Source organism: Pinus tabuliformis, chromosome 3_1 (assembly GCF_031772625.1).
Source record: "Pinus tabuliformis cultivar Carrire ecotype Pingquan chromosome 3_1, CPIR1, whole genome shotgun sequence".
NCBI classification, from domain to species: domain Eukaryota; kingdom Viridiplantae; phylum Streptophyta; class Pinopsida; order Pinales; family Pinaceae; genus Pinus; species Pinus tabuliformis.
Window position 1 is genome coordinate 728,396,308 of NC_142301.1, and position 72,089 is coordinate 728,468,396.

At 38.0% G+C, this 72,089-nt stretch overlaps 1 protein-coding gene and 1 pseudogene across 2 annotated transcripts; one reads left to right on the forward strand and one right to left on the reverse strand.

Moving 5' to 3' along the window:
• The first annotated feature begins 8,209 nt into the window (after positions 1 to 8,209).
• LOC149189356 (putative glutamate carboxypeptidase LAMP1) lies at positions 8,210 to 12,648 on the forward strand (annotated as a pseudogene). The gene is made up of 12 exons (XR_016255597.1): positions 8,210 to 8,488; positions 9,163 to 9,230; positions 9,419 to 9,500; positions 9,592 to 9,683; positions 10,192 to 10,365; positions 10,447 to 10,523; positions 10,649 to 10,722; positions 11,091 to 11,222; positions 11,461 to 11,549; positions 11,884 to 12,012; positions 12,112 to 12,234; positions 12,337 to 12,648. The product of XR_016255597.1 is annotated as a putative glutamate carboxypeptidase LAMP1 (transcript).
• Positions 12,649 to 21,768: 9,120 nt separating this feature from the next.
• On the reverse strand, positions 21,769 to 54,060 carry LOC149189357 (exocyst complex component EXO70H1-like). Its single transcript, XM_089410201.1, has 4 exons — positions 53,172 to 54,060; positions 52,618 to 53,000; positions 52,461 to 52,530; positions 21,769 to 22,091 (listed from the first exon to the last, which is right to left on the reverse strand). Exons 1-4 carry the CDS (start codon positions 54,058 to 54,060, stop codon positions 21,769 to 21,771), a joined length of 1,665 nt encoding a protein of 554 aa, XP_089266327.1.
• Positions 54,061 to 72,089: the final 18,029 nt, after the last annotated feature.

Consider the following 72,089-nt stretch of genomic DNA (forward strand, 5'->3'; position numbering starts at 1 on the left):
CATGGAAGTAGTTTAACTTCTAGAAGCCTTTCCATGCCCTTTATTCTAGATATCAGTCTTGCTAGCTTAAGGTCCAGCACTGGGGAATTAGATGTCATTGCATTTATAATAATTTGGGAGTCACCGATTACATTAGCTTCTTCAATATTTATGTCTTTGAGGAACTTGAGGCCTTGAAATAGGGCCAGAGCCTCAGCTTGAATACTGGTTGTATGTCCAAGCCCCCACGCGAAGGAATGGATTTTTTCCCCATATGGATTCACTATGACACCTCCTGCACCAGCTTTGCCCGGGTTTCCCTTTGCTGCCCCATCAAAGAAGAGAGAATGCCTTGAGAGCGATTTGAGCCAATCTTGAAAGTCATCTTCAGGTTTTCTTATTTGCCAGTTTTTATTAGGAAGAGCGATTTTGACTGCTGGTTGGAATTGCAAGTCAAGGAGGGAACCCCAGGTAATGTCCTGTTGGCTGAGGTTTGTATCATCTTTAATATCAACTAAGCATTCCTTGATTTGGCATTTAATTTTGATTTCTAAAGCCTTGTTGTTCTGTTTTGTGCTTCTGAATATTCTTCTATTGCGTTCAAGCCAAATCTGCCAGCAAATAACCTTTGGAAGAGTGGCCCATGCTGTTTTAATTACCTGGTTTTTAGGAGGCGGACCTGGGTATCTGGCTGCCCAATTGGAGAACAGCTCCACAATGGAACAAGGCATCAAGAAGTTGGGATTCAGATTCTGAATGAAAGAGAGCCAGATTTGTTTGGAGAACTTGCATTCAAGAATTAAATGAGCAGCTGTTTCAGAGTTTTCTTTGCACAACGAGCATATGGATGGCCCATGAAATCCTTTCCTTTGCATAATATCATACGTTAGAATTCTTCCATGACAGAGTTTCCAGGCAAAAAAATCAATCTTGGGCCATGAAGGAATGCGCCAAACTCCTTGCCAAGGTGCTGGATTAGGTGGAACGTGAGGTCTCTCATTTAGTTTAATGTAACCCATGGAAACCGTGTAACCTCTGTCAGTCGATCCCCAACCTTTCAGGTCCTTTTTCCTCATTTGCGTGGGTGCCAGTCCGTGGAGGTGCTCTTGCAGCGTGATCCATTCACTGCGCAGCTGGTCCGGCACTTCAACGCTTTTCCAACCTGCCCAAGTCGAATCATGCCATAGCGAGATGTCCCAGAGAGTGCGCAACCCTTTTCTGTCCATCCAAGCTCACAGTTCTCTGATGGAGGTTCTGTTTTCAATAGAATCCATGTTCATTATTCTATCAGTCCAGATGCTAATCTTCCTGCCATTCCCAGGTATCCAGAATGAGTGCATTTTGATTAGTGGGCCTGCTTTTGCATACAGCTTGAGGAATGGCGAGTTCTGCAATTGGATCTCATTCTCTAGACATCTTAAACGAGGTCCTCTGAAGTATTTTTTCCAAAGAGCCAGCTGGGCCCATCCAGGTTTGGGCGCAATGATCCTCCAGATGGTCTTTGCTGCCATAGCCACATTCTACTGACATATATTTTTGAAATTCAATCCACCTTCCCACAGTGGCTTGGTAATCGTTTCCCAGCTGATGAGAGGGATTTTCTTTTCATTCTGTTTTCCGCCCTTCCAAAAAAACCTGCGCATAAACTCATCCATTTTGTTTAGAATGGTTACCGGAGCAAGAAGTCCTGCAAATTGGAATAATGGGAGGCTGGAGAGCACAGATTTTATAAGGACTGACTTGCCAGCAGCGTTGAGCCAACGGTAGCCCCAGGTTTGAATTCTTGACTTGAATTTTTCAAGCTGAGGGTGCCAGTCTTTGATTGAGAGTCTCTTATGAAAGACAGGGAGGCCCAAATATTTGAATGAGGTCCAGGAGGATGAGGCTGCAAAGCCCAGACATCTAGAGATGGCAGAGAGAATCCTGGGCGAGGTATTCCAGCTGTATATGTGACATTTATTCTTGTTAAGAGTGCTACCTGAGGCCTTACTGAAGACATCCAGGGTAGCTTTAAACTTAGAGGCAGAGGAGAGGGTGGCACTGCCTAACAGCAGGGTGTCATCCGCAAATAAGGCATGGTTTATGCTTTTAACCCCTCTAGCTATACTCAGACCATTGATTTCTTGATCTTGCATCTTTTTGTCTAACAGAAAGCTGAACACAGAGGCTTGGATGACAAATATAGAGGGGAAAGGGGGCATCCCTACCTAAGGCCTCTCGAGGCTTTGAAAAATTCAGTGGCTCTTCCGTTTACAAGGGGGGCAATCCAAGGCTCTGAGATACATGCCCAAACCCACTTTATGAAATTTTCTCCAAAACCAAATTTGCACATGACTTTTAAAAGAAATCTATGATTAACTCGATCAAAGGCATTTGCTAAATCGAGTTTGATCACCATACATTGTTCCTTTCGGAGAAGACTTGAATGTATTGCCTCTTGAACGAGAGTGAAGTTGTCTATGATTTGACTTCCCTGGATGAAGCCTCCTTGATTTTCTAGAATAATTCTTGGCAGGATGGGCTTCAGCCTATTTGCAATGACCTTGGTGATTAGTTTGTACCCAGTGTTGCATAATGAGATCGGGCGAAATCTGCTAAAGTTGTTGGCGCCTTTCTCCTTTGGTATGAGAGCTAAGAAAGCAGAGTTTGTGCTGCCTCCTATTTTCTGAGAATTTTGAGACTTTTGTACCATTTTGAGGAGGTCCTTTTCAACAATTGGCCAACAGACTTGAAGAAACCTGGTAGAGAAGCCATCTGGCCCAGGGGCCTTGTCCGGATCCATGTCAAAGAGGGCTTTTTTAACTTCCTCTTTAGTGATTTTGGCCTCTAGAATCCTGTTCATACGAGGAGAGATTGCTTGAGGGATGATGTCTAGCAGCTCTTGGTGATGGAGCGACTCCTGTTCGTCGTTGTACAAGTTTTGGAAATGAAAGAAGGTTGCTTTCTTGATGTCTGTGAATTCCTTGTGCGTGTCATTGTTTTCCTTGATCTCAGAGATAGTGTTAAAGCATTTCCTGGCCTGGGCTTGCTTATGAAAGAAACCCGTATTCTTGTCCCCTACTTTAAGCCACAGGTTTCGAGATTTTAATCTCCAGTATTCTTCTTCGGCTAAGCAGGCCTTATGATAGCTCTGTTGCAGCTGAGTTTCTTGGTCTATCATCTCCTCTGTGATTGTGGCACTCTCCATGCGGGTTTGATGAGAGGCAAGAGTGGCTTTGATGACTTTCCTTTCTGTTGCAGGATTGGAAAGGGTTTTGGCCCAACGTTTCAGGACTCCTTTCACCCTTCTGAGCTTTTCCTCCCAAATGAAGAAGGGTGAACCTTTAACAGGCTGACTCCAACAATCTTTGACTGTTTGCATGAATAGAGGCTCCTTTACCCAAAGGGGACTAAATCGAAAGGGGATGGGGCCCAGATCTAGGTGGGCAAGGAGCTCTAGCTTTACAGGCTTATGATCCGAGATGCTGCTAGGAAGAATGTGCATTCTAGGTTCTAGACCAAGTAACAGGAAAGAGCTTTGAATGAAAAATCTATCTAGCCTGGCAGCAATATGTCCAGGGCCTACTCTTTTGTTAGACCATGAGAACTTACCTGATGAGGGCTTGATGTCCAGCAAGTCCCAATCTTGCAAAAGATCCTCCGCCCATTCTCTTGCCGGATCTCGGACTGCACTTCCTCCCCTTTTTTCAGTCGAGTGAAGTGTGAGATTGAAGTCTCCAGCAATGATTGTATTTTCCAGATTTGTCAGGTCTGCCTGTCGTCTTATAGTGTCCCAGCAATCCTTTTTCTCCCGGATATTGACTGGAGAATATACATTGAAGAGATTGAAAATTTCCTTTCTGTCAAGATTTTGCATTTTTAGCAGCAACCAATGAGTGTTGCTTGCTTCAAAAATGAGAGCATATTTATTGGAGTTCCATAGTGTACCAATCCCTCCCGAGGCACCCCTGGCTGAGATTGCTCTTGCTTCACTTTTAGGCCACAAATTTTTGCTTGCTTGCAGGAAGAATTTGTCTTCCAGCTTGGTCTCCTGGACGAGAAGTATATCTGGGGCTTCTGCTCTTATTAGATTTCTTATGGCTTCTTCCTTAACTTTTCTCCCCATACCTCTGCAATTCCAGGAGATGACCTTCATTATTTATGTCTCTGATGGGCTCCCTTGGAGCCTTGGGGCTGGTTTTTCAACATTTTGGGCTTTGAGGCTAGCAGTTTTTCCAGAGTTGGTTGGCTGCCCTGTAGCTTATCTTTGTAGGTCTGCTGCTCTCTTTTTTCTTTGTCTGTTTTGCGGCCTCTTGTAGATCTTCTTACCGAGGTTTGGGACTCTCCTATTTCTCCTTCTTCTTCTGACTCATCGGTTTCTTGCTCTTCTTCCTCATCCTCTAGGGCCATGCCTTTGGGGTTTTCAACTTCTTTGGGGGAAGCTGGAGGAGTGCTTTTACTTGAAGATTCTGGCTTTTGGATTTCTACCTCTGGTGTGTCTTCTGTCGGTTGGCTTAGAGGGTCAAATTTGTTTTCTTGCGCCTTTTTGGGAGGAGGCCTCTGGGCATTAACCTGGAGATTGCCTTTGCCGGAGGGTCCACCCTGTTTCTGCCCCTTGTGGTTGGCTCTTGCTCACCTAACTTGATTCCAGCCCTCTTCATTCCCTTTCTCTGGCTCTGGATTGGTCGGACAGTTTCTAGCGAAGTGCCCATAAACGTGGCATTTCCTGCATTTGAATGGCAGCTGTTCATAATCCAAGATCTGCACATGGGACCAGCTGCCGACTTTGATTTTGATTGCCTTTGGTAGACCCACCTCTAGATATACCTCTACACAGATCTTGGCACAATTGTACTGATCCTTGTTGCTTCCTGATCTATGAATTTCCCAAGGGAGTTGCCAATGTGTTTCAAGGAGTCCTAGTTCCAACAGTGAACTAGCAAATTTGGGAGACGAACCCATACCATAATAGCCTTGGGAACATCTACTGTCGGATCAAAATCCGGGGTCCATTTGTTCAGGTAGAGACCTTGAGGACCCATGAAATACGACCCATTTCGAAAGATCAGATCTTTGTCTTCTTTGGAGGTAAATTCGAAAAGAAAATACCCTCGCCCTAGAAAGTATGAGGTAACACTTTGACTGATCAGGGGCGCCCAATTCCTGTTAACCCATTGCTCTGTAGTTTTCGGAGAGGGCCAAAGTCCCGTGAATTGGCCAATAAGTCCACGATCCGCCAGCGACAAAGCTACTTGCATGGGGGTCTCCGGAGGCAGAGAGATCTCTGGAATTTCATCTAGTTTCTTGACGAATTTTGAGGCATCACTTCTTTTTTTCGGAGGCAAACCTGCTAGGAGCTGATTAAAAGCATCAACAGCAGGATCAGAGGGCGGATCTTGGCCCTGTGTCTCCATATGGTCAGGCTTGGTGCCGGCCGCCACAAGGGCAGCACAGCAGCGACCACGCCCTAGCCAGAGGGTCGATTGACAGTCTTAAATCTGATCAGAGCTGATACAGGCAGGTCCGCAGGGAGGAGAGGCCGCAGAAGGCGGGGAGGATCGCAGGATTCAGAGCCCGCAAAGGGCGGATCTCGTGGGAGCTGAGGCTCGCGTTGCAGAGCTCCTGAGTCGATTTCGTGGTTACTTTTATAATAACTCTTCTTCAAATTATTATAAGATATATTAAATTAATTTTCAAGCTTGTGCTTCAATATTTTTTTTCAATTGGTATAATTTGATCAAACTTAAAAACTTGTTTTGTATGTTGGTACAATTTTTCCTGAGCTCTAGGCTCTACTGGATTCTTCTTCCTCTTGCTTTGAACTTCACATTTTATATACATTTTATTCTTCTTCAATTGTAGCTTTACTATGGTATTCGTATTCAGTATCTCCTCATCGTCTTTATTTTTATCATCTATTTCTTATTTTGCATATGCTTGTACTTCAACCACTATTGATTAAACATTTCTACTAACCTTTGTGACAACAATTTCATTTTCTTCTATCTTGTCTTCTAGTATTGCAAAAGGTCCAACTACTTTGATGATTGTCTTTATTTGTTTTTTCCTTTCTTCTATTACATTTTTTCCATATCCACTATCATCTTCATCATACATGAGATTTGCAAGTCATTCCTCAAGAAATGCTAACTTTGCTTTATAATCAAATTCAACATTCACTGCAACTAAACTCCCTTGACATTTTTTTACTGTTGCAAACAAAAATTCTTTTTCTTTTTCAACCTCAATTTCTTATACAACTTCAATTTCTTCACCATGCTCTATCTTTTCTCTTGTACAAAAACACCTTTTACTTATAGAATTTATTCAATAAATTTCTCTAAAATAGTCATAGTGTCAATGTTTGGCTCTTCCACAACTTCTTCAACAATTTATTCTATTATGATGACCACTTTATGAACAACTATAATTTTATGTGACTCAAATTGTTGATGATAGATGTTGCTCTCCCTGTGTCATTTCCGTAGTATTCCAAGATTCTCTTAACTTACTCGTTGCTACAATTTTGGGAAAAATAATTTCATCCAAGCCATATTGAATGAAAAAAATGTGTTTCATCATCCTTCTTGTTGCCTATAAATTGATTCATTATTTTGTATCATAGCCTTGTAGGATGCTTGATTTATGGGTTATTCAAACCCATTCAAAAAAATGTCCCATAAATCATCCACTCTTTGTCTAGTTTCATTTTGATGGATTAGATAACATAGTTTCTACTAATAAAACTAGGATTCCTAAACAAATGTATATTCATAACTCCAATAATTTTTCTGTCAACTATTTTTTCCAATAAAATAATCACAAAAACTATTCACATCTGTTTTTTACAAATCTCTCACATTACACAACCACTTTTAATATACTTGTCCTTTTCTTTTCCTTTTTTTTTTTTTTTTTTAACTTTTCCTATGCTTGAAAATTATTATGATTAAGAATTCCAAAATTCCAAAATTGCATCATTCAAATTTTTGATGTGCCCACATCATTTTTACCTCAAAGTAATTATGACAAACTTTTAACCCTAATTCAAACTTTTCCACGGCTACAACAACTCTTTGAAATCGTGGTTCAGTTAAAAAAAAAAGTATGGATATCAAAGGAAAGTGGATTTCACTTATTCCTAATCTGATTGGACTTCATTCTCTTTGGGTCTCATGTAATGAACGAAACTATGCTAATTTTGTTGTCCAAGTTTCTCCCAAAGTACCAACAAGGTATGTGCAACAACTTAATTTGTATGCAACAATAACAGTGGCTAGTATTTGATGGCAGTTTCTCTCCCTTCAACGGAAGCTTGGACCATTCAAGACCTGGACTCCAACTCCAATTCTTTCAATGAAAAACACTATCTAAACAATTTTCTCCTCTAGAAAAACCAAGAGCCTTCTTTAACCTTGCTTTTTAGCAAAACAACGACCTCAATCCATAGCTTGTATATTGTATTCTTATGTTGGTGATCCTTTCACCTGGTGATCAAATAATAACTCTCCTTGAAATAACAGACATCTTGAAAGCCTTGATATACGATTTTTCCTTGATCTATTCCTAATCTGCAACCTTCTTCTAAATTCTTCCGGTTAAATGACAAAAACCATAGGCTTTGAATCTTTTGATGCATAATTCCATGGGATCTCCTTTAAGTCTATTGATAGTCTCCCAATTTCTTTAATCGTAGTGCCTTCTTTGGGTAAAACTACGTTTTGAGTCTTCCAAATCCAATTCACAACAACTTATTTTCAAGTAATTCCTTCTTATAGCTCTCTCACACTTAAACCCTCTGCATTGTCCAATCATTGGATAAACACCTAATTTTAGTTTCTAATTTTGGAAGAGACTTAAGCTTACTCTAATACCATGACAAAATAAGAGAGAGCAATTAGATAGTAAAATAATTAATTAATAAAATGATCTATTCAAAAACTGATTAATGTGGAAAATGATTTTTCAATGATTTATAAAACACATATTTATATTTCATAAATGAGTTATGATTTTTTCAATATATGGTATTAATAAATCATGATATTAATCTATAATATTATAATAAAGTCTATTTATAAATTAAAAAATATATATATATTTTGAAAAAAAAAACTATAATTTAATTAATTTTTATATTTTTATCATTAATATCATAACTTTATCTCTATTATAAATGGATTTCTATCAACTTTGCCAACCATTGTGTATAAATACACTAATTATTTAATCAACTAAAAACATATTACACATGTATTCAGCTTACATATTCCACACATGTAATCAATGTACAACAAAGAAGAAAACTCCCGAAGAAAACAAGCCCGGTTGGCCCAGTCTCCCTGATTCAGAACGCTTATCAGTAGATGATCCCAGGACTAAACTGCCTACGATTCTATCAGCGGAGGATGCCACAACCATAATGAAGTCGCTTGGTGGCCCTGTTGCTCCTGCTGATTGGCATGGTGCTCTGGACTTGCCTGCATATCGCCTTGGTGGGGGACCAAGCATTCTCAATCTTCATTACAAGGTAAGCATGCCCATTTTTATTCAATCTAACCCTGCATCCCTTCTGTAGCCCCAAAATCATACATCTTAGTTTTCCACAATAAGGATTTTACGCAACTTCTTGCTTCAAACCCCCTAAAAAGACACGATGAATCCTCCCAATTGGAAGATCTTGCTTCTGTTTCAAACCAGCGGGCAGGGGACAAGCACTACCCCGTTTTTGTCCGAGGATTGAATTTGAAACTGCTGGGAAGAGTTGCTCAAACCGCATCTCCTTAAAAACTAGCTTCTGTTTCAAATGCTTTTTTCCTGCACGGAAAAAACCCAAATTTTAGCCGGGAATGCACCAATATGATTTTTCCAGACAGAAAGCTACCAAATATAATAATCTCTTACCAATTTACGGCATTAGTTTAGGACATATGTAGTGATATGTGCATATTTCATAACCAGTTAGAAGCATGGTGTTTAGCACTCTCCTTACAGTACATTTTATATTTGGGTGAGAAGCTATGAAATCTATACTTATTTTTCTTTAATGGAAATCTTACATTCTGGTGATTTTAGATCAAATTCACACTGTATAACAGCTGTCTTTCCTCTCATGTAATGTTTGTTGCAATTAATCTGAATATCTTTTGTAGTTCTGATACAAGGCAGAGATCCTTACATATTGATGTTTGATTGTAATTTCAGTCAAATCATACCATTGCCCCAATTCGAGATGTATTTGGACTCATAAAAGGTTCGGAGGAGCCTAACAGGTATGGATCACCTTCTGGGACTTTAACTTCATGAGTGTATCAATGCATGTCCATTCATGGAGCGTATTTTAACGCTGAAACAATGGTTAATATCATCTAACTCCTGTTGCAAGTCTTCACTAAATATATTACAGCTTGAAATACTGTAGCTATTGATATAAGAAAAAGATATCTTTGGTGATAAGCAGGTATGTTTTGCTGGGTAACCACTGCGATGCATGGACTTTTGGTGCCTGTGACCCCAATAGCGGAACTGCAACCCTTCTGGAAGTCTGAACCATTGCTAGATTAATCCCCCTTCTTTTCTAACCTATTTCTATTCGTAAAGATATCCAAGTTAACCACTCTCGGTCTTGTTCAGATATCTCAGAGACTAGGGAAGTTGCTAAAACAGGGTTGGCAGCCAAAGAGAAGTATACTATTGTGTAACTGGATGCAGAGGAATACGCATTGGTAAGAACTTGTATTTACTTTATGAAGAGTGGAGGAATATGATGTTCTGGCAATCGGTATTTCATCCCAATTATGTTCTGGGGCTCTGTTTTTGACAGTTATCTGATCCATGAATAAATATGGTAGTTTAGATTAAGATAGAGGAGGTATGTGTCAAGGATATCCATTTGGGATTTCAAAAATATAATTATAGCTACTCATTGTACCAAGAGAAGAGTCTATATCGATGGGTAAGTTTAACTAGTCTCTAGTAGTAGTAATATTACTACTACTAAATATTTGTTTAATTATGGATTAGCTGTAGGTGTCCTGTTCCCTTTACTCTTTTAAATTCCCCACAGAGTTCACTTTGAAATATATATATATATATATATATATATCCAGATTAATCCAAAAAAGTTCTGAAAATTTTACTACTTTTCTCTTTCTATGTTAAATAAATGTGATTAACACAAAACTTAGAATCTTTCTGAGATATATGCTATTTATCAACCAATAAAAATTGCAGATTGGATCCACGGAATGGGTGGAGCAGAACTATGATTTACTGTTCTCATCAGCCGTGGCATATCTCAATGTTGATGAGGCTGTCAAGGGCCCGGGGTTTAAACTTCAATCAACACCCCAACTTGACGATTTTATTCAGGATATAGCTAAGAGGTCAGTTGGATATTTTATTCAAGTGGGTCTATTCTACTTTCCACTGTCAGTAAAATACTGATCGTTATACTTTGAATTGATTATTATACTCTGATTTGCAAAGGTGGAAGATCCAGACAATACTGGAAAGACAATCTATGAATCATGGGCTTCTTCCAGCCAAGATATTCCCGTCCTCCTGTAAGTGTTCATGTTTTGTTTCATTACCTTATCCTTCAATTAATGATATGATAAGTAAGATTACATCTCACTGGTTTTAAATTAATATGATTAATCTGATTCTGATTAATCTTGGCTTCTTCCAGCCAAGATTCCCATCTTTCTATAAGTCCTCATGTTTTGTTTCATGACTTTATGCTTCAATTAATGATAAGGATAAGTAAGATTACATCTCATTGGTTTTAAATCAATATGATTAATCTGATTCCCTATCAAAAGGAAATTTGGCAAATATTAAGTACCACACGGTAAGTCAATGATTAGTTTTGGTTTACTCTCTTTTCATCTGGTCAAATTGAATATCACATTATTCTCATCGGATTTGACTACATGGTGCTTAATATTTGCCCATAAAAATCGGGTATTGCTGTAAATTGCCAATAAAAATTGGGTATTGCTGTAAAGAGCTTACTAAATTTCCATCTCAGATTAAAAGGTTAGGTGGAGGGGGATCCGATTATGCCCCTTTGGAGAAGGTAAAGAAATCACAGTCATAGAATACAGGAAATTGAAATTAAATAAAAATAGAGAGATCAACAAGTTATTGTACTTATTTCTACAATGTATTGATGATAGACTTTCCGGCATATCATTCTCTGTATGATGATTACATGTGGATGGCAAAATATGGCGACCCGCATTTTCATAGGCATGTTGCACGTAAGTACATTGTCAACGTTCCATACATTGCCCTCTGGCAAGGAATATCAGCCATGCACAAGTTGTGTGGATCCAAAGGCTTACAGGTTGCAGTAACATACATCCCACAGCACAACCTGTAAAGTCTTAGTATCTGTGCAATTTGTTCATGGCAGACATCCCTGGCCCCTTTGAAGATGGTCGGAGAGTTAAATTTAATGATTATAATCAAACATTTGATTTTCTACCTATTGTCCAGTGGGAGCAATGTGGGGTCTAACAACGCTCAAGCTAGCGGATGCAAAGGTTCTCCCTTTCAACTATACAACGTATGCCGACAATCTGCAGGTAGGAAAGATGTTGGATTAGTTTAAATGAAGACTTTGTCTTTTTTATAAACAAATATATTAAAAAACCAGCAAAAATTCATGTTAAGTTTTTCATTTTAAATAAATAAAATCTAAACCTAACATAAATTCATCTGCTGTTCTGAACATAAATGGCAGCAAAGTGTTTGTTAACTCTTTTCTAATTGATAGTAGGAAGTTTTGTTCAGTCTAATTCTAATTGATACCATATGCTATAAATCAACTGCTTATACTTGGCAAATTAGTATCAGAAGATGCAAATTTTGAAAATCCATTGAAAATTCTTTGACATATTTGGCCTGTAATTGGGACAGTTGTATGTGGATACATTAGAATCACAGTTAAGCTCTGCCGATGCACCTTGCTTTGTGTCTACAAATCCATTGCATAAGTCCATTGCTGAGCTCAGAAAAGCTGCGTTGCAGATTAAGAAAAAAGCACAGGTTTGGTTTCTTCTTCAAAACCTCTGCAAGAGATATAAAGGCCTTTAAATTTTTGGATGGTAATTGATTAGGTACAACTTTATAATGCTCTAAATTTAGGAACTGGAGGCTCTTGAGGATGAAAGTGCAGAGCTGAGGAGCTTGAATGACCATCTTGTAATGGCAGAGCGTGCATTTACAGACGCAGATGGGCTGCCTGGTTCGCCTTGGTATAAGCACTTGGTAAAGGACATATGTTCAAAATATATGATTGCTGTGTTTGTGATGTTTCTTAAATGCAAGGTTATTAAAACAGAGTTGCACATATGTTTGGCTCGCATGCAGGTATATGGGCCGTCTAAAATCAACAAGTATGGGACAACAACGTTTCCTGGTATAAGTGACTTGCTTGCGCTTGTAGCAGGTGATGAGGCCAATCATAGTGGTGATGGGTGGGCTGGTGTACAACACCAAATATGGAGGGTGTCAAGAGCAATCAGCCGTGTAGCGCTGGTCATTCATGGGGAGCTCAGTTGATTTGGTCATTTTCAAGCTGTTATGAGTTGAGTCTCTATTCAAAATGTTCCCAGGGGGGTAAACAAAGGCAATGGCACATGAGATGCCATAAGGCCAGTGGGATTGATACCATAAGGCCCATCATCATGTTAGCTTAGGAACTAACAAAATGAGAGTAAAACTACGTATCTCTGGTTTTCGATAAATCATCAGGTTAGATGGGGCACTGGGGCAAACAAGATCAGAGTAAAACCATGTCTCTAGTTTTCCTTATGTATGGTTTAGTACGTCATAAACAAGAAAGCTATTAAAATTGTAATCAGCATATTATAAGGTTACAATAATTAGAATCAAGCTAACGATCTTGTGTTGTCATTTTGTAATATCCCAGCATTATCATCATAAATATATTGCCTTGTTTTCCCCGACAACCAACAATCAGAATATTAATTTATGATGGAGAGAGATTTTTACATATGCAAAATAATTATGGTTGCAAGTGACTTGCGTAAATTATTTCTCACAAAAAGGATCCGCTACTACCTAACATTTTTATGCCGTAAGGCGTTTCCCTCTGAAATCAACTCCACCAATTGCCACCGTGTCCTTGTTTGAGCCATCAGATTAGATGTTAGATGATTGAAACGTTCCAGAGCGTTGAATGTAGTTTAGGTTAGTTTTTATATTTTTTCGGCACAGTTTTTCTCGCTGCTTCAAATTGCCGCACAGTTTTTCTGGCTGCTTCAAATCTCCCTGAGCAGGCAGCGTCTCTGGGCATCGGACTCTAGGAGCTTGGAGCTTGATGAGCTTTTATCTCCAGTGAGGGTTTTGCAGGCAAAGTTTTCAATGGATCTTCAGGGCTTCAAATTTCCTCCATCGGAAGAGAAATCCTGCATCGATCAGAAGAAATTTCCCGTGTTTTATGAAGGAAAATCCCCTTACAGACAGAGGATGGACTGGATTATGAACGAAGATGCCAGATTCAGATCCTCCAACTGTGGAGAGAATGACTTCATTTGTTTTGCATTCCACCCGCGAAGTTTGCTCTGATGCGGCCATTTTCCGTAGTGCTGTTTCGGTGGTCGGTAACTCTGTTTGGGTCCTGTTTGATGGTCTGGCGGTGGATCAGAAATGTTTACAGGTAAAAAGCTTTAGTTTTATCTTTCAGCTGGTTCTCCGCTCTTATTTCTTTGTTCTTCGTGACTGTAGGCGTTCAAGCCCTATCATAAACCCTAATCAGTTTTCCTGTATTTGAAATGCAACGCAGGACATTGGGACCCCGAGCTGGCTCAACCTGCTTGGTAGGGCAACGTGTCTACAGTGGCGGAGTTTCCTTACGGGTAAGAACTTGCCATAGTTTGAGGGGAAATTTAAAGTGTGGCTCCAATGCGACCCAACGGTGGAGCTTTTGCCAGAGTTTCCTCATCTCCAACTATGGAGAGAATGACTTCATTTGTTTTGCATTCAACCCACGAAGGTTGCTCTGATGCGGCCATTTTCCGCAGTGCTGTTTCGGTGGTCGGTAACTCTGTTTGGGTCCTGTTTGATGGTCTGGCGGTGGATCAGAAATGTTTACAGGTAAAAAGCTTTGGTTTTATCTTTCAGCTGGTTCTCTGCTCTTATTTCCTTATTCTTCGTGACTGTAGGCGTTCAAGCCCTATCAGATACCCTAATTAGTTTTCTTGTATTTGAAATGCAACGCAGGACGTTGGGACCCGGAGCTAGCTCAACCTGCTTGGTAGGGCGACGTGTCTACAGTGGCGGAGTTTCCAGTTATGGGTAAGAACTTGCCCTGGTTGGAGGGGAAACTTAAAGCGTGGCTATGGCTCTCTGCATCTATGGGATGCCTGTTTCGTAGCCAAAAAGCTCAATTTAGAAGAGGGTTAGAGCTTTTAATGTGTTTTTTCCCAAATGTAAATAAATTTTGCTATGACGATGTGATTATCATTTCAGATATTACCCAGAGCTTATTCTGCTCTGAAATTATGTAGTTTCCTGTTATTCTCTTTTGTGACGATGAAGGTTTATAGAGCTGTGCCGGTTAATTATTTTGCGGTTTGATATGGCTACCATGGCCAGCAGTCGACGGCACCATTTGCTTAAATTTGTTTTTGAATCTTTGCTAAATATGTATACCCAGTTTGGGGTTTGCGTCTTCGGTTATATCTTCAGAAAATAATGTGATGTATACTCAATTCCTTGCTTACTCGTGTTTGCCCGTATGTTATATCGTTTACATATTTCAAGGAGTTGTCTACGATATAAAGAGTTATAAATCTTCGATTTGGATATGTGGTATCGGCCAACCTGATCTCCGTTTAATAATTGCAGCTTGTTTACCAGTTACATACGTTTAACATTACCTACTGTATGTTCTTTTCCTTTGTAATTGCGGGGTCTGCTACCCATTGTCATTATAGCCTGGCCTCCTCAGTTTCCAAGTTTCTTCTGGGAGCTTATGATCCACTCCCAACCTCCAGGGTTCATCACTTTGTGCTGTTATTGCAGCCTATGGAAGATTGGGTCAAGCTGCAGAGGCAGAGAAGATGTTTGAAAAGATGGTTAACGCAGGTGTGGAGCTAGATGTTTTTGTTTATGGTGCCTTGATAAATGCATTTGCTGAAGCTGGATGTGTGGAAGAAACTGTACGTTACTTTCAAATAATGCAAAATGTTGGTTTTGTAGGGAACTCTGTGGTGTATAGTTCTTTGATTAAGGTTTATAGTAAATGTGGTTTTTTGAAGGAAGCACAAGAAACGTACAAACGCATACAGAAATTGGGTGTTGAACCAGATGCCTTTTTATCAGGCTGTATGCTTGACCTTTATGCTCGCACTGATATGGTGACTGAAGCACAAGAAGTATTCAAAGTCTTGAAGGAAAAGCAACAGGCAAATGAATTTTCTTTTTCCATGATGTTGTCCTTATAAAAAAAGAATGGAAGGCTTAATGAAGCCACTGAAATTGCAAAGGAAATGTTAGAATCAGGATTTCTTACTAACGTTCCTTCTTTTAATAGCGTCATTAGCCTGTTCATTGCAGATGGAAGATTGAGAGAGGCTGCTGAAGTTTTTCATCAAATGTTAAAACTAAAGGCTTCACCCAATGAGAATACATACAAAACACTGGGCATTCTTCTGAAGAGAGGAGGCATTCCAAGGGATACAGTAGAGCAGCTCGATGTTGCACGTAAAAGTGGGCTTCCACATGGTATAAAGGTCTTCCTTATTTATTCATAATCTTTGAATTTCAATTACATCATTGTTCTCATCCTTTGTCAAATGTTCATCAAGCAATGTCAGAAGACAGTATTGGCATCCATCAAGGACCTTAGGATAAACCTTATGAACTGAAAGCACTTGGTAATATGAATAGATGATCTAGCCATTTGTTGATGATAACAAATAAACACCGGTAAAGAAACAAAATTGTATAAAAATTTGACTTCTTTCTTCTATGCTGTTGTTTCTTATGTCATTTGCATAAAATTTTGACTTCTTTCTTCTATGCTATTGTTTTTTATATCATTGCCTTACGGCGTTTCCTTTGCAACATGTGGTGCAAATGCTAGTTATTTAATCAACTAAAAACATATTACACATGTATTCAGCTTACATATTCCACACATGTAATCAATGTACAACAAAGAAGAAAACTCCCGAAGAAAACAAGCCCGGAGTACCAGACATATAACAAAGGTTGACACAAGTAATAAAGGAAAACATACATTCCGCATTTTGACCCACTCAAGAGAAAACTGATTTGGTGTCCATGCGTTTTCCACAGCAGTTGAGCAATACTCACAGTAGACATTTTCAGCACCGATGCAGAGAGAATTACACACTTCAAGATGTTGACTTAGATTGTGTATATGACATTAATCGATATGTTGGTTTATGAACATCAATACAATATATTTATTACTAAGTCGGTAACAACTACTTGTCAAAGTTGGAGTTCGTTTGACGGGAAAAGGTCCTTCATTCTCACAAATCAGGACTCAAATTGAATTCTTTTGCTGATATTTCTCGTTACATTTAGCCATAGCCTAGTTTTTGTTTTTGTTGTTTGTTTCCTTCTGAGCTAATTTATCTAAAATTATTTAGAGATTTGTCTAAGTGATAAACTCTTTATCATTCAAATGTTTAAAAAGTTTTTTAAGGTACTGAATTCATATATAAAATCAAAAACCAATTTTAAACAATCACAAGATGATTTCAGCATAAATATTTTAACATATAACAATCAAAAACTCCAAAACTTATAAAGTTTAGACATGCTTATATTTTATTTCTATGTCATGTCCCGTGAATTTAAAATATTTTATTATTTTATTTATAAGGTTTAGACCATGCTTATTATTTTATTTCTATGTCGTGTCCCGTGGATTTAAAATATTTTATTATATCTTGGAAGCAGTGGTATTTTTACACCGAAGGTGTTCCTATATGGACTTGACTCGCTGGGCAAACACTGTTCATCCCAGCGAATGCAAGCATCCCATTTTCGTCTTCCTATGTCCCATGAAAATCTGACGCGTGGATAGGGGCGTGGAAAGCGTTTGGGATTTGCATTAGCCATTTTCCCCTACGATCCAACACCATTTGCCTCCCCACCCCCACTGTCACGCCCCTACACCTGCGGTAGTCTTCCAACCACTTATAGCGAGGTGCGGCACCACTGAACGCTTTCTTTTCACCAATACTCACCTTTGTGGACTACGCCTAATTCACTTGTCCTTACTTAGTTTGTGTTTCGCAACCAAGTAAAATGAAATTATCCTTTATACTTAATGAAGCCCATACTCATTCATTATCATCATGCAATTAACCAAGAACATCAACAATTGCAACAAGTATAAAGGGGAGGGGCAACTCCCGAACAAGTCTGCCCGACAATATATTATATCAGTTTTTCAATAATACAATCATCAAGTATACTTGGCAAAACTCCAAGTCTATACTTAGAATATTTTACAACCGAGGCATAGAACTGCCTTTACAACACTTGTGCCAATCTTACACGGTAGGAGGGTGCTCACCCGAGACACCTAGAACTCCTCCTTAAGTCCTGCACAACTCTGCACGTTCTTCATCCAACACTCGGCTCACCGTACCAACCATCGACCAAGAAATAACTCTGCGCAATCCTCAAACCATGCGCATTTACCAACTAAAATTGCGCACCTTTTACCCTCTTGTCTTGTGCGTACTCCAAGTGCGAAGTTGGATTGTCAAAATGACTCCAACGCATGTTTATATATACACATGTTTCAACGTTTTTACAGGCGGTCCCTTATGTGGGTGGTAGCCCCTGGCCGACCTCCAAACTAACACATAAGCGCCCAAAATACATGCTCTTTGTGTCGGCCATGCCTTAACGCATGCCTCTCCCAAGTCGCATATAAGTTACCAACACTTAGCCGCATTTTTGTCCAAGTGTCGTTCGTCGTCGCATATGACTCCACGGTATCGTCGCAACCAACTCGCCGAAACGTCGCATTCTGTCCGCCCACGCGCCCGACTCGTCCACGTGCACGATGCTCACCTGGCGCCCGTCGCAATGATGTTCCGAAGGCCTTACATCCTCCTCCACCTAAAATTGTTGTCGTCCTCGACAACATACCATCCGGTATCTATGATGTTGACTCCTCCACATAAGGCAAACATCCCTGCAACATATGTAGACCTCATCTCCATCATGTCTCGACTTAGTGACCAGCTGCCACCAAGCTCATCATACCGAGTATGCATCCTCAACGGTATGCACTTCGACAAGATGTCATCTTGATCCATGTCTCACCATGTGAATCTCTGTCATGATTCTCCAGCATAATGCCAACACATCTCTCGTACACTTCGCGACTCCATGTTTGAACTAGTTGGGTAGCTAATCCAACCATCACGCTCAATCCATGAGAGTGAACATCCTCATGCCATCATCAGCTGTTCCTCAAACATCTGCCACATCCTTGACTCATCAAGAACCCATCTCCATAATCCATGCTCAGGTCCATGGAAACTCCATCCATCTCATCTGCAACATGTCATGATGCTTGATGCCAAGCCATCCCTGCACCATCAGTCATACCTGCTCCACATGTCTAAGGGACTCACTGCCATGAGCAGCTAACAATGAGCCCATCTTCTTACTCATCTAAGAAGATGTAGAGGGAGTAGAGCTTGAAGGCTCTCCCTCACTAATCAACTCAATCCATCTGTCAGGATCCTCAATCTCCATCCTTGTAGATAAGCAACCTGGTCTTCCTTCTGGACATCCGGCCTCACATATACCTCATCATCATCATCATCATCCTCAACCAACTCTAGCCTTCTTGACAAATCCAAGATGCTATCTGAAAGTGATCTAATGACCAATGGTTGCTCGGTAAGCTTTGCCTCAATAGTAGAAAATCGCTTATTCACCTTTTCCTTATCCTCCATTTGCATCACTCCTAATTTACAATCAGGTCTTGTCACACCAATGGTTCGAACACCAATGGGTACATCTTCCCTTCCATCATAAATGTAGAGCTTCTTCAAATGTGGAACAATAATAGCATCAAATTGTTTCATGAATTCCATCCCCAATACAACTTCATAGTCATCAATCCGCACTATAGTGAAGTCCACCTTCCCGGTCCACTCACCAAGTGTAGTGTCCACCCTCTCAGCTATACCAAGAATCTCAATAGGAGGAGAATTCACTGTCTTCATTTGTGCCTTTGCCGGTACAAACTTAAGCCCAATTCTTCTCGCAGTATCTTCGCCCATGAAGTTGTGAGAAGCCCCACTATCCACCATAGTGAGTACATCAGCACCTCCAACCTTCATCTGAACATACTCCAATCTGTTCCTCTCGGGATCCCTCCTAGAGACCACCTCCGTAGTAGCAGAAGCACCAAGTATCTGCATCATCCCCATAGAATCACCTTCGTTCTTCGCATCAGATTGTGCAATAGCAGCCTCCTTTGGTTTAGAAGGACAAATTCTTCACCGTGTGTGGTCCAGCACATATCCAACACTTCAAGGCTTTCTTTGTCTTCGAATTATCATCCGATTTCGAAGCATCTTCCTTCTTCTTATCTTTCGGCTTATCGGACTTCTTCTTCCTATCATCAGAAGTCTCATCATAATGCTCCACCAACCTATCAATAGCAGCAAAAGCTTCCTCAAGTGTCCTAATCTTCTGCCTCTTCACCTCATTGCGTGCCCAAGGCTTCAACCCAATAATGAAGTTGAACACCTTGTCCCTCTCCGCCATGTCAGGAAGTTCCAGAGCTGCACTTGCAAACTCCCACTGATATGCTTGTAGGCTTCCGGTCTGCTTTATGTACTTAATCTTCGTCCTTGCTTCCCATGTTTCATCCTGAGGACTAAAATGAGTCTGCAAAGCCTTCTTCATGTCATCCCACGAAGTGATGTCATCAGCACTACCATTGGAAATCTGATCCAACCTCCTTCGCCACCACATCTTAGCATCCTTTGTTAAGAACTGAGCAACTACCATGACCTTTGTCTCATCATCAGATAGACCTAATCGTTCCAAGTATTGCTCCATGTCCCATAGAAAGTTACCAAGAGTCTTCACATTCCTTGTGCCATCATAAGATTCCGGTTCCTTGACCTTTACATGAGGCACTCCTCCACCTGAGTTATGCCTCACAACCTTCTTCAACATCGCTATCTCATCCTTGGCTTCGTCAAGATTTTTCTTCAAATTCACGATCTCCGGAAGACCCTGATCCCTTGCTTCTTCAACCTCCTTGACCCTTACTTCAAGTTGTGTACACATAAGATCAGTGTACTCATACTGTGTCCGGAGTTCATCATGTTGTGTTCGGAGTTCATCGAGCTCTTCCTTTGTCTTCAAGTTGGCCTCTTGTTCTTTAGCAAACAAGTCCATCTTCTTATCCCAAAAAGTCTCCATATCCTCCATCTTTTCCAACACTTTTTCAACGAACCCAATAGTAGTATCCTTCATAACGTGACTAGACCCAGCCTGAGATTCAACTGTCATTTCTAACATCTTCTTTCTCCTTTGCAATCTAGTTTCGACCATCCAACAGCTTCACCAAGTCACCTGCAATTAGAACCAACCCTTGTTCCACTTGTGTGAAACGGTTTCCTTCACCTGCAAGCACCCTTTTCACTGTTACGAGCAACCCTGCTCATCAGATTCAAACCGAAGTCTTGTTCTCACCTCTCAAGTGTACACCGGCTTCAATGCATCAACACCTGAACCTGTTCACAAGCTTCAATCTTCATGAGCAACCCTGCTCACCAGCTCTAAACCGAGCTCTGATACCACCTGTCACGATAGTGTAGTGGGATCAGCACTTCATCATCAACCCGAACATGAGCAAACCTTGCCCTGATACCACCTTCACTTCGGTGAAGGTGTGTAGTAGCTACAACCTTCAACACCCTGAATCAACTGCTCTGATACCACCTGTCACGCCCCTACACCTGCGGTAGTCTTCCAACCGCTTATAGCGAGGTGCGGCACCACCAAACGCTTTCTTTTCACCAATACTCACCTTCGTGGACTACGCCTAATTCACTTGTCCTTACTTAGTTTGTGTTTCGCAACCAAGTAAAATGCAATTATCCTTTATACTTAATGAAGCCCATACTCATTCATTATCATCATGCAATTAACCAAGAACATCAACAATTGCAACAAGTATAAAGGGGAGGGGCAACTCCCGAACAAGTCTGCTCGGCAATATATGATATCAGTTTTTCAATAATACAATCATCAAGTATACTTGACAAAACTCCAAGTCTATATTTAGAATATTTTACAACCGAGGCATAGAACTGCCTTTACAACACTTGTGCTAATCTTACACGGTAGGAGGGTGCTCACCCAAGACACCTAGAACTCCTCCTTAAGTCCTGCACAACTCTGCACATTCTTCATCCAACACTCGGCTCACCGTACCAACCATCGACCAAGAAGTAACTCTGCGCAATCCTCAAACCATGCGCATGAGCTATGCGCATTTACCAACTAAAACTGCGCACCTTTTACCCTCTTGTCTTGTGCGTACTCCAAGTGCGAAGTTGGATTGTCAAAATGACTCCAACGCATGTTTATATATACACATGTTTCAACGTTTTTACATGCGGTCCCTTATGTGGGTGGTAGCCCCTGGCCGACCTCCAAACTAACACATAAGCGCCCAAAATACATGCTCTTTGTGTCGGCCATGCCTTAACGCATGCCTCTCCCAAGTCGCATATAAGTTACCAACACTTAGCCGCATTTCTGTCCAAGTGTCGTTCGTCGTCGCATATGACTCCACGGTATCGTCGCAACCAACTCGCCGAAACGTCGCATTCTGTCCGCCCGCGCGGCCACGCGCCCGCCCGCCCGCGCGACTCGTCCGCTTGCACGATGCTCACCCGGCGCCAGTTGCACCGATGTTCCGAAGGCCTTACACCCACGATCTGGCATTGCTTTTCCAATCAGTTTTCGGATGGTGAGTTTCTGTAATGCGACAATGAGTCGCTCCGGTGAACCTCTGCACGTGAAGCTCTGCACGGAAAGATCAGCCACAGTTGTGTTCCCTAAAAAAACTACAAACCATAGAACTCGAAGCAGGGATTCAGATTCAACATAAAAACAACAGGAAAGACAAATTGCATAAAACATCTTCCGAATGCTTATAGGTGGAATTTTTTTTGTTTGACCTGTCTAGGTTACAAGAGCGAAGATGTTGATGGATATGCCGTGGTCATTTACAGGTGGAATTTTTTTTGTCTATCTGTCCAGGTTACCAGGATAAGAGCGAAGATGTTGATGGATATGTCGTGGTCATTGGAAATTCATAAGAAGCTACTGCGTAATTTCGAAGCCATGTAGAAAGCATAGGTGCCTTATATGGAAAGAGTCGGGTTCGAATCCCGAGCCTAGCGAGATCAAAATCAAATGAGCAGACTTGAGTTCGCAAAAATACCAACGACCTACATATTGAAGATGCAACCCTACAATTTTTTACATGTACAAAAGGGGTTTGGTATACTCATTCTACAACAAGAAATGCATCATTGCAAAACTGACCTAATTTGAGAAGGATTTGTTCCAGAAATGCATCATTGCAAAACTGGCCTGATCTGAGAATGATTTGTTCCACGAGTCTTTGTTGAATTGGATATGAAAAGATATGCCAGAGAAGGATTTGAAAATAATGATGGCTTTTTCAAACTCCCTTGTGTTGTACGAGTTCAAAATATCATGTCTCCCTTCCTTGAATGGATGCTTGAAGTTGAGAATAATGAAGATGACTATGTCGACCTGATCGAAAGAAGACAAATTCTTGTACGTCTTCTCCAACAGCTCATTAAATCTCTCTGTTTATTAAAAGCTTCCTTTGCTAAGCCAAATAAATCTCTGAAGACAAACAACAGAATTGGGTTCTCCAACTTGAGAATGTCACACTTTATAGAAACTTTAAGCATTTTCATGCCATCGCTTGATGGTCCAAACTGACTGAATAAAAGATTAACAGAAATGATGCACCTATGGCCATCATGAGTGCGAAGTATTGTGATTTCACTGCTTCTCTTTGTGAGAAGAAGTGCAGATATGTTGTTTATGAATGGAATGGAATACGGTAAGCATCCAGAAGAATGGAGCGTGGAGCATGACTGTTTAATGTTCCATTACTCATCTGGAATGAGGCAATGATTCTCGCACTGGGGACTTCCGAGAAGGTGAGTGTATTCCGCTTCGGTAAATGTCCTCGGGCTAAGCACCATTACCATACAAATAAGAAAGGTGAACTAATGTTTCATATGAGTATCAATTTTTTTAAAGATTTGGATAATGAATTGCAGCATATACCTTTCTTAAATGAGGTCATCGATCTTCCTCCGGTGCAGATCTATTAATGAGGTTCCTTCTCTCTGTATTTTCCTTTTTTCATTTTTTTACGATTCTTGGATTATTTTAAAGTGTGCACCATTCATTGTGTTTTTTCTCTTATTGTAAACTTGATACTAGAAAAAGTGATGATCAATTGTAAGAAGGTTGTTTTTGTACAAAAATTGATTTCCACATCTTTTGTTTACTCTTGAATGTGAAACCAGAGGCGTGTGTTCCACACTTCGTCTCTTTGGGGCCTTACCACCATTGGGAGTTGGAGAAAAGGATTGCGTCCTCTTCTTCTGTGTGAGATAGTTATGAGTTTCACGAGCTGAATATGTTAACTGTGGAGGCATACAAAGTCCAGTCGGTGGTTACATTCTTGGACAATCGTAGCGAGATCTTGGATGGCATAGTTGAAAAGATGAAAAACATCCAGCAGAAAGTTGAGTATTTTTATGACTGGAAAATTAGTAGGGGCGGTGAGTACCCTGAGCACTTCGCACTCATGATGGCCATAGGTGCATCATTTCTCTTAATTTTTTATTCAGTCAGTTTGGACCATCAAGCGATGGCATGAAGGCCTTACTTTCAAATGCTTGCATGAACGTCTTCAATGTAAAATATGGACATGTGGCCGCGTGGAAAGTGACTTCGAACACGAAAATATTTTCATGGACCATCAAGCGATGGCATGAAGGCCTTACTTTCAAATGCTTGCATGAACGTCTTAAATGTAAATTATGGACATGTGGCCGCGTTTAAAGTGACTTCGAACACGTAAATATTTTCATGGAGCACATGTAAAGTCTTAGTCCTTGTGCTTTATGTAGGATAATGATATGTGCACCATTTGTGAATTGCTTGATATGTGTTGTTTTTTAATCATAGCACATGTAATAGCCTTCATCATCCCGATGCCTTATAATTTAGAATTAAATTTTTAACTTACATCGAATAATTTAATTTAATATATAATTAATTTTATTTTTTAATTGATTATTCTCTTTAATTTTATGTTAAATTAAATATTTTTATGCAATTCTATAACATAAATATAAAACTATTAAATATTTTCTTTTAAATGAAATTAAATAAGTATATACATAAATTATTTAAATAAGTAGTACTTAAATAGATAGAACATAGTCAATATAATATTATGGAATAAAAAAATTATAAATTTTGCACATTGGATTCACCTCATGGTATTTGCATTGGAGCGTTTGGGAAAATTTATGTGCATGCATTTAGCACCGGGCTTTGTTCACTAGGCTCTATTTGTGACTAGATTATATTTCCTAATCTTAGATGATCTTCCCTAATCTTATATTCATTTGGTGTACCTTATTTGAACCTAGTATACAATATTTTATTATATCGTGGAACAAGCCATATTTTTATCTCATTGTCTACTATAAAGTTAGAGTGGGTTTCGAGTTAAAAGTCATACTCACTCTTTATTTATTTATTTTTAACTAGATTGAATGTATATATAGAGGTGTAGTTTAAGTCATAAATGAAATGGTTTTTAATGATAATTTTTCTATTTAATTTTAACCAAAATTGGGCGGAGATTTTTAAAGGTTTGAATTTAATTTGTTTAATCTATAGAGATTCAAGTATCATAGAGATTTTCCAAGGGGCTAAATCTATTTATGCATTCATAAATATATTTCAAGCAACAAAAATTCACATTCTTACTTGAAATTATATAACTGGATTCTTGTGAAAAAGGTCATTTCTCTATAAATTAGACTATATATATATATATTGTACAATATTAATCTCCTATCATATTGATTATTGACTTTGAAGCCTTATTTTTGAGGAGGTAGCAGTGCACCATCTTTGAGATCATGTTGTGCTTTAATGTTTAGATGTATTTAAATGCGTTTTCGGTATAGAAATGAATTTCCTACACGGATGATTGGATTAAGAATATAAATTACCTTTTAGATAATCCCAAGACACTTATTTCTCTTTTGTTGGTTGGTCGTTGATGGTAACATTGCTTTGCAAGAAAGGGGTGGCACAATGGGGAATATTACTTGATCCCAAAGGAATTACTGTGAACAAATACTCATGTGGCATTGGTCGGAAATCTAAGAACCATGTTGAAATGTATGGGCTATTAATGGGTCTATCAATTGGCTTATGTTCGGGGCATTAGAGACTTTACTATTCTAGGTGACTCCTTCCTCACTATCCGATATTTGAGACTTAATAATCCTCCAAAAGCTAACACATTATGTCTTCTATTTTATTGGATTGAAAGAATTCTCCAACTATACTCACACTCATCCTACTTTCACATCCTTAGAAACCTTAATACAGACAAAAATTTTCAAGCCAATAAGGCTTGTCAACTTATGGAAGGCCAACTAGACATCAATGTTATCCAAATGTTTGTGTCAATTCCCTATTTTTTTATGCATAGTCCCTTTGGTCTCCCTCACATTCCTTTTTCCCTTTTGGATTCTTCATTCCCCTTCCCTTATATGAATTTTCCCATTAAATACAATGATGAAAGTTTATCCTTAATCATGTGAAATCCTCCTGTCGCTTTCCTAATCATGATTATTGACCTAATCAAATGTCAGCTTGTCATGGCATCTTCCGACAACTGGCCTTATTCAAGTGTGATGGATAAATCCAATCAAGTGCAAGCAGGATATGTTTTTAAGAGTCGTTATCACTTAATCAATCCAACCCAAATCATCATGACCTCTCTGTCTCAAAGTATTGACATAGTTGAGGATGATTTGAAATTTCCAAGGTTGGATGGAATTAAATTAGCTCGAGGAGGTTCTCATATTCAAGTCCTATAAATGGAATTAGTTCCTTAATAGGAATTCGCTGACACATTAAAAAAAAACACAACAACAACAACAACCCTTTTTTCCCGTGGGGAGGGTTTGGTAAAAAGGAAAAAAACAACAACAACAACCCTTTTTCCCGTGGGGAGGGTTTGGTAGTTGGTTTATATGGAAGCTTTGTGATGAGTAGAGGTGCCTCTACTGGATCTAGGAGGAAAAAATTTCTATGGTCCTTTCATCATTGTGGTAAATCAATTAGGGATATTGTTCACTAGAGAATTAAGGAAATTTTTATTTACGTCAATTGGAAGTGGCATTGGTGCATAAGCTCCAGTCGTTATATTTCTAGCTTTTGGGTTGTTGTCATTATCCCTCTTGCTTCGACCTTGTTATTTGTCTCCTTCCCTAAGGTCAATTTGGGTACACAGTCTAGTCAATTCTGAATGAAATAATGAGCTCTTCCAGCCCCATGGTGTTGGGTTGTGTTATATTTTTCTGGACCCTATATTAGGTTGGGCGGACCTATCTATGTTTTTGTGCAAGATTTTCGGTCCATGGTTTTGGACGGGATGGTTTTCGATCCATGGTATTGGATGCTTCGGCATGTATAAATATGTATTGTAACATTGAAAGGAATTTAATGAAAAATCAAGTTGGTAGTCCCGGTTTTGGGATCCAGGGGAAACTCTTTGTGTTTATGTGTTTTATGTGTTATGCTCTCGCATTGTTTATTTTCTATGTTTTAGAATTCGTATCCAGGTAATTTCTGTACGGGGTTAAAATCTACATTTGGTATCAAAGCTATTTTTGCTTCAAGGGGATGCCTTTGTTGCTGAGGGGTTTCGCTCGGGCCTGTGGTAAACCTTGTTCTGTGGGAGATTTGCGGGATCGATTATGGTTGTGAAAGAAGATGGCGAGCAGTGGAAATATAGAGATCGAGAAATTTAATGGTCAGAGTTTTGAGTTGTGGAATCTCAAGATGGAGGATCTATTGGTGGATAAAGATCAGTGGATCACGGTAGAGCCGGGTACTAAACCAACGGGAGTGTCCGATGAAGAATGGAAGAAGTTGGATTGGAAGGAAAAGAGCAAAATACGATTGCGTGTCTCAGAGTCAGTATTGCTGAATGTATCACGGGAAGCTACGATGAAGGCTTTGTGGGACAAGTTAGGGACTTTGTACCAATCCAAGTCTCTAGTGAATAAACTATTCCTACAGAAAAAACTATATAACCTGAGGATGAAAGATGGAGACTTGGTGACAAAGCATCTGAATGCATTTAATACTGTGGCCAGTCAATTATTTTCTGTTGATATTAAAATTTCAGATGAAGATAAGTGCATTAGTTTGTTGTGTTCTCTACCAGATTCGTCGGATAGTCTGGTTATTGCAATAGGTAGCAATGCAACTGCCTTGCAGTTTGATGAAATAGTCTCATCCTTGTTGATGGAGGAGATGAGACAGAAAAATATGGAGAGCTAGAATGGTGATGCATTGTCTGTATGAGGACGGCCCCAGAACAGAAACAAAAATAAGTCATCAAGTGGGAGATCTAAATCTAGAGGGAGATCTAAATCTCCAGGAAAACCTGTAAAGGTAGTTTGTTGGAAATGCGGAAAGGGAGGGCACTACAAAAGGGACTATAAATCTAAAGCTCTTGACAAAGGAAAGGGATATGATGATGCTCCTTCTGCAGAGGTGAAAACCACCTCAGATGAAGGTGGGGATGTGTACTTGGCTTCTTCAAGTACACATGTAGATCATGAGGCATGGTTGATTGACTCAGGTGCATCCTTTCACTTCACTCCCCATAGAGAGTGGTTCTGCGAGTATGAGAAATACGATAGTGGTGATGTCTTCTTAGGGGACGATAGGAAGGCTATAATTGTTGGTCGCAGAAAAGTAAAGTTGAAGTTGCAAGGTGGAAGGGTTAGAACACTTCCAGGTGTTCTGCATATTCCTGCATTGGCCAGAAATCTGATTTATGTAAGCAAGTTGGATGATGTAGCTGTAAAAATAGTGTTCGAGAAGGATACCTGCAAGATGGTTCAGGGAGCACTGGTATTGATGCGGGGAGTTCAGATTGGAACTCTATACAAGCTGCAAGGTAACACTGTTGTTGATGGGTGCACAGTTCTATGGTTCCTAAAAGCGGAGCAGAAAATCTAGTGGTCTTTAGAGAGAAGACCATGCTGTGGCATCAAAGGCTTGGACATATTGGAGAGAAGGGCTTTCAAATACTTCATGGTAAAGGCATGGTAGAAGGTATGAGTAATAGCTGTCTGGATTTTGATTTCTGTGAAAATTGTGTGTATGGGAAGCAGAATCGGGTGAGTTTCCCCTTTGGTGGTAAGAGGGCGGAACAAATATTAGAGCTTGTGCAGAGTGATGTGTTTGGACCTGTGAAGGTTCCATCACTGGGTAAGTCTATGTATTATGTATCATTTACAGATGACTTCTCAAGGAATACATGGATATATTTCCTTAAGAAGAAATCTGAAGTCTTTGACAGGTTTAAAGAATATAAGGCTCTAGTGGAAAACCAGATAGAGAAGAAGATAAAGGTGTTGAGGTTAGATAACGGTGGGGAGTTTTGTAGCAAGGAATTTGAAGAATTATGTAAGAAGTGTGGTATAGCACGGAAAAAGACTACTCCATACACACCTGAGCAAAATGGGGTTGCAGAAAGAATAAACAAGACGTCGATGAAAAGGGCAAGAAGCATGCTCAGTGGTCCCAGTCTAGGACAAGAATTCTGGGCAGAGGTGGTGGAGACTGCATGTTACCTGGTCAACAAGTCACCTTCATTAGCATTGGAGGATAATACTCCATAAGAGGTATGGACTGGTAAGAGACCCTCTCTTTCACATCTGAGGGTATTTGGATGTGACACATATGTACATGTTCCAAAGGAGAAAATTACAAAACTAGATAGTAAATCTGAAAAGTGCATCTTTATTAGGTATAAGGATGGTTTAAAGGGTTATAAGCTTTGGAAACCCGTAACAAGGAAGGTTGTGTACAGCCGAGATGTGGTGTTCAGAGAGGTTAAAGATGTTATTAAAAATGAATTCCAACCAAAGGAACCTGAGAAGATAGTGTTTGAGCTAAAGGAGGAAGAATCAAACTCTATAGTAGAGGAGGAATTAGAAGATGAAGAGCCACAAACTCCAGGTGTGAGAATATCAGTTGAGAAGGAAGGCAACCAGAAAGGTATATTCCATCTACTTTCTGTTCAATTTTTCTTTATCTATTACTAATGATGATCCCAGAACTGTGAAGGAAGTAGTAGATTCAGAGGATGGAAAACTCTAGAAAGAGGCCATGGTTGATGAAATGGCATCTTTGCACAAAAATGAGGCTTGGGATTTGGTGGAGTTGCCGGCTAGAAGGAAACCCATTGGCAAAAAATGGGTGTTCAAGAAGAAGACAAATGCAGAAGGAAAGGTGGAGAAACACAAAGCTCGGTTGGTAGCAAAAGGTTATTCTGAGGTGTCAAGAATTGATTTTGGTGATATTTTTTCTCCTGTTGCCAAGGGAGCTTCTATTAGTTTACTTTTATCTGTTGCTACTGCTTTTGATTTTGAGGTAGAACAGATGGATGTGGAGACATCATTTCTTCACAGGGATCTAGAAGAGGAGATCTACATGAAGCAACTTGAAGGTTTTACGGTGAAGGGTAAGAAAGAACTGGTATGCAAGTTAAACAAGTCTTTGTATGGGGTAAAACAGTCACCAAGGATGTGGTATCAGAAATTTGATACATTAATACGGGGACTTGGCTTCACCAGAAGAAAAGCATATCACTGTGTGTATTTTAATTTAATTGGTGACCGTGTTATTTATCTGGTCTTGTATGTGGATGACATGTTGCTGGTTGGAAAAGAAATTATCCAGGTTTTGAAGATCCAATTGTCCTCCAAATTCGAAATGAAAGAGCTTGGTGTTGCAAACTATATTTTGGGCATGGAAATTAAAAGAGGTTGGGCAAAGAGGAAGGTTTGGTTAAACCAGAGGAAGTATGTCGAGACAATATTACAGGGGTTTAATATGCAGGATAGTAAGCTGGTGAAGGTTCCTATTCTTGTAGGTGTAAAGTTATCTGCCGAACAGTGTCCCAAGACATAAGAAGAGGAAGAGGACATGTCTCGTGTTCCATATGCAAGTGCAGTCAGTAGTTTGATGTATGCAATGGTCTGTAGTAGACCAGACACTGCACATGCAGTGGGAGTATTGAGCAGGTTTATGTCAAAACCAGGGAAGGAGCACTGGATAACAGGAAGCAAGTTTTAGGTATTTGCATGGCACTAGTGATTATGGTTTGCGCTACCAAGGAAGATCAGGATTAGACAGAGTGTTGGATATTCATGGCTTTGTTGATGCAGACTAGGCTGGAGATTTGGATTAAAGAAGATCTACAAGTGGGTATGTGTTTAACCTATTTGGAGGTGCAGTCAGTTGGATGAATAAGAAACAATCTGTAGTGGCATTATCAACTACAGAGGCAAAATACATTGCGGCCACTCATGTAAGCAAGGAAGCAGTTTGGTTGCAGAGATTGTGTTCAAGTATGGGTTAGTACAGGGAGCTATAAGGATAGACTGTGACAGCCAAAGTGCAATTTTCTTGGCAAAGAACCCTGCTTACCATTCAAAGACAAAGCACATTGATGTTCAGTATCACTTTGTGAGGGATATGATAGAAGACAAAAAGGTGTTGTTGGTAAAGGTGGACACTTTGAAGAATACTGCAGATGCATTGACAAAATATGTGAGCTCTAATAAGTTCTCTTGGTGTAGAGAAACAATGGGCGTTGCAGGGCTGGATAAATGACTAAGCTCTCCTATGGAAAGAAAACAACAAGTGGGAGAATGTTGGGTTGTGTTATATTCTTTCCACAACTATCCCACATAGTTCACCGGGGTTAGCCGATTACACAGTGGGGGGTTTGAGGGGGCCAGGTAGCCCCACTATATGGGGTCTGAGGCAGCTCCCCGGTAATTTCTTTTGGATGCTATATTAGGTTGGGCAGACCTACCTATGGTTTTGTGCAAGATTTTTACACATGATTTCAGATGCGATGGTTTTCGGTCCATGGTTTTAGATGCGATGGTTTTCGGTCCATGGTATTGGATGCTTCAACATGTATAAATATGTATTATAACATTAAAAGGAATATAATGAAAAATAAAGCTGGTAGTCCCGGTTTTGGGATCCAGGGAAAAATCTTTGTGTATATGTGTTTTATGTGTTATGCTCTTGCATTGTTTATTTTCTAGGTTTTAGAACTCGTATGTAGGTAATTTGTGTATGGGGTTAAAACCTACACATGGACACTTCCCAGTCATCAGACTCCTCAGCGTCGTCTGTATGTAGCCATTGCAAGAAAGAAAATGAAGCTATTAACTCAAAATTAAGAAAGAAAAAGAATTACAGCTACCATCCCATGTTTTGCAGAATTCATCTGATGGTAAACTACGTGATGAGGTAAAACACTGCTCTTCTCCACTAGTAGGCTGCGAACCACGGTATCAAGTGGTTGATGATCCCTCAATTCTAAAGCATGATAGCTCTCCCAAACTTTTGTACAGTTCTTTAGTTCAGTCCAGCAATAATGTATATATGCTACAGGACCCTTTTGTACAGTTTCTTGTTTCAGCAAAAAAGGTCAGCAGCTTCCTGATCTTCTCAAAGATTAATAAAGCCATATCAGATTGCAAGATCTCCATTTCAGGTAACAGCAAGCACAAGCAGCAGGGGCCATTCATATTTATAATGCTTAAGTGGCTGCATTGGCTGTTTCATTTCACCTAACGGCAAGTAAGTACTGGTTAGAGTAGGTAGGTAGGATTAATAAGGCAACCGGCCAAGCAAATTTTGCAGAATACAGCAGCAATTGAAAACAAGGCAGTCTGACCTGCTGTTCTTGGCTTTTCACAAGGAAAAGCCATCCCCAAGTGGAGCCACTGTTAGCCTCCTGCTGCAGCAGGTATTCATTTTTCATGATTGACATTTTTACATGCCAAATATGTCATACTCTGCAAGCTGCAGTGTTCCATATTTCCACAATAAGCAATGAAAGTGTGCTGGTCCAAATGCCACTGCTGTATTCTATTTGTGATGAGTTTTTTCAGTTAAGGGAAGACCAAACAGCTAAATCTTGGTCTCCCCAGATTTCAATTTCCTGTTGTAGAATATAGAGAATGTATCTGCCCAAACAGCTAAATCTTGGCAGATTAGTAGATAAGTAGAGAATCAAAGGGACCCAACTGTTTAATCTGGGCCCTGGCAGAAATAAGTGTAGATTTAGATAGGAAAAATTGAAAAAAGAAAAATTGTAAAGCTGGGTCTGCAAGTCTAAATGCACCCACCCATAAAAAGAAGAAGAAAAAATGTTAGAAAAGTAGGTTAGGTAGGTAGTTGTGTGGTTGTAGAATGATAATGTGTGATCAGTGTTGTGGTACAAAGTGTTTTATCTTTTCAGATCACAGTGCAGGAAATTTTATGCAAAAGGGCTCAAAGGTGAACATCACTAACTCCCCTTTCTTCTAAACTCCCCAAAGCCACTTACTAACTTCCCAAAGAGGTCAAGATCTGCTTGCCTCTTAGTCTCATCATACTCCATATCAGTTGCCTTGGTGAAGATCTGCTTCACCCAAGGATCTCAGTTCTCTACAAGTCCTTTTTCCCAAATTTAGCCTAAGGCCCCTGACCTTAGCGCTTGCTGGTCACCTTCATATTAACTACTAACAGTATTATATAAATCCCTATCAGTTTTCCCATTCCCCTATTAAACTATGCATATAAAACTCCCCTATGTAAATATTCCCTCCCTGGCAATATAGCCATATTTTTATAAAGTCCGGGAAAAAATGGTCTATCTGGGGCTGTTTTTAGCCCATCCGAGTCACAGCAGGGATTAATCTGACACCTGGTCAGACTAATAACCTCTTCCTTAACTCAAAAACCCTCAGAAACCCACTTTTTATCCCTTTACCCCAAGTTTTGGGCATAAATTGCTAACCCGAGCTCAAAAAACCCATAAATCCTCCATTTCCTAAGTCTAAACCCACCGCGCGCTATATTTAAATGGGAATATTCCTGCGAATATCCCCGCCCGCTAACCCGCCACCGCCTCGCATCTACCGCCAACCGTTGGATCTCCCGCCCCACAGATCTACGGTGGGCGGGCCGTCCCATCTCCAAAATGCCCGAGCTTTAGCGTCCGAGAGATGGGTGGTATTGCCGCCGTACCTCCCGCCACGCGTCAAGCATTGGGCCGTGGCGAAGCCCTCTCCCCCGTAACCACCGTTGACCATAAGCGGTGCGCCACAAAACCGGAGACCGCCCCTGCCTACGTCACCCGCCTGCCCAGTGACGTCACCCCCTGCCCAGTCACTATGCCGAGTCACCTGCCTGCGTGGCCTCCTGCCATGTCACTACCACGTATCCCTGCCACCGTACCTGCCACATCACCATCCGTACATGATGACGTCATGCTGACATCATCCCGCCATGTCGTCCTGCTGACGTCACCCGCCGTACAATGTCACATCATGCTGACATCATCAGCACTTTTTGGGAGCAAAGGCACGAAAATCGCACTTCAGAGCCCCGGAATCCGATTCTGAGGCAGTTTTTGATGAGCGATTTAGCGCAAATCGCTCATCGCTAGATTTTTTGAGTCTGAATGGGGAATCTTCAGGGAATCTTTTCATTCTGCGGCCCCCAGCAAGCCCGAAAGACGCCGAATGGCCCATTTTTCCTCGCGAAGCTTGCCGGAAGGGGCAGAAAATAGTTTCGAAAGAAACAGAGGCCGAACAACGGCCATTTATTTGTGAATAAGACCCACGGCACCTCAGAACAGCGTCAAATTATTGCCAAAGGGTATCAGAGGAAGAAGGAGAGCCAAAGAGTATCAGTCGAAGATTTTTTAAGGGGCTCGAAGCACTTAAACATTGATGAGCCCCCAGAAAGTCAAATCAAGAGGAGTAAGCCCATCCTAGCTCTCAAATCACAGTCAGAGGCATTTAAAACCGCCGAACAGCAAGGGTGCAAAGACCAATGCACAGTTATAACAGATGAAGAGCACAGAGCCACCAAGACAGATATTAACTCATTTTGATACAGCTGCCCCCAGCAAAGCTCAAAGATATTTTATGGCATTTATTTCTAGATAGGATTAGGTTAAAGTAATCAATTTTCTGTCAGACCTATTAGGTCGACTGTAATAGATAATTTTGGATAAATCTTCCCTATATATACCACCCTCTGTATCGTTTAAAGAGTCGGTTGGTTGATAGTTTTTCAGTGGAGACTCGCACTGTATACCTGATATGTTTTCTGTAATCAAAGACTGCTGAAAAGTTTGGAGGAAAGACTGTCTCCTTTGTGTCTAATGGTTTCAAGAAGTGAATTTGGAAATCATGTGCTGCAACATGACTCAATAAGTTTTCCTATCTCTATTTTTTCCATTTGATATACCGTCTAAATAGCAGGAAGAAAGAATAGCTTAGAATTAGTTTAAATACTCTCTATGCTCAATTTCTGTTGTTTCTTTATGTTTTCCTCTGGATCAGTCATGAATATGAATTCCCTTCGGCTCATATTTCCCCTAATCCATTCATCTTTGACAGTTGTCTAGGAATTCTTAACTGCTCCTAGATAGAGCTCATTCACTTTCCCCCTTTAAGCATAGTGAGAGATTCTTTGTTGCCTCTCATTCCTTATCCCTCATTCCATCCTTTTAAGCTTTAAGTGTTGTTTCATGAGCAGCTACCTTGCTCCTTATTTCTCTTGTGACCAAGAAAATGCACCAACAGTCCGACTCCTTGACTCCACGCCCAATGGTTTGAAACTTCCAAACTATGCCTTGCCTCTCTATCTGAACACATCAATTTTCCCACCCAAAACAAAACAAAAACCCTCTGAACTCAAGACCTAACCTAAAATCCTTTTAAACAAAGCTAAATCATAAAGAGAGAGCCCTCTCTGATTGCAGGTTGGCTAGAACCTGCAATCCAAAGTTGGTCTGTGGTTACCTCGGCCGTATCCTTTTCCGGAGCTTTAAGGACAACCTGAGTGATAACATAATGGCGACTCCGCTGGGGACCTTCCTCAGATAATTTTACAAAGTATCACAAAGAAAGTTGGAAAGCTCCACTAGGAGGAACCAAACCTTCACAACCATTTTTCAAGTCTAGTTCTGATCTTTGATGGTGGACAGAGATCAGGCACTCAAAGTTAATATATCCACCTGGTGACTCCACATCATCCTCATAATAAAGACTCCACTGGAGAAATGAACCCAAAAGAAATTTATGAGCAGATCAGGCTTTTGACCTGGATTATTATCCAAGAGGTCATGTTCTTTCTCCTCCATAAAATTTTGCTGTACATATTGTTTGAACTTGACTTTTATGTTTTTCCCGTAGAAAATGTTGAAGAAAGCCCTCCTTGCACATTAGAACAACAGCCTCTAAATGCTGCTGATGCTCACCTTATAGTCAAGGGGGACACTACTGTCAAATCAAATCATCCTATCCCTGTGCACACCGAACCCAATCATTTAGCCCCTGTACACAGTCCCCTGCCTCGTAAGGTTCCTGATAGATATAAGCCACTCATTTTGCCTCCTGTGCTTAATCCTTTGCCCAAAAATCATCCCATGTATCTCCCAAGATTTGACGGAGAGAACGGAGTTACTGCCCAAAAGCATATCCAAGCTTTTGATGATTATTTAAACATTTTTGAAGTAGAAGATGAGGATGTTAGTCTTAGGTTGTTTGCCCTTTCTTTGCAAAGTGAAGTTAGGACTTGGTTTAAAGCATTGCTTGAGGCAGACATCTCAAATCTCCAGCTGTTATTCAAGCTCTTCCTTGATAGATGGATGATCAAAGTCAATTTCCTCGCGCTCATAGAAGAATATAATCAGTTGAAAAGGATTCCAAATGAATCTGTTCAGCAATTTTCTGATCGATTCAATCAAGTTTATCATTCTATACCATTGAATATAAGACCTCCCCCTGATTTGGCCCTATTACATTATCCAGCAGCATTTGATCCAGAAATAGAATTCCATCTGAGAGAAAGGAGCCCCTCTACTATGCGACAGATGCAGAACATGGCAGTAGATGTAGAGGTTAATCTGAAAGTCAGGGAGGAGAAGTTGAAAGCAGAAAAAGAGGATGAACTTGATATCTTTGTAAAGAAAGCAGAGGAATTAAAGCAGATGTGCACAACAGAAGTTGAACATTTAGAGCACCAGAACAGATTTGTTTTGCGAAAGGAAAGTAATGATATACATGCTCAAACCTACCACAAAACAGATGACATATTCATACCTCCATACTTAATGGAGCAGTCTATTGATATAATGTATGAATATAACAGCTTCTCTTCTTTCAACTGTCTGCCCAAATATGATCGGTATGATGATGACTGTGAGCCTAACGACCAAATCAGCCTTGCAGAGGAGTCAGACATTATTTTGGCAGAAAGCTCAGTTTAGGTTCAGTTGCCTGAACCCAAGGATCAGAATGCCCATCTCAGCCATGAAGAAAAGGAAGAAAGCGCAGAATGTGTTGATTTCAGCGAAGGAGCTTTACCATTTTGTTTCAAGTCTTTTCAGTTTATTAGGGGAAAATATCATGCCATTAATAATCAAGTATCACCATGTTCTGGTACTGATCAGCTAGAGGAAAGTCCAGGCCCTGCTCCTAAAGCATTAACACTAGATTTGCAGCCCCAAAGTGCCAGTGAATATCAGACTGAGGATGACTCAGAAATGGCAGCATGTGGCCAGATAATCCAACTAGATTCTCTGCCGTCGGGTTTGCAGCCATCTCAGATATTTGAAGAAGAAAAGGAGCAGTCAGCACAAATTTGTCAAGTGCCATCTGAGCCAGCTTTCAAAGAATTACAACTACCATCCCATGTTTTGTAGAATTCATCTGATGGTAAACTGCGTGATGAGGTAAAACACTGCTCTTCTCCGCTAGTAGGCTGCGAACCACGGTATCAAGTGGTTGATGATCCCTCAATTCTAAAGCATGATAGCTCTCCCAAACTTTTGTACAGTTCTTTAGTTCAGTCCAGCAATAATGTATATATGCTACAGGACCCTTTTGTACAGTTTCTTGTTTCAGCAAAAAAGGTCAGCAGCTTCCTGATCTTCTCAAAGATTAATAAAGCCATATCAGATTGCAAGATCTCCATTTCAGGTAACAGCAAGCACAAGCAACAGGGGCTATTCGTATTTATAATGCTTAAGTGGCTACATTGACTGTTTCATTTCACCTAACGGCAAGTAAGTACTGGTTAGAGTAGGTAGGTAGGATTAATAAGGCAACCGGCCAAGAAAATTTTGCAGAATACAGCAGCAATTGAAAACAAGGCAGTCTAACCTGCTGTTCTTGGCTTTTCACAAGGAAAAGCCATCCCCAAGTGGCGCCACTGTTAGCCTCCTGCTGCAGCAGGTATTCATTTTTCATGATTGACATTTTTACATGCCAAATATGTCATACTCTGCAAGCTGCAGTGTTCCATATTTCCACAATAAGCAATGAAAGTGTGCTAGTCCAAATGCCACTGTTGTATTCTATTAGTGATGAGTTTTTTCAGTTAAGGGAAGACCAAACAGCTAAATCTTGGTCTCCCCAGATTTCAATTTCCTGTTGTATAATATAGAGAATGTATCTGCCCAAACAGCTAAATCTTGGCAGATTAGTAGATAAGTAGAGAATCAAAGGGACCCAACTGTTTAATCTGGGTCCTGGCAGAAATAAGTGTAGATTTAGATAGGAAAAAATGAAAAAAGAAAAATTGTAAAGTTGGGTCTGCAAGTCTAAATGCACCCACCCATAAAAAAAAGAAGAAAAAGTGTTAGAAAAGTAGGCTGGGTAGGTAGCTGTGTGGTTGCAGAATGATAATGTGTGATCAGTTTTGTGGTACAAAGTGTTTTATCTTTTCAGATCACAGTGCAGGCAATTTTATACAAAAGGGCTCAAAGGTGAACATCACTAACTCCCCTTTCTTCTAAACTCCCCAAAGCCACTTACTAACTTCCCAAAGAGGTCAAGATCTGTTTGCCTCTTAGTCTCATCATACTCCATATCAGTTGCCTTGGTGAAGATCTGCTTCACCCAAGGATCTCAGTTCTCTACAAGTCCTTTTTCCCAAATTTAGCTTAAGGCCCCTGACCTTAGCGCTTGCTGGTCACCTTCATATTAACTACTAACAGTATTATATAAATCCCTATCAGTTTTCCCATTCCCCTATTAAACTATGCACATAAAACTCCCCTATGTAAATATTCCCTCCCTGGCAATATAGCCATATTTTTATAAAGTCCGGGAAAAAATGCTCTATCTGGGGATGTTTTTAGCCCATCTGAGTCACAGCAGGGATTAATCTGACACCTGGTCAGACTAATAACCTCTTCCTTAACTCAAAAACCCTCAGAAACCCACTTTTTATCCCTTTACCCCAAGTTTTGGGCATAAATTGCTAACCCGCGCTCAAAAAACCCATAAACCCGCCATTTCCTAAGTCTAAACCCACCGCGCGCTATATTTAAATGGGAATATTCCCGCGAATATCCCCGCCCACTAACCCGCCGCCGCCTCGCATCTACCGCCAACCGTTGGATCTCCCGCCCCGCAGATCTACGGTGGGCGGGCCGTCCCATCTCCAAAACGCCCGAGCTTTAGCGTCCGGGAGATGGGCGGTATTGCCGCCGTACCTCCCGCCACGCGTCAAGCGTTGGGCCGTGGCGGAGCCCTCTCCCCCGAAACCACCGTTGACCATAAGCGGTGTGCCACAAAACCGGAAACCGCCCCTGCCTGCGTCACCCGCCTGCCCAGTGACGTCACCCCCTGCCCAGTCACTATGTCGAGTCACCTGCCTGCGTGGCCTCCTGCCACGTCACTGCCACGTATCCCTGCCACCGTACCTGCCACATCACCATCCGTACATGATGACGTCATGCTGACGTCATCCCGCCACGTCGTCCTGCTGACGTCACCCACCGTACAATGTCACATCATGCTGACGTCATCAGCACTTTTTGGGCGCGAAAAATCGCACTTCGGAGCCCCGGAATCCGATTCTGAGGCAGTTTTTGATGAGCGATTTGCTCATCGCTAGATTTTTTGGGCCTGAATGGGGAATCTTCAGGGAATCTTTTCATTCTGCGGCCCCCAGCAAGCCCGAAAGACGCCGAATGACCCATTTTTCCTCGCGAAGCTTGCCGGAAGGGGCAGAAAACAGTTTCGAAAGAAACAGAGGCCGAACAGCGGCCATTTATTTGTGAATAAGACCCACAACACCTCAGAACAGCATCAAATTATTGCCAAAGGGTATCAGAGGAAGAAGGAGAGCCAAAGAGTATCAGTCGAAGATTTTTTAAGGGGCTCGAAGCACTTAAACATTGATGAGCCCCCCAGAAAGTCAAATCAAGAGGAGTAAGCCCATCCTAGCTCTCAAATCACAGTCAGAGGCATTTAAAACCGCCGAACTGCGAGGGTGCAAAGACCAATTCACAGTTATAACAGATGAAGAGCACAGAGCCACCAGGACAGATATTAACTCATTTTGATACAGCTGCCCCCAGCAAAGCTCAAAGATATTTTTTGGCATTTATTTCTAGATAGGATTAGGTTAAAGTAATCAATTTTCTATCAGACCTATTAGGTCGGTTGTAATAGATAATTTTGGATAAATCTTCCCTATATATACCACCCTTTGTATCGTTTAAAGGGTCGGTTGGTTGATAGTTTTTCAGTGGAGACTCGCACTGTATACTTGATATGTTTTATGTAATCAAAGACTGCTGAAAAGCTTGGAGGAAAGACTATCTGCTCTGTGTCTAATGGTTTCAAGAAGTGAATTTGGAATTCATGTGCTGCAACATGACTCAATAAGTTTTCCTATCTCTGTTTTTTCCATTTGATATACCGTCTAAATAGCAGGAAGAAAGAATAGCTTAGAATTAGTTTAAATACTCTCTATGCTCAATTTCTGCTGTTTCTTTATGTTTTCCTCTGGATCAGTCATGAATATGAATTCCCTTCGGCTCATATTTCCCCTAATCCATTCATCTTTGACAGTTGTCTAGGAATTCTTAACTGCTCCTAGATAGAGCTCATTCACTTTCCCCCTTTAAGCATAGTGAGAGATTCTTTGTTGCCTCTCATTCCTTATCCCTCATTCCATCCTTTTAAGCTTTAAGTGTTGTTTCATGAGCAGCTACCTTGTTCCTTATTTCTCTTGTGACCAAGAAAACGCACCAGTAGTCCGACTCCTTGACTCCACGCCCAATGGTTTGAAACTTCCAGACTGTGCCTTGCCTCTCTGTCTGAACACATCAATTTTCCCACCCAAAACAAAACAAAAGCCCTCTGAACTCGAGACATAGCCTAAAATCCTTTTAAACAAAGCTAAATCATAAAGAGAGAGCCCTCTCTGATTGCAGGTTGGCTAGAACCTGCAATCCAAAGTTGGTCTGTGGTTACCTCGGCCGTATCCTTTTCCGGAGCTTTAAGGACAACCTGAGTGATAACAGATAGAGATTAGTTAATTTTTGTAAATCCAGGTACGACAACAACAAGAATGTTTTCATAAGGTTGGGTAAACTTAGATCAGAAGGTGATTGGGCAAAGTTAGATCAAAAGGCAAAGAGCACAATACGATTATGTCTCTCAGATTCAGTATTGTTGAATGTATCATGGGAAGCTACGAAAAGGCTTTATGGGACAAGTTAGGGACTTTGTATCAATCTAAGTCTTTGGGAACAAACTGTTCCGATGGAAAAAAATTTATAACCTAAGGATGAAGGATGGAGACTCAATGACAGAGCATCTAAATTCCTTCAATACTATGGTAAGTCAGTTGCTATATGTTTATATTAAAAAAATTATGAAGATAAGTCCATCATTATATTGTGTTCTCTGTGAGACTCATGAGATAGTCTAGTTGTTGCTATAGGTAGCAATATAACTACCTTGAAATTTCATGACATATTCTTATCCTTGTTGTCATAGGAGATGAGACAAAAAAATATGGAGAGCCAGAATGGAGATGTTTTGTTTGTAAGGTGACAATCCCATAACATAAATAGAAATAAGTCCTCAAGTGGGAGATCTAAATCTCTAGGAAAACCAGTAAAGGTACATTGGAAATATGGAAAATAAGGGCACTATAAAAAGGATTGTAGGTATAAAACTCATGAGAAAGGAAAGGGATCTGATGATGCTCCTTCTGCAGAGGAAAAAACCACCTTAGATGTTGGGATGTGTACTTGTCTTCTTCTTCAAGTACACACGTAGATCACGAAGCATGGTTGATTAACTCAAGTGTGTCCTTTCACTTCACTCCCCATAGGGAGTGGTTCTTCAGGTACGAGAAATATGATTGTGGTGATGTCTTCCTAAGGGATGAAAATAAGGCCAAAATCATAGGATGTGGAAAATTAAAGCTAAATTTACAAGAAGGAAGGATTATAACACTTCCTGGTGTTTTGAAAATTCCTTCATTGGCTAGATATTTAATTTATGTAAGCAAGCTGGATGATGTAGGTGTAAAAATGGTATTTGAGAAAGATACCTGCAAAATGGTTTGGGGAGATATGGTATTGATGTGGGGAGTTCCGATTAGAAATATGTACAAGCTTCTGGGTAGCACTATTATTGATGGGTGCAAAAATTTCGTGTTTCCTGAAAGTGGAGTAGAGAATCTAGTGGTCTCTCGAGAAAAGACTATGTTTTGGCATCAAAGAATTGGATGTATTAGAGGGAAGGGACTTCGTGCATTGCATGATAATGGTATGGTAGAGGGTATGTCTAATTACTCTCTATATTTATATTTTTGTGAATATTGTGTATATGAGAAGCAGAATCGGGTGAGTTTCCCCTCTGATGCTAAGTGTACGAAAGGGATATTAGATCTTTTGCACAATGATGTGTTTGGACCTATGTCAACTCCATAACTAGGAAAGTTTGTGTACTATGTATCATGTATAGATGACTTCTCAAAGAATACATGGATATATTTCCTTGAGAATAAATTTGAAGTCTTTGATAGATTTAAAGAATTTAAGGCTTTGGTGGAAAATCAAACAGAGAAGGAGATTAATGTTTTAAGGATAGATAATGGTGGAGAGTTTTGCAAGAAGGAATTCAAAGATTTCTGTAAGAAGTGTGGTATAGCATGTAAGAAGACTAATCCATACACACCTCAACAAAATGAAGTTGCAAAAAGAATGAACATGACATTGATGAGAAAGGAAATAACCATGCTTAGTGGCACTAGATTAGGGAAGACATTCTGGGCAAAGGCAATGGATATTTCATGTTACATGTTTAAGAGATCACCTTCATCAATGTTGGCGAATACGACTCCACATGAGGTAAGGACTAGTAAGAAACCCTCTCTCTCACATCTCAGGGTGTTTGGTTGTGACACATATGTACATGTTCCAAAGGAGAAATCAACCAAGTTGGACAGTAAATATGAAAGGTACATATTTATTGGGTATAATGATGGTTTAAAAGGTTATAAGCTTTCAAACACAAAAACAAGGAAGGTTGTGTATAAATGAGATGTGGTGTTTAGAGAGGTGAAATATGTTATTAAACATGAAGTCCTACCAAAGGAAAAGGAACCAGAGAATATAAATTTTTAACTAAAGGAGGAAGAATAAGACTTTATAGCAAAACAATAAGTAGAAGAGGAAGAGCCACATACTCCAATTTTGAGGAGATTAGTTTGAGAGAGAAGGAAACCAGAGAGGTTTAGACCATCTATTTTTTGTTCAAATATTTCCTTATCTATTACTGATGATGATCCCTGAACTGCCAAGGAGGTAGTGGATTCATAGGATGGAAAACTATGGAAGGAGGCCACGGTTGAATAAATGACATCCTTAGACAAAAATGAGGGTTGGGCTCTGGTGGAGTTGACGACTGGAAGGAAACTCATTGGCAAAAAATGGGTGTTTAAGAAGAAGATGCATGCAGAAGGAAAGCTGGAAAATACAAAGCTTGATTGGTAGTAAAAGGTTATTCCCAGGTGTTGGGAATGGATTTTGGTGATATTTTTTCTCTTGTTGCCAAGTTAGCTTCTATTAGATTACTTTTATTTGTTGCTACTACTTTTGATTTTGAGGTAGAACAGATGGATATGAAGAAAACCTTTCTTCACGGTGATCTAGAAAATGAAATATACATGAAGCAACAAGAAGGCTTTGTGGTAAAGGGTAAGAAAGAATTGGTATGCAAGTTAAAAAAGTCTTTGTACGGGTTAAAGTAGTTACCAAGGATGTGGTATCAAAAATTTGATACATATATATAGGGACTTTTCTTCACAAGGAACAAAGCGGATCAATGTGTGTATTTTAAATTAATTATTGATTGTGTTATTTATTTGGTCTTGTATGTGGATGATATGTTTCTGATTGGAAATGATAAAGAAATTATCCAGGATTTGAAGACCCAATTGCCCTCTAAATTCAACATAAAGGATTTTGGCACTGCAAATTATATTTTGGGCATGAAAATTAAACAAGATCGAGCAAAGAGGAAGCTTTGGTTAAACTAGAGGAATTATATCGAGACAATAGTGCAGAGGTTTAATATGTAGGATAGCAAATCGATGAAGGTTCCTATTCTTATAGGCGTAAAGTTATCTGTTGAACACTATCCTAAGACACAGGAAGAGGAAGAGGACATGTCCCGTGTTCCATATGTGAGTGCATTGGGTAGCCTGATGTATGCAATGGTCTATACCAAATCATACATTGTGCATGCAATGGGAGTATTGAGAAAGTTTATGTCAGAATTAGGGAAGGAGCATTGGAAAACAATGAATCGAGTTTTCAGGTATTTGCGTGGCACTTGTGATTATGGTTTGTACTTCTAAGGAAGACCAGTATTAGACAAAGTTTTGGACATACGTGACTTTGTTGATGCAAACTGGGTTGGAGATCCAGATTAGAGAAGATCTACAAGTGGGTATGTGTTTAACTATTTGGAGGAGAAGTTAGTTGGATGAGCAAGAGATAGTATGTAGTGGCACTTTCAACTATAGAGGTTGAATACATGGAAGTCACTCATGCAAGCAAGGAAGAAAATATTGTGTTCAAGTATGGGTTTGGTACAATGAGCTATAAGGATATATTGTGACAGCCAAAGCACAATTTTCTTAACAAAGAACCCTGCTTATCATTCAAAGACAAAGCACATTGATGTTCAATATCACTTTGTGAGAGATATGGTTGAAGAGAAAAAGGTGTTTCTAGTAAAGGTGGACACTTTGAAGAATGTTGTATATGCATTAACAAAGTATGTGAGCATTGAGAATTTTTCTCGGTGTAGAGAAACAATGGGCATTGCAGCTCATAACCAATGACCATGCAATCTTTCATCCTCCTATGTGGAAGGAAAACAACAAGTGAGAGAATGTTGGGTGGGGGGCATTAGCCCACCTGCACGAGGTCTAGGGTAGCACCCTGAGAATTGTTTTTTATGCGGACCCAAGGATGGGGTGGCAAACCCAAAGATGCATTGAAGAATCTAGGGAAAATAATTGGAGTGTGATACTTTGTTACTTGATAGCAATTTGTGGAGTTGTTTTACTTTTAATTGTTAGCTTAATCTTCTTATTCCTATTATAAATGTATGTGTGTGTACTTCATCAAACTACTACCAAAACATAAGAAAAATAACACAAGATGTTGTCACTCTGCTAGTTCCAAAACCTCTTCTTCTCTTGAGAGGAAAACCCTTTAGTAAGTTTCTCTTATTGAAGCTTCTTATTGATCAATGCCAAACCCTAGACCCCTGACTTGAATATCCTCCAAGCACAAGTCAAGTCCTTCCTCTTTCCTACACTTTATTTCCCTGACACTTTATCCTCCTTCCGACACTTCGTCTTCCTTCTTCTGGCACTTTGTTCTTATTTCAACTCTTGATAGGCCTTGTTGCACTTGCTCTAGAAGAGACACCTTTTGATGAGTCCATTTTCTTGTGATGATCCCTTCCTTCTTCTTGACCAAATGAGCTCCTTCTTCAAGGTGTAGGTGCAGACTTCATATGACTATCCTGCAGCCCTAAATTCTCATACATGTGATGGTTTAATTGTTGTTTTGACCTCTTTCCTTCTTCGCTTGAGTGCCTTCCTCTTTGCTTGATTGGGAGGCCTTATAGGCCTTGTTTACTAGCCCAAAATAGAGAGATATTTCACTATGGGTTTCTGTTGTTATGACCACAGGCAAACCCTTCCTTTATTACACATGTGGTTGTGTTAACCCTAGAAAAATAGTCGCTTCCACCTCGACTTCTTTATCTCTTCCTTCGCTGCCCTAAAAGACCTCTTCTTCGTCCTTTTCTTATCCTCTTCTCTTCTCATATTTCATTGCTCTTGATTAGCGTTGTAATGGAGTGGAAAACCTCTATTTATAGACGATTTTCCCTCCTTTTAGTCTGACTAGAAGGCAGACATGTTAACTGTTTGTAGGCCGACTTGTTATGCAAACTTCAGATGGTTTCTTTGGTGGTGTAACATGATTGAAGGAGCTTCTTTGATGGTGCCTTTGCAAAGGAGAAGACTTGAATTTTCTTGGAGGTATTCTCTTGACCCTAATACATAATCATACATGGTGTAATAGCCCTTAAGGGGCCTTCAACATTTCCTTTTGACTATTTTACTCACCTATAGCACTTAACATGTGCTAGACCTATTTCAATGAGCAAGAAACTCATTGATATATTATAAAAATAATATTTCTTTTCTTTGAATAAGTACAAATATAAAAAGTACATTTATGAAGACCGATCCTAGTTACATTTCCTTCAACAAGATGGTGGGTGGACCTGCCCATGGTTTTGTGTATGGTTTTCACACATGGTTTTGGGCATGATGGTTTTTCCCCATGGTATTTTGTAGATTTGGTCAAGGGAACTATGGTTATGTTCTAATACAAGGTTAAGGGATTTGGGTTTATGAATGCTTCAAAATGTATATAATGTATTATAACATTGAAATAAATATAATTAAAAATCAGTCTAATTTTCCCAGTTTGGGTTCCAAGAGAAATATCTGTGTATATTTTATGTTCTCACCATTGTATATTTTTATGTTTTAAGAATACGTTTACAGGTGATTTATGTACAGGGTTAAAACCTACACATCCTTTTTGATAAGTAGCTAATAGCATACCTCTCGGGGTCTACAACATGTCGTCCTCTCCACAAATCAAGTCACAACCAAGGGGATTTGAGCCTTGGATCACCAATTGACATTACTTTCATCATCAATTGAGATGCCTCCCTTGACGAACTATAAATATAATTATTAATTTTATGTTTTTTTATTTTATTTTATTTTGACCAAGTCAAAATGTTAAACAGGGAATTACAACATCTCTACCATACTGAGCTTGGGTGGAGAACATTAATTTTATGTTTAATCGTTTCCAACATTTTGGGTGGACACTCTACCCATTATCTGAGACTTTTCATAAAATCAATTCATTAAAGGAAGCTAAACAATCATATTTAAAAAAAAGATATATGAACATGATAATTTGACAATTTCTTAAAACTAAAAATTTATATAAACATAATCATTTGACAATTTCTTAAAATTCAAAAAATATGTTTCCATAAATGTAACCATCATACCCCGCATTTACCCAATTTTACAAGCTCTTCAGGGTAAACATGAGTTGAATGTCACTTGATATGATCCAACCTCCAAGTTCCAGTTATGGAAGTGGGTCCTACAAACCAGAACACATACTACATCCCTCGGAGACTATAGAACACTCAAGTGTGACAACCACCCCAGGTTGTCAATCCCTGAGTTGGAACTCATTTTCTCTTAACTCCACAACCGCACCCATAACACAACATCCATGCAGTTGAGAGGCTATAAATGCACCCACAAGATTGTCTCCATGTAGTTATGACCCAAAATCCCCAGTTTTATGCATGTGGTGGCGAGATCTATGCCACTTTCTCACGCTAGCCTTCATGCCACTACCCATAACTGTTTATGCCTTTCAAGAGACATAAATAAGATGATAACAATGTCAACCATTCAAAACTTGAGAAATATTTTGACATAGACATGCCTAATACATGATACTCATTTTGTAAGAAATATGATGAACATAGAAGCTACAGGTCATGAATGCATATTTGATCATAAACTTCTGAACTTCATCTTAAAATCACCAATAAGTCTACCAACCTAACTATCCAAGGATTTCTTATATGATAGATGCAAAGTTCTATCATGGTCTTAATGTTGAAATCCTCTTCAAGAAGTAACAACACACTATTCTCTCGTATCCAAAGTCATTGGACTTCCTTGTTCAATAATATGCACATATTTCATCCTTATCTTCTCTAGGAAATCCTATACATCTCTCTACATGGCTTGAGAGAATGTTGTTCCCATTAAGGCCATAACAAGTGCTCCTTTCTAGTATCAAGAACTATGGAACTCTCAATATTGATTTGTACTAGCAGTAGATGCACAATAGCATATGCCTTATGTGTATGCTTCAAAATCATGTTTATGATGTGATCAAACATGAACTTAGACAAATTGACCACCTTCTTTCATTTCACTATTGTGATTCCCATATATGTCATTGGTAGGGGTCTCCTATAATATCGGGAGCTACTAATGGAATTGATTCCACTTCCATGGCATTTAAATACTCTTGAGCTTCTAGTTCCTAATCCTCTTACTGAACCTATAGAACATCTTCTCTTGCTTAACCCTCGACTTCATCCTATCATTTTATCTCTTCTTCTTCTTATTTTCTCCTTTCTAAAACTTTCTAAATAATACTACTTCATAATAGAATTTACACTAAGTAACATGAATGTGAATAGTTGTGTCTATTTTGGAATATGGTTTCCAAAATTTTAATTTAATTATCACTAATTAATAGGTGGATGGTAACGATTTAACCTTTACAAAATAGCCACTAAATATTTTTGGTAGGAGTGATGGATAGAGGCTTGAGATTTATATATAAAATATTTTGACCGTGAAATGAATTAGGGCATGCGGTTTTGATAAACCATGGTATTGGCATGATATTGTAACAAAACCTATTTAAAATTTAAGAACATTTATGGTAAAATTGGGGTGAATCTCCATAATTAATTAAACATTTAGATATATGTTTTTTGAGTTTTACTCACATATTTTTTTTAATTAATAATAATAATTTAAAATAAATTTATAATTTAATTAATTTTGCATATATGTCATATAAAGTGAGTTATGATTCTTTGGGCATGTGGTATTGATAAACCATTGTGTTGGCCCATGGTATTGTAAGAAAACATATTTACATATTAGGAATATCCATAGCAAAGTGAGGATAAATACCCATGGTTAAGAATATTATCCCATACTTTTAAATGTATGTATGTTGAATTTATATGTTAATTATTTATATAATTAATAACAATAATTTCAAAAATTGTTATAATATAGTTAGTTTTTATAATTCTCTTAATTTCAACAACGTGAGATGTTTTCATTCTAAAAGAAATTTGCACGTCAAGAGATGTGATCCCTCTCTATTATTGGTAGATCCATAATTTGTTGGAAAGGTAGAGGAGGGAAGGCACCAAATTGACACACAAAAAATCAAGTTGCAACTCTTCAATTGACTAACCAAACTTAATGTTTACAATGAACCAGGTGAGGGGTATTTAAACTATTTTGTCTAGTAACTCGCCCAAAATAATTTGAACATGCACACATAGTCTAAATTCGAATTTTCCAAAATATGGCTTAACTCAAACTCACTCGACTTGACTCAGTTAACTAACTCTCCAAATTTAGACAACTTTTGCATGCGGGAGTAATTAAAATTTCCAATACTCCCCCTTAATTACGACCGTATGACTCAACATAATTCAAACATGACTCAACATAACTCACATATGAATCAACATGACTCTATTAATAATTCAAACATGGCTGAACATAACTCACATATGAATCAACATGACTCTATTATGCCTGCTAGGCTTACAATAGAAATTGACTTAATCATCACTCAAACATGCCTGTTGGTCTATGTCTCAGCTAGGCTTACAATGACTCAAAACTTTTACATTTTTCATTTTCTTTTTCTTTTCTTCCAAATTCTATATCCTCCAAATTGTTTCATTCTTTGTTGCATGTTCTTGTTGTAGACTCCATATCTCTTTACTTGTTGTTGCTACAATGTTTTTTTGACTTGTCTTGAATTTGTGTTGAAAAACAATCTAATCATGTTTTATATACCTTCCTCTTCAAATATTCGTTCAACCATGGACTATTGCCACAAAATTGCATCTTCAAACTATCTTCTTTGCTCTCTTCTTGTGCTTCATATTACCTACTTTCTTTTTGCAATATTTCTTGATAAAAAAATATTATCTCTTCTTGACTCCATTGTTGAAAATTTGTTTTCATGCATTCTTCCTTGTTTTCAGAAACTTCCATATCATTCTTTTCACTCTCATCATAATTTATTGTTGTTTTTTCTTGTACTCTGCATGCTCAAGATCATTGTTAGAAATTTATTTATTATGCTCTACAATGAGAGCTTCCTTCTCTTCATGTTCCTTCTCTGCCTTATCTTCCACTTCTTTACCAACATTTTCTGTTGCAAACATGTTGTCTTCCACTTGGCTTCCAGACACAAGTGAACTTCTCTCACCAAATAAAAACATATTAATAAGAGCTTTATGTTACATCACGTGGAACCACTCATCAAGAGTTAAATTATCTTCATCAAAGTTAACATCAACTTAATTTTCATCCACTCTATTGTGGGATATTGGAGCATGCATGCACACATTAACAATTTCAACTTCACCAAATTCATCAACTGCGAACGGATTCATCAATTCACATCTCAAATTGCAGTCATCATCCACATGTGTTTTGTCACAGTGGGATTCACCAGCATTACCACTATCCACATTACAGTGGAGTCTTTGAGCATTTATATGCCTTTGCTCTGTTTCACAGATAGAGGCTTCAAATTCTCTCTCTGCAATATTTGTTGCATCTTCTTCATCCATATGCATGTTTTCATAATGGGTTTCATTTTTATAGTCTTCATGACCATCAACCACTTTTAAGTGAGATTATCCAAGCTCTGTTGTCTTCCCAGAGTCTTGCTCATCTACTTTCAGATATGTGACTAACTTCTCTACTATTGACATAACCTACTAATGCATGTCACCCCCCCTTGCACCAAATTCTTCTTCCAATATTTTCCACGCTTCCTTGGAAGTTGTAGTTTTTGCTACCTTGCACAAAAACTTCTCATCCAATGTCTTTTTTATAAAATTCAATGCTAAAGCATCGCACACTTCATCATATGGGTTATTAACTCATACTAAATTAACTCTTTAGCTCGAAGAAAATTTAGCATCTTGATAACCCAAAGATCAAAATATTTACTTGTAAACATAGGGGGTGGTAGCATATCAAAGCCACACCCAATCACCCTGGATTTCTTCTTTCTCTTCTACTAGACTTCTCAATTCCTCGACTGCAGCTCGAACCTCTCTAAACATAGAAACGATCTTTGCCTCTTCTCTTTTATTCCTTTTCTTAATCTTCTTTAGTCGCAACCTACGTCCCATGACTATTGTCTTTCCTCTGTCTTATAGTTTCTTCCCTGATTGTATGAGGCTATCTTCCATATCGCCCTCGAAAAAAATATGATTTTCAATATGCACCCCGTAAAGCACATTTTTCACCCAAAAACCCCTGTCATGTTTGACAAGTCACAAAAATATTTTTATAGATTGATGGACTTTACAAAACCATAAACTCTTGTTTAATAAAAACATATATATATATATATATATATATATATACCATGCAATTTTTTTAATTCTTTACACCTTACAATAAAATCTTTTGAAAAATATTTGTTTCCCTCCTACACCCCCCAAAAAAACAAATTTTAACTTTTCACGCAGACTGCAGTTTTATACTCTTGGAGGTTTTAGCTCTTCTCTCTTTGAAACCTCTCTCTAATACCAAATTTTTGGAAAGGTAGAGGAGGGAAGGTACCAAATTGACACACAATAACATGAGTTATAGTTCTTCAATTGATCAACCAAATTGGATGATTATAATGAATCCCGTGAAGATTATTTAATTTTTTTTGTTTAGTAATTCGTCCAAAATAATTCCACATCCTTACACACTCTAAATTTAACTTTTCCTAAAATATGGCTTAACTTAAACTCACTCGACTTGACTCAGTTAACTCTCCAAATCTAATCAACTTTTATATGCGGGAGTAATTACAATTTCCAATAAAGATGGATCTAGATTGGTTTAATTATTAATAAATATAATTAATAATTTATTTTTTAATGCAATTTCACTAAGTCAAAATGTTTTAATTAATAATTATAAAAAAAAAAATTATTTTATTTTTATTTTTATATAATTTTATTGAGTCAAAATATTTACATAACATGAGGACATGACATTATAACCTGTCTTCTATATTAACAGAAAACATTTCTCAACCCAATCAAATAAATAACTTGATATTTAATAAAAATTTAATCATTCAATGCTTAAAAGTAATTTCTCATTCAATTTATATGACAAAATTAGTTATTTATAATACACAACAAATTGCAGCTAAAAGCATATTACATTCTCAAGTATTGAGGTTACAACAAAGAATAAAACTCCTAGAAAAAACACAGGCCCGAAGTACCAAATAGATAATAGAGTTCGACACAAGAAATGAAGGAAAACATACAAGGTAACTCCTCCATTCAATTTCTTTGACCTCGATAGTATACGTGTATGGAATTTGGAAAATTTATTTTGTGTATTCAAAAATGAAAATTGATGAAAATCATCAACCTTTCCCACGTTCCCAAAAGAAGTGGTTTTAAATATAGAAGTGGATAGAGTGGTTTTAAAGTGAAATAATCAACCCCTTAGTTTGCATACTTTTGTTGTGGTGTTTGTAATTGAAAACTATTTTATTATAATGACATATCTGAAATATTCCACATAAATATACTTCTTCCTTCCTTCTAGAATTTCCTTGAGCTCAGGGATAATGGATTGCCATGAAATAGATTGGAGGGATGAGCTTCTGGGTCTTCATCATTGTGCTTAATATACATGTCAAAGTGCCTTATAGATACCAACTATTTTCTGAATCTTCCCAGGAAGGACCGATAGGCTGGTATTACCTTCGTTGCGATCAAAATCATAATCTTCTCCCAGAGCTGCGCCTCCAGCACCATCCAACGTGAACGATTCCTGAGCACTTCTTCAAATACAAAATTGAAACGCTTGAGTATCTTTCAGGGCTTGCAGTGACATCCCACTAGAAATACACAAACTCACATGAATCCCCTCATCCATCAAACAATTGAGAGCCTTCATCCAAGCCACTTGCTCATAATTTTCCGCATGATGTCTCACTTTGTTCTGATTTTTCCTCAACCAGCCATACCCTAACAACCCTGGAAACTTCGAACCTTTCACCTTCTTGATAATGTAATGAAGATTGCTCATTAGAAACGGATATGACATGGAAACGTCCTCGTAGAGGCTAGCTTCGAAATCCAACTTACATTGTAGAATGATGATAATCCATCCCAGTTTCATAGACAGATCAGAGGTCGGCCTATCCAAGTCCCCAAACAAGCCCTTGAGGCCATGAGGCATGACCTTGGGAATATCAAAGGGAGAATTGGTGATTATGCTCATGAGAGACTCCTTGTAATCTGACACACAACTCAAATAATTCATAACATACCTTGTAAGCGGATGAGTCGCACCGCCAACTACCGGTGTGTTTGAATATTCCACCTGGATTGCGTTTGCGAATTACATCAAAATCTCTCGTGCCGACTGTGTGAGCCGAACAACATTGGTAGAAACCTGCGTCCTCACACTCGCACACCATTTCTGGCAGTAAACGATGTTGAAATCGAGCATTAGCTCAGAGAGAGCCTTATACATGTCCAACACGATGAAGAGCCTTTCGCTCGACTTTTTTCTCTTCGCCATGGATTCCCCAAATGCCAAAAGCTTCATCGTTGGTCCCTTGACGACTTCGGTGAAACAAGAATCCCTAACGTTATGAAGGCCTGCAAAAATCTCATCACAGAGACATTTCTCGCTCGTGAACAAAATCCTCATGGCAATTATGACGGTGCGTATCCACTTCTTGATCTTAATGTCGAGAAGTCCCCACTCCATCTTTTGCATGTAACTTGTACTCTGCCACTCGATGCCAATTCTGTTCAGACACCCTTTGATTATAGACTTTCTTGTCTGCCCATAGATTTGAACGCACTCCCTTTCGTACCTGACGACAACGATATGCTTCGTGGTGCTATAGAGGTCTAGCACGGCATCCCGCGACATCATGTCGATTTCGCAAATCTCGTCAGCGTTATAATTCCAACACCGATGGCAGGCGTCACTGCTCCCGTCGTTCGAGGAAGCGTGGCTTGATTTTCCATTGTGACGGGACATGGTTGGCTCAACGTTGGTGGACAAAATTCGATGAAATTCTATTTTCAGGCGGCTCATCCACACTTCAATGAGGCAGTAGGCACTCATCACTTTGGCGGAGCTGCTGTTAGTGAGGAGATTTTCCATGAAGTAACGGAGGCCATCCACAGTGGACTCGTTGGCTTGTTTTCTACAGATTTGGAACAACATCAAGTGTTTAGACAGGCTCGAGTCCCACCACAACATTAATTGGTCGGCTGAGGTCAAATCGGTATCCAAATCGGCCAATTTCCCACTCGGCTTTTTCAGATTTTGACGGCCCATAGCGGAAGGGTGTTTGTCGAAGGTGGAGAGGTCTGTGAGCATGTCTCTCTCTCATGTTATCGGATGCATCGTGGTCACTACGTTGTCTTCTTCGTCTTCTTCTCTTGAACTGCTTTTTCTTCTTATATCTCCATCGATTATAACGCGTATGCTAGCAATTGCACCTAGAGGTGCAAAGAATGCTGAAAGGAGAAGCAGGGAATGTGGAAGGAAGCTATTTCCTTATGTTACATGTCAAGGTACCTCATCAATGTCGCCTTATGTAGTGCAAAATGTCGCCTTATGCAGTGCAAAATGCCACATTGAAGGGGTAAAAACTTTCTAACTACCAGACCTTGGAACCACTGCAATACTTGCAATAAAAAAGGGTCTTGTCAAGGGATGCAATCTACAATTTCTACTTGACTCTTACTTTTCTATATAAAAGAGAAAAAGTTTTCACTTCGAGAGGTTTGATCCATCTCAGTGCTTGATAGTTTCGAAGCCTTAGTGCTTGATAGATCCGAAGTTAAGTTGGATCTCGGATGGTAGGAGACCAATCATACACACATAACTTGTTATCATATTTTTTTTATATAATATAATATTTAGTCTACCTAATTCACACAACCAAAAAAATAAATTAAAATTAAAATTTTTAATTTGTTTATTTTTTATTAAAAAATAAAAATAAAACTCTAATTATCTGACTTCCAAAAATATTATAAAAAATTAACAAATACTCCATGCCATAAAATGTTTAATATTCCGTGAGACTATTTTGTTTTTGGCAGCATGGCCATCTTCATTTGACTTTACATGTACTCGCTATACACGAGGTATATAATACACAAGTTTTATAACTTGTCAAATTGGGAGAAGAGACTGTCGGGTAATTCTGGTTCGGGAAAGAATAATCCTTTGCTATTTGGGAAATATTTGCTTTTGTCTGAGGATTTTGTGGTGGAAGCCAAGGCTATTGTGAAGAGGCTGGAAGAGGCTCTAACTAAGGCCAAAGCTAAAGCTTTCAGAAAAGAAGCAGAAGTAGTGAAGGCAACCACTGTTGCAAAGGATGCTCTGAATTTAGGTTCCCTTGCTGCACAGGAGGACAGGGAGATCAGTGTGCACAAAGTGAGTTCAAAACAACACACAAAAAATAAGGTCAGTGGATCTTCTCTATACCATTTCTTATCTATGGAAAACATCTATATTTTATAGATATAAGTCTTTCAGATTAATCACATTGTTAGGATTTGGTCGATGTTTGGAACCAATTAATGTGGTTCATCCTCAAGACAAGGTGAGAAATCAATCGATCTGTAGGAATGAATAGCATGGATGCATTATTTCCTAGAGTTAGCTGTTGAAAATTATATGGGAAAACACTGGAATCCATGATGCATCCCTACATCTTTTGAGAAATGTAAGATCGAATTTCTTCTTAACAACTTGCAGTCGAGCATGTTCAAATTGAAGAGCCTTATCATCCATTTCCCTTCCATGTCAGGTAATAATGTTAGATCTAAGATTGTTGTGATCCATAATGTAGATATAAGTCTTTCATATTAATCACATTGTTAGTATTTGGTCGATGTTTTGAACCAACTAATGTGGTTCATCCTTAGGACTATGTGAGAAATCAATCGATCTGTAGGAATAAATAGCATGTATCCATCATTTCCGAGAGTTAGTAGTTAAATATTATGCGGTTAAACATTGGAATCAATGATGCATCCCTACATATTTTGACAAACGTAAGATCAGATTTCTTCTTAGCAACTTGCAATTGAGCTCATTCAAATTGACGAGCCTTATCAGCCATTTCTCTTCTGTGTAGGGTAATAATGTTAGATCTAAGACTTTTGTGATTCATAATGTTGATATATGTCTTTTGAATTAATCACATTATTACTATTTGGTCAACGTTTCAAACCAACTAATGTGATTCATCCTCAGGACAAGGTGAGAAATCAATTGATCTGTAGGAATAAATAACATGGATGCATCATTGCCCAGAGTTAGCCATTGAAAATATATGGGCAAACACTAGAATCAATGATGCATCCCTACATCTTTTGAGAAACGTAAGATCAGATTTCTTCTTAGCAACTTGCAGTCGAGCTCGTTCAAATTGACGAGCCTTATCAGCCATTTCCCTTCCATGTAGGGTAATAATGTTAGATCTAAGACTTTTGTGATCCATAATGTAGATATAAGTCTTTCGAATTAATCACATTGTTAGGATTTGGTCGACGTTTCAAACCAACTAATGTGGTTCATCCTCAGGACAAGGTGAGAAATCAATCGATCTGAAGGAATAAATAGCATGGATGCATCATTGCCTAGAGTTAGTCATTGAAAAATATGGGCAAACACTGGAATCAATGATGCATCCCTACATCTTTTGAGAACCGTAAGATCGGATTTCTTCTTAGCAACTTGCATTTGAGCTCGTTCAAATTGACGAACCTTATCAGCATTATGGATCACAAAAGTCTTAGATCTAACATTATTACCCTACACAGAAGGGAAATGGTTGATAAGGCTCGTCAATTTGAACGAGCTCGACTACAAGTTTCTAAGAAGAAATATGATCTTACGTTTCTCAAAAGATGTAGGGATGCATCATTGATTCTAGTGTTTTCCCATATAATTTTCAATGGCTAACTCTCGACAATGATGCATCCATGTTATTTATTCCTACAGATCGATTGATTTCTCACGTTGTCTTGAGGATGAACCACATTAGTTGGTTCAAAACGTCGATCAAATCCTAACAATGTGATTAATCTGAAAAACTTATATCTACATTATGGATCACAAAAGTCTTAGATCTAGCATCTATATTTTTATTTGTGGAGAGCATCACAATAACAATTTTCTTCATAACGATTTAATCTGACAAAGTTACAAATAAATAAATAAAATAAAATATAGCTCAATTCAACATGGAAGCTATAGTGAAATAATTGATAATTACCTGTTCTAACAGAGGTTTTCCATTGCCTAACACATCGACCGAACACTAGGCACAACATCACAAATAGATCTATTCTTTTCGATGTCTTTTTACCATACGGGTGTGTCGGATTGCCCGTTAACGGTGTCAAAGGGTTTGGTGAATTCGTTGATCTGGGTGGCATTGTGGGCAACCCACATGGTGCCAATTTCATATTGGGACTCACCACTGTGATATTCTTCCTTGAGATTAAAACAAAAATATGAATAAAATAACAAATATTTTTTATAATGATGAAACAACAAACACATGCATAAAATGCTTTGAAGTCTGGTTATCGGTGAAAACAAATAATTTGAGTAGCCCATAAAACAACCCCAAATTGAGACCCAGACCTTCACGACGAGTAATATAGGTGTGTACTATATATCGTTCCCTTTTTAGATACTGTTGGAAATTACAATGCATTACAGAGGGTTAACACTGAGAAAGACCATATAAGGAGTCATTAAGGGAGCCAATTGCACAACTTTATTTGCAGAAGAGTGGGTTATGACAAGCACAGACAAGCAGTGGGATTCTTGAGAGAATATCATCTAAATCATTGTCATTTGTTAAGAAACCAGAGTGGATGTGAGAAGTTTAGATCTAGTGCTATTAATAAACTCTCCCAAACTCTAGAGCACCCAGCGACAGAATCATTAGTGGCTCTTCTTGTTCTTAGTTAGGATCATTCAGTTGGTAAGCCAAATGTTAATGTGGAAACTGAGTTAAAAGATTCACGTCATGGTGGGTTTACCTCGACTGACAACGTCCACCCACTGACAACATCCACTCAAAAATAAATACAACACCAGTAAGGGATAGAGCCGACTGAAGCAACGATCAGACCCATTTGAGTTAGGTCACCTAGACATATTTGATTCTTACACTTATAATTTTTATAGGGAAGCAAGTTGAGTTACCACAGATTCATCTTCTGGGAGACATGATCTGTAGAGGATCTAGCCCATGGTTGAGATTCAGTGTTTTACCAGGAATTTATACAAAGGTCTATTGGAGGATTCCATTATGGAACCAAGTGGATAAGGCATGTAGTCCAATTGTAACGAGTCCTTCCAACCTCCAGTGACGCTGCAATCTGTAGAGAAATACCCGATCAAGTTTTTAATGACTTTATAGCCTGTCAAATCATTCGTTTCAGATATGAAGTCTCATTCAAAGCTTTTGTGGTCTACAGTTGTAAGTTTTCACTTTTTGTTCCTCAAATAAAAAGATATAAAATCCCTCTCCTCTCTTTATTTTGTTTATCCACCACCACTAACATAAGCACCCTTACTGGCTGTACCATTTCTAGGTTGTCAGGATGCAGAGAAAATAGAAACATCTAGTGAGCAAGCTAAGTTCTCCAGCCATCCACACACACATATATATATCCGTCCTCTTTTCTCCTAGCTCTTGGGTTCAACAACCCTAGCGCAGTTAATTGACTACCCCTCAGTTCTTCCCCCAAATTGAGTCAATCAATCAATGCATCTCACGGAATACGTCCCAACTAGTTTCATTCCATCTAGAACTTCCATCTTGAGTTGAAAGGAAGCTTGTCTTCCTATCGATCCGAGTTGGATCCACTATAGGCTCTGCTGCTAGCTTAGTTGTTTCTGCTACTAGGAGATAAGCATTTGTTTTCAAGCCAAGCAATCGCCCGGAACACCAGGGAAGATACCAAAAGTCGAAACAGCTAGAGGATCACCCGAATCAACAATTTCTTCAACAGGTGCTTCATATACATCAATATAATCAACAAAATCAATAGGTTCTTTAGCAACAAGGGCTTCTAAAGATGTACCAAAACCCGGAACAACGTGACATGACATCATCATTGACATGAATGAGGTTATCCTACCAATGGAACCATGTGTCGTGAGATGGTTTAAACAAAAATAAAAAAGTTGAAGTAAACAAGATGCAAAAAACCCTTTATAGAACAAACCACATGTTAAATTTTCATTGGATAGAATCACAAAAATAGAGCAAGGATATTGCCTCGGATACTGCTTCTATTTTTAAGATCGAAACCGTGCGTATGAACACTAGAATTATGAACAGTGAGTAAAAAGAGCCTCAAAAAACACAAGAGTGTGGGGGAGCACGATGGTTTGACAATGTGAGAGGCCATTGTTTTATTTAAAGAAGTATAAATGCATGGATGGTGGAAGTGGTCTAAGTCCAAAATCTATCCCCATTCTACGTTTTGATTTACTCAAAACAAAAATTATTTGGTTTCCATGCTTCTTCCATAACAGCTAAGCAATATTCACCATAGGCATTTTCAGCATTGATGTAGAGCTTTGGAAAGATTCTCATATAGTCAATATGAGAGAATTACAAACTTCGAGACGTTCTCTGTTGAAATAGACTGTTGAATATCAAATTGATATGTTGGTAGATGAACATCTATGGAATATATTTATTACTAAGTGGGTACGACAACCGTCAAAGTTGGAGTTGGTATGGCTTGAAAAGTTCCTTCATTTTCATAAACCGAGACTTGAAATTGAATTACATTGTTTCGAGGTCACTCAAATGGTCCTTCCCAGATTCGATTTCTATGTTATATCTGGATTTCTCGTGGATTTGGACTTGGTATACAATATTTTATTATATTGTCAATTGTAGAGTTAGAGTGGGATTGGAGTTAAAAGTAATACTCTTGATTTAGTCTAAATTGGGCTCGGTTTTAATGTGAGATAGAAACAATGCTACATAGTAGCTTATCCCTGCCGCTAATAATGTGAGATAGAAACAATGCTACATAGTAGCTTATCCTTGCCGCTAAGTAAAAAAATAGTGAAACTATCAATATATTAAAAAAATTAGTTACTATGCTTTGTAAATGTAGTTGTAAAATGTATCTTTGGGGCTCAGGCTTGACAATGGAGATATACACTTATATTGCATTGGTTGAAAACTGAATCATGGTAGTCAAAATTACACAACAACCAAATTGTTTTGAAATATGCTCCTATAAGATAGACAACTAACGTCATTTGTTAATTTTCAAATTATGGCATTTGTTATTTGATGATTATTTGATGATTTGTACAATAATTTTATAATTATGTTATGTAAATGTGAAAAGATAAACATGAATTTAGAAATGTGAAATTGTTAATGTTTGAAATTATACATGATGATTAGTAATTTCAATTGCTTGTCAAGTTTTTAAATATGGGTTTGGTTGAAACGGTTGGTAAACCGACCGAAACATAGATTTAATACGAACTACACTCAATTAATTAAGTGTAAATTATAAACCTTGCATCAATACAATACCATGACTTGGTAGGTGGGGTTTTTATCAATTACTCTGAATTGTTAACTGAAGTTGAACTCAACTGGTTAAGACTTGTACACACCTCACCGAGCTATGTTAATTCAATAACTAGATCAGTGTAATCTTGTACTTTTATATATATTGAAGTTAAAGTTAAAATAAAAGAGGATTGATATTAGGAAGGGTAATTATATTTTAAATATAATTATGCGTACCCATGATATGTACCATATGTAAAATTATCAAATTGATATATATTCGCCCTAAAAACAAGGCGACAATAGTAGGGCCAAATCTAAAATGGGAGCATGTAGCGTGCTGTCAAATTCTAGAAAGAGGGAGGATTTTACACTTGCTTGCAAGAATGTTAAAGCCCATCGGCAGTTGTACTTGAAGCACTGTAATAAATGGGATGGTTGTGTTCCCAACAAGAAGTATCTAAACAAGGATGAGTGCCTCTGTTACAGAGATATGAAATCTATAGTTGGCAAGCCCAAGTGTCTTTGATCTCAGCACTTTATACTGATTAATTATTAAAATAAACAAGTCATGATGGGACCTTTGTACTTTTGGCTCTTTAATCAATGAAATGAGCAATAACATGTTCAATATGATAACCAATCAAAATGAACATAAATAAATAAAAATATTGTCAAAAAATACAAAATTTGAATGTGCAAAGTTAAACTATGGAAATTTTGTAAATTTTTTTGGTCAAACCCAAACTAATATGGGTTTGACCAAAAACCCAATGCAATATCCACTACCCGGCGGTAGGGATAATATGATTTCAATAAAATATTGTTATCTCATGATCAAATACTCAAATAATCTATTGATGTCAAACCTCACGTTTTCTAAAATTCAAGTAGCTTACATAGTAAAATGTAATTTTTGAATGTTTGTTGATGAGAGTGCTTCCGCATGCATCATGGCTATGTCAGATTCGAAAGATATGGTCTTCTGAGTTGGTTTCATCACCTACATTACTAGCTACTTTTGATGGCTATTCTCACCAACCCCATGGAATTATTCCCACCTCCCCAATCAAGTTAGGAGGGAGAACTGGAAAATTATTAATGTGGATGTGGAATTAATTTATGCAAAACTTGACTAAAATTTATTGTTGGGAAGTAATTGGGTTTGCGTGATGCAAGTGGTACGTTCTACACTTTTCCATGTATCTCTGATTAAGGAAAAATCATTATAATCTATCAAATGACTTATTTCAATTCTAACCCAAATGCATCATGATATTCTATTCTTACCTTTATTAGACCAATCCCAAAATACCTCTAAGAATTTGGGATTGGAATGTACCCGTCACTTATTAGAACATTTAAATTTTTAACCCCTATCATATACATAAAACCCATTTATGCTAGGTTCATGTTAGTCTTTCAAAGTTATTATTTTCATATCTCTTATTTCGAGGATACATGTATCTTACCTTTTCTCTCTACCATGTTTGAAGAAGTTCAATATGCAGGAATGGTTGTTCCCTTATCTATAGGATAAATTGCTTAACAAGACATCAATGATAATTTTACAGACATAGATCCAACTCCACCTCCTATAAAAATGTATATCTACATATGTTTCCTGTTTGGGTTGTTGATTCCACCATCCTAATGGATTTCCTCAACACCACTTTGCCATTTGATGAGGCACTCATTTATGTAATGGTTGGTACCGAAATAGTATGGGAGGATTTACACCATTGTTATTTTCCAGCGTTGCATAGGGTAGAAAATGGAGAGTTTCATTTATTCATGTTTTAAAATGAAGATCAACCCATGAACCATTTAGCATCACCTTCCATATATGTCGAAGAAAACGTGGAAAATATTTATAAAATTATGGCAATCGACATTTCCATAAACCTTGACATTGTGAAATTTTTTTTACTAGAGAAGATTGTTCTACTAACAAATTTTGTGTTTACACTAAACTTTTTAAAGGTTTTTTCTATGTCTTTGCTTGGTCTTATGAGGAAACACTAGGAATTGATCTGAGCATTGTAAATCATGAGATAAATAGGTAAAAAACTGTGAAGCCTATTTGACAGAAGTTGTGACCAATCAACATAGAAATGCCATTGTGATAAAACCGAAAGTAGAAAAACTTCTCAAGGAAAGGTTTATCTACCTAATTCCCCTAACTGAATGGGTTTCAAATCTCATTGTAGTCAATAAAGAAAAAAGAATCATTAGTGTATCCATGGATATTTATGATCTAAACAAGGGTTGCCCTAAAGACAACTTCCCCACATTGTTTATTGATTAGATTATTGATGAGTGTGACTGGAAGTGAGATATTCTTGTTTATGGATTGATTTTTGGGGTATAATTAGATAGAAATTCATCTACGGGGTCAACATAAAATATCCTCTATATTCCCTTGGGGAATGTTTTCATATTGCAAGATGCCTTTTGGCCTAAAAAAAGTTGGATCCACTTTTTGGTGGGCCATGTCCTATTCCTTTCAAAGCATCAAGGACATTTTTCAATCTTATCTCGATGACCTTGTTGCTTGTTCTCATAAGAGAATAGATCATCCTGCTCACCTCTATAAATTTTTTTACCAATATAGAATTTGTTGGAACCCACACAAATGTATATTTTGTCTGACTTCTATTTGTCTTTTAGGTTTCATCATTTCAAATAAGGGGATCATGGTCTTTCCGCTCAAGGTTAAGGAAATAGTGTATTTGCCTCCCCCATCCAATATCCATCAACTTTAAAGTCTACAAGGAAACTCCAACTTCTTGTGACGATTCATTGTAAATTATGCAATGATTACAAAGGGATTTATGTGCTTCTTGGAAAATTGGGTCAAATTTATATTGGGTGATTATGCTCAATCATCATTCAATGCTTTGAAAAATACATTGACATAAGTGCCACTACTCATTCCTATGGACTACAACATATATTTCCTTATATATCAAGCACTGGTAGAATATACCATTAGTATGGTTCTACTTCAAGAATATTATCAACTTAAATTGTATGTCATCTATTACATTAGTTTTGTATTGATGCATTCTTAACTAAATTATTTGCAAGTAGAAAAAATGGCAGTGGTTGCAGTACATGTCATCCAGTGAATTCAACATTATATTTTGCTAAAGAAAACCATTGTAATTGTTGTTGTTAATCTATTTAAATACATATTAACAAAACAAGTTGTAGGGTGGAAGTTTAATAAATGGATTGTAATTTTGCAAGAATTTGATCTCCATTTCACGTTAACAAAATTGAAAAAAAACTCTATTCATAGAATTGATCTTGGAGATACCGTGAGAAAATGAGATAATTTTTTACAAGGATTCATTTCCTAAAGAACTTTTATTTTTCGTTTCCTTGAATGATCCTTGAAATGGGGATATACTCATACATCTCTAGACTCTAAAGTTTCTCCATCTTTCTCGTGAGATGATCGATGTTGCATTCGAAACTTCGAAAATAATTACACTATTATTGGTGATACTCTTTACCATTAAGGGGTAGATTTAATAGTGCATCATTTTTAAACCAAAGGTGGAGAAGGTCTTAAATGATTTCCCTAATGGAGCATGTGGTAGTTATCTATATGTTTTGACTACAACCTAGAAAATTTTACTTGTTGGCTATTTCTAGTTTTCAATCTTCAAATATTTTATTGAAGCAGTCAAGAAGTGTCATCCTTATTAAGTATTTACAAGAAATATTTGCACACATCCTACTATGACCTTTCCTATCATCATTATTGTTACATTCACCAAGTGGGGGTGGAATTTACTATGTGCCACCCAACCTTGGTTAAGGGGCATAAATACTCTATCGTGGTTGTGGATTATTTTACTAAATGGATTGATGCCTTTCCAATATTTTTGAATGATGGTGAGACAATGAAACTTCTCATTTTTAATCTAGTTAAATCACGATTCAATGTGCCGAAGGAGATTGTCACTAATTATGGTAGTCACTTTCAAAATAGGATGATGTTAGAATTGACTTCCAAATTCAGTTTTACACATGAACATTCATATCCTTATTGTTCCCAAGGAAATGGACCACTAGAGAATATAAACAAGTCCTTGAAAACCATCTTACATCGTAAATTAATGAGATTATGTACAAATAACATATTACGCCATATCTTTCCCTCTGGACATATCCATCATCAATATAAATTGCTAGCAGGCTTACCCCTTTCCAGCTCGTTAATGGGGTGGAATCGATTCTCCCATTAGTGTGTGAAATACCATCTCTAAAGTTAGAAATAAAACTCCTTCCTGATACATCTAATTTATAAGAGTGACTCATTCGCTTAAAGCATCTAAATGAGAAACTTCGATATGTCACTACATTGAATGAGTTCATAAGAAGAGATTCAAAAATCATTATAATTAATTTTTCCACCCCATGGTTTTCTCTAAAGGGGACCTTGTTTTGGTCTATGACCAAGACGAGCATGATTTAGGGGTAGGTAATTTCAAATCCATGTCATATGGGCTTTATTCAGTAAGGTGTGTACTTAATAAAAGAGCTTACAGGTTGGTTTATTTTGATTGAAATGTGCTTCTAAATCCCATAAATGGTCTGCATCTCAAAAAGTATTATGCTTGAGCCTTTGCTCAAGAATATACATTATTTCTTATATGATTTATATAATGTATTTCAGGGTATATTTCTATTTCGTTGGTTTTATTGATCATTATTTATATATTTCTTGGCATATTTCAATGGATGATCTAGTCTATAAAGGGCTCACTGGTGGTGCTAGTCATCACACTCGAAACTTATCTTATGTAGCTTGGGTGATATACTTTCAATCTAGATACTTTCTCATGTCTAGTGGCACTCGTATGGTTGTTGCATCTAACAACGTCATTGAGTATTACATCATCATTGAACTACTCCTAGAGTCCATTTCTCATGACATTTAATATTTAGTAGTTCATCTAAACTCACAATTGGTAGTATTTCAGCTTAACAATGAAAATCATGTACATGATACTATAATATACCAAAGGTTTCTTCAATTAAGAGTAATTTATCAATCATTTAAATGTATTGCTTATGTTCATATTCCAAGATCAAGATATCATGTTGTTGATCCTATTACAAATTATTTTAGAATTGTTTGTCACATATCATTCATCAGATTCAAACCTAATCAAAGCATATATACATATATATATATATATATATATATATATATATATATATATATATATATATATATATATATATATATATATATATATATATATATATATATATATATATATATTTATATATATATATATAGTCACAAGTACAAAATGTTGAAAAATGTCCTATAAAATGAGGGATTTTAACTCGGTGATAATTTGTCTATAAAATATCAATGTAGATAGCTAAGCCTCATTCCCCTGGCCCTGGTGAATTCCATGGTAGTAGATGATGACATTTCCTATCTTCCAAAATAATCAAATTCATGCCCATGGTGTCCTAATTACACAACATTAAACATGCTTAGGGAGGTCCTTGATATGAGCCATAGGGACCTATCAGGTCAATCCCTCCAAGTTCCTCTAAATTGAATAGAGAACTCTCTTTGCATCTCCTCTTTCTTGTTTCTCAACTCTACCATGATGTATGTGCTACCGAATTCCCTTAGGTCACACTGGTCCAATATCTAGATAATCACACATTGTGTCAATACATTTTTTCATGCAAACAATATATTTTCTTCTTGACTCAATTAAATTTTTTAAAAATCACTAAAAATTATATAAAATAAATTATTTTCTTACTTATATCACCCCACATAACATATGTAGGTAGGGATAGATAAATTGGGTCTCCTAAAAAGTTGAGACCAGCGTATGGATAATAATGTATGGAAATGATCTGTTGATCCCACCAGTGGAAGAACTCATCTTCAAAGATGGAAAGTGTCACTCACCTTCCTCCTAACCTACTCATTAGGTCTACTGACCTTGTTATCCAAGGATTTATTATATGATAGATGCAAAGTTCTATCATGGCCTTAATGTTGAAATCCTCTTGAAGAAGTAGCAACACACTATTCTCTCATATCCAAAGTTCTTGGTCTTCCTTTTTTAATAATATGCACATATTTCATCCTTATCTTATCTAGGAGATCTTATACATCTCTCTCCATGTCTTGAGACAATGTTTCTCCCATTAAGGCCATAAAAAGTGCTCCTTTCTAGTATCAAGAACTATGGACCTCTCAATATTGATTTGTACTAGCAATAGATGCAGAGTAACTTATGTCTTATGTGTATGCTTCAAAATCATGGTTATGATGTGATCAAACATGAACTTAACCAAATTGACCACCTTCTTCTATTTCACTATTGTGATTCCCATCTTTGTCATTAGTAGGGGGCATCCTATAATATTGGGAGTTTCTAATCGCATTGCTTCCACTTCCATGGAACTTAAATACTGTTGAGTTTCTAGTTCCTAATCCTCATACCGAACCTATAGAACATCTTCTCTTGCTTAAACCTCTACTTCATCCTATCATTTTATCTCTTCTTCTTCTTATATTTTTATCCTTTCTTCATCAATTGTTATCTTATATTCCCTCTTTCCCCTAATCCTTTCCTCCTCTCATTCCTTAAGATATCCTCATAGCCTCTTTTTCTATATGTGAAGCTTCTTGGCTTTGATTCGACTTTTCCTCTTGTTCTATTTGAGCTACTTCCTACTACGATGCTTGGTTCTATGTAAATTCTTCTCTTTTTTCCTAATATATATATATATATATTTATTTTTTATTTTGGGCCAGATTATATCCTATTTGTGAAATAATCTTTGAGAAATTTAAGGCATTCTTCTATTTCACCTCTTTTTTCCAAGTCTCTAATTGGTAATCCCATTTGTACTTGCATGACTTGCAATGATCTTTCACTACAAATCTTGGATCATGCATGGGAGCCATGTATGGTGGATAAAATCAATTTTTATTAACCCATAACTAAAAAATGACATTTTTTCTTCAAATTACTGTAAGATCTATTTAATTTATTTTTACACTTGTGCTTCAATATTTATTCCAGTTAAAATTGATATAATTTTTGCAAACTTCAAAACTTGTTTTTTATGGTGGTACAACATGTCCTCTTCTTTATGCCCTATAAGTTTCTTCTTCCTTTTTCTCCAAGCTTTATATTTTACATATATTTTCTTCTTCAACTTCAGCTTTACTATGGTCTTGGTATTCAATATTTCCTCATCTTGTTTATTTTCTTCATCTAGTTCTTCTATTACAAATATTGTACTTCAACTACTATTGATTGAAAAATTCTATAACCTCTATAACAAAATTTTCATTTTCTTCCATCTTCTCCTCCACTATTTCAAAAGCTTCAACTACTCTAAGATTAGGGGGATTTTGAGGTCTAAAATGGGCCTCCTAAGGAAAATAACAAAATAATAGTTAAAATGATAAACTAATAGTTATGAATTTTAAAAGAAAAAGAAAGGAAACTACTTTTTATTATTATATTTTCATCTTATATACTTATAGGTTTGCTCAATTGTCAAGTGTAGACACCTGTTGGATTTAGAATTAAATTATGCATCAAATAGGTGTCTACACTTGACATTTGAGAAAACCTATATGAAGATAAGCCAAAAATACAATTAAAAAATGTAGTTTTCTTCTTTTCCCTACAAATTATTTAGCCCTAGGGACGACATCATCATCTTGAATCCTATTGGTTCTTTTAAATTTAATTTTGTTAGTTCAATTTCTGTTTTGAGACCCATTTTTTACCTCAAAATTTTGCTAATGTGATTTTCTTTATTTTTTTTTTTCCTTCTTCTATTAAATATTTTACATATACACTATCATATTCATCATACTTGGGCAAGTCATTCCTAAATAAATGATAACTCTACCTCGTAATCAAACTCAACATTCACTGCAACTAAACTCCCCTAACATTTTTCTATTGCTGCAAACACAGTTTCATTTTCATCTTCAACTTCAATTTCTTCACCATGCTCTTTCTCTACATCTTGTACAAAATTACTTTTTCCTTCTGCAGTTTCTTTAACAAATTTATATGCAATAATTATAGTCTCAATGAGTAGCTCTTCCTCAACTTATTCAAAAACTTCTTCTATTATGACAACCATTTTATGAACAATTGGAACTTTATGTGACTCAACCTGATGATAGGAGGTGTTTCTCCCCCTTTTATTATATGTCATTTTCATAGTGTTCCAAGCTTCATTGGACTTAGTTGTTGCTACAATTTTGGGAAGAATGCTTTCATCCTAGCCTTGTTGAATGAAAGACAATATTGACTGCAATCATCCTTCATGTTCGTTGTAAGTTTATTATTTTGATCTTATTCCATAGCCTTATAGGTAGTTTAATTTAGGGGATTTTCAAACCCATTCAAATTAGTGTCCCATAAATCAATTATTCATAATCTGGTTCTCATTTTAACAGACCAAATATCATGACTTTTATCAATGAAGATATGAGGCCTAAACAAATGTATATTCATAACTCTAGATAATTTTTTTGTCAACTATATTTTTCTAGTGAAATAATCACAAAAGCATATTCACCTTTTCTTTTTATTTTTCAAATCTCCTATGTTACATGACCACCTTTAATATACCTATTGTTTCCAAACTCTTTCTTTTCTATTAAAAAAAAACATTTGTTTCCACTTTGAAAAATATTATGATCAAACTATAATACCAAAACTTGCATCATTAAATTTTTTGATATATTTTTCCACACACTTTTTTAAGTTAATAAACACCGAATAAACAATTTTATGAGAAATTTTACCCTAGTGATTCACTCCAAAGTAATTATGACAAAATTTTAGAAATGGTTGTAACTTCTCGACAACTATGTCGACTCTTTGAAATGGTGGTTGAATTAAAATTATGAATGGAAAAGGAAAACATATTTCACTTACTCCTAATCTAATCAGACTTGATGCCTCTTAGGTCTTGTGTAATGAATGAAACGGTGCTAATTTATTTGGCCAAGTGTCTCCCAAAATAACAACAAGCCATTTGATGCAACCTGGTTCATATGCATCAATAACAGAAGGTAGGGTTTGATGGCAGTCGGTCACCCTTCTGTGGTAGCTTGGACCTGTTAGCCCTGATCCAAACAGATCCAAAACACTCTTTAAGTCTTATCAATCTTCTTAAAATCATTCAAAATATTATAACTGTCGCATAAGGGGAACCTTCAAACAGGCGGAAAAACACTATTGGGAGGCAAAAAACACAAGAAAACATTGAAATAAGGCTTAGCGAAGGCGTACAGCAACTTGGCACAACAGCCATTAGATCTAGCCGATCAATAGTCCAAATTTGATCAGAAAATCGCAATCGGCAAACAATAATAGAGTGCTCACCAAACGGCCCGGGGTTATCGCGATATATGATTGCGATCAATCGCATCGCGATATCACAATCGGAGAAACACAATGGAGCGGGGCTTATACCTATATAAAGCGCCGATGCAATAAACTGGACCCGAAAGGGTTCTGTAAGGCTATTATATGTCATTTCAAATCTGCCCAATGGCATTTTTTCGAGATTTTTAGTGTTTTAATGTATTTCTAAAAAACAAAGGCATGGGCCATTTGCGACATGTGATAGTGACTCACAAGCGGACCCGATAGGAGAATAGACCAGATTTGAGGACATTTGAAGTCTGGGTGAATAGTGTTTTTGGCGGATTTTCCTAGTTTGAATGCATTTCTCTGTGTTAACAGAAAGCGGCTGTTTCAGGGATTTCAAAGGCCCAATGCACTCATCCGTTGTAGAATAGGTGACCACCTCCCCTTAAGGCATTATGCAATGATTATTCAACGCTAGAAGAGGGATTTGAGCGGACAGAGCCTGGGAGATAGAAAGTCGAAAAAGGGAAAAAGCCACAGCACGATGCAGCCGAACCAACAGAAGTGATCATGGAGCAGTGCTGGCACGAGCGAGCTACCTGACAGCATGGCGAAATTACCAGAATTTGGTTATTGTGTTTGTTAGAAGATAGAGGGGATAGATTAAGACATCTCGAGCCTTAGAGGGTTCGAGAGTATTGTAAAAAGCCTATAAATGGTTGAAAGTTGGAGGTATTAGAGGTTCAACTTTTGGAGACCGTGGATACTCTATTCTTTCTAGCGTTTCATCTTAATTCCATTAATACAAGCTTCTTTTGTTGTTATATGTTCAATCGCCATCTTTTCTTCTGTTCTAGGCTTACACTTGAATGGGTTATTCATGTTTTCTTCTCTGTCGAATGCCAAATAACTGTCATCTTATCTCTACATTGATAAATTAGATTTGTAAGCTTCATTTACTTTCTGTAGCTAGCCATTCATATGTGATTATGTATGTATCTGCTAGTACAGTCAAGATTATCAATCTATTCATTGAATCTATAAACTATTGAGCATTAATGGTTGAAAGCCTTGTCAAGCTAAGAGTTTTCATGCATGTTTTGAGTGAAAATAGAGTTGAAACAATCATCTGACATGATCCAAACCCCAATCCATTCCAATAGTTTAGAGAACGATATTGGAGATCTATATGTTTCTAGGCATTTTCGAGCTACAACCTAGGAGAGCTTCCTAGAGTGCTAACATAATTGGCGTCGTTGCCAGGGAGAGGAGACCGAAGCTCAGCTTCCCTAGGGGATGACACAGATCCAGCTTTGATGATAGATAAAGTATGGACACTATTTGGGTTGTAATAATCTATCTGGCGACTCTACTGAAGGACAAACCTCTTGGTGACTCCACTCCGTAGTGTTGGCTCAGTTTGTGAGGCATACTAAGAGAAATCCTTAGAAGCCACTAGTTGACCAAGTACCTGACCCTGAAAAAATCATCAAAGAAAGAAAGGTGTTGCAGAAAGGAGCATCAGGTTCAGGTAGCTTTAAACAATATTCTATATCTCTTCAAGAAAACCTTGTAATAGAACAAATACATGTTGAGATTATAGCATCTAATACTAGCAGTGAAGAAAAAATCCCAGAGATTCATAGAGCTCCTTATTCTTTAGGTTCTCCTTTCATTGTAAGCCCAAGGAAGCCTCTCCTCCTATCCATCATACTCCTTTAGTCTTATCAGTCACTCCTCAAACCTTTTTCATTCAGACTTCCAGTACCCTTATAGCCACCACAACTATGGCAACACCCACCAAAATGGAAAGAATCATAGCTACTAGGTATGGACCTCTGGTACTGCCCACTCCTTTGAATGCCATGCCTACTAGAGAATACCAGAAGTATAGGCCTAAGTTCACTGGAACTGAAGGTGTTACAGCTGAGGAACTTCTTGAATCATTATATAGTTATGCTTATAACTTAGGCATTAGTGAAGATGATGTATGGATGAGAGTCTTTGTCCAAAGTCTAGATGGAGAGGCTAGAAAATGGTTCAGAGAAATGACCCCAAGGTCTATAGCAGATATCGAGGCTTTAGATGATGCATTCCTAAATCATTGGGGGGATAACAAGGATCTACTCTACTACCACACTGAGTGTTAGGATATTCCGACACATAGGAAATAGTTAAGTATAACTTGGTCTAGTATAGAGTTAGGTAAAGTGTGTTTCTTTACTATGTACATTTTGTAACTTACAATCCGACGGTCACGATATGTAGTGATCCGACGGTTCATTCTCTCCTTGGTATTATCGACACTTGATCCATGGCTTAACACTCGATTGGTCCATGATCTATATTTAAAGAGCATGGAGGGT

Coding starts and splice junctions, on each gene's coding strand:
- LOC149189357 (XM_089410201.1), bottom strand. CDS start 54,060: ATGGGCCGTCAAAATCTGAAAAAGCCGAGTGGGAAATTGGCCGATTTG. Junction 53,001..53,171: donor CTGCCAGAAATGGTGTGCGA/GTGTGAGGACGC, acceptor GTTGTGTGTCAG/ATTACAAGGAGTCTCTCATG. Junction 52,531..52,617: donor TGATGGATGAGGGGATTCAT/GTGAGTTTGTGT, acceptor AGAAGTGCTCAG/GAATCGTTCACGTTGGATGG.